At 39.2% G+C, this 72,089-nt stretch overlaps 1 non-coding gene and 1 pseudogene across 1 annotated transcript; both read left to right on the top strand.

Annotated features, from left to right (window-relative positions):
• The first annotated feature begins 24,739 nt into the window (after nucleotides 1-24,739).
• On the top strand, nucleotides 24,740-26,060 carry LOC143850712 (putative galacturonosyltransferase-like 1 pseudogene; annotated as a pseudogene).
• Nucleotides 26,061-31,875: 5,815 nt separating this feature from the next.
• Nucleotides 31,876-31,957, top strand: TRNAS-GCU (transfer RNA serine (anticodon GCU)). The gene has a single exon. It is a non-coding gene; the product is annotated as a tRNA-Ser (tRNA).
• Nucleotides 31,958-72,089: the final 40,132 nt, after the last annotated feature.

Genomic DNA, 72,089 nt, shown 5'->3' with positions numbered 1-72,089 from the left:
TTAAAAAAAAAATTTATAAACGAAGGTAAGGCTGCTATTATTAAGAAATGTGTTGGGGGCTTTTAATATCAAATGAGAAATGGTGTGAATATTCGCTTCAAGGGAATCGATATTATTATTAACATATCCCTGCAAGTGTACTGACACTGCTTGCATTTTTATATCCTGAGTCATCAAAACCACGTTTTAGAACATTTATCCATTCATTTCACTGATAAAACTAAAAAAAAAAATAAGTCCAATTCATCCATCCACAGATCCTAATTCCAGCCAATACAAACAGAAACAACAAAGTATATATTAGAAACAGACAAATTTAGAGAATACCTTTTTGCGAATGAGATGGATGAAAAAAATCACTCCAAAGATGTATAGCTTCTTCAATCCGAGACCTTTGTCTTTAGTTTCCCCTGACAGATCCGGTTCTTTGTTCCTCCGTGACTCCGTTCAAGACGAAACAACCTTCTCTTCTTCCAACCTTCTCTTCTTCTTCTTAAAGTACAGAGCTAGCGTCCTTCTTCTTCTTTTTTTAAATCAAAATAAGATCTCCAATATTCTCTAAAATTTCCGTCAATTACACAGAGCATCCAGATCTGTGAAGATCTATGTGCTCAGAATTTGATCGGAATTCCGCCGGAGATAATCGGAGAAGACGATTGATGGACGGAATTAGGGGTTTAAAAGTTTTAGATCTGAGATTTAGAGCTCGAAATTTAAGAAAATCCTCTAAGATCTGCTGAAAAGAGGCAATTTCAACTGGTGAAAAAGAAGATTTTATCAACTAGAGATCTAGCAATTGACCGAAGAGATAATCGGAGAAGATGACCGGAGTTTTGATCGGAAAAGAATAAGAAAAGGTTTCGGATCTAAAGGACTAGGGATTTCAAGATCAAATGGAAAATTAAAACAACAAGATCATTACAAAGAATGAATCAACCGAAAGCTTACCGGAGAAATGCAAATGGCCGGAAAACCTTACCGGAAAATGATCGGGATTAAAAAAAACGATCGGAGAAAAAAACACAGATCTATTCTCTCTCTTACGATTCTCGCTCTCTCTCTCTCTCTCTCTCTCTCTAAACAGAGATTTTTTTTTCTTTTCTTTTTTTTTTTACAAATGAGATTAAACATATATTTATAGGTTTTTTTAGAAATTTGATATTGGCACTCAATTGATAAGCGCACAAATGCGCGACCCTAAATGGCTAATGCACCCCCCACTCCCTGATAACCACACAAACTCCGCTTGTCTTTTCCGAATTTTTTCGGCGAAACTTTCTGAAATTTTTCGAGGATTTTTCTGAGGTTATAAGGCTTCTAAAAATGTATTCATGGGCATTTAGGGGCTTGATCTGGTTTGGTTTTTTCCTAAAATACAAGGTTTTTGGGGTAAATTAAGGAAACAATGCGGGCCACCCCCTCCTTGCACTACACACACCTTTTCAATCTGAACGCTAAACAAACGAACCCCGATCTCAATGAAATTTGCAAGGGGGAAGAGAAAACCATAATCCAACCTAGGGTGAAGCTTGGGACCCTAACTAATTCATTTGATGAGGTTTAGGTCAAACTTGAAAGACTTAGGGCACAGTCAAAATGGGGTGTCTACAGTTTCCATCTCTTTTAGGGAGTCTTTGACTCGTCTATCCTTTAGTTGTTGTCAGTGGAGTCTTTGACTCGTGTTTCCATCGCTATTAGAGAGTCATTGACTCATTTGTACCCTTCTTTAATATTTTTGGTTAGGAGTTTCTCATTTAGAGTTGTTGATTACTTCACTTTGATTAGAGACTAACTCAGTCTTATTAGATCTTTGCTTGCTTGGGATCTTTGATCGTTTTCTCTCTTCTTGGGACGCTTGTTTGGTTGTTGTGGATCGTCTCTTTGAGACCTTTGTTGCTTGTTTGGGGTTTCCCCTTTTTGCTTTAGGGCTTTGCCCTAGTTTATGGTTATGCTTGTTTGTTCTCTGTAAGAGTGAGTTCATCTAAAGATCCAAAAGCATTGGAATATTTTAAAATCCAAAAACATCAGAAATTTTAAAATTCATAAACATCGAAATCATTAAAAATCTCAAAAACATAAAAAACTTAAAACATAAAAAATAGTTGATTTGCTGTAAGTGTTTAGTAGTAGAGAGTTCGTTTCGAACTACGTTGGCTTGATCCTCTTCCGAGGTACGTAGTGCAGCTTGGGATCCATATCCCAAGTCCTGCCAAACTTTTTTTGTAAATAAATGTTTTAAACTTTCTTGAAAAACCTTTAAAACTTTCATTTTCAAAAGATCTTCCTCTAGAGTTAGGAGTTTCTCCTAGATAGAGAGTTTTAGAGTTAGGTTGTGTCTTTTGATAGGTTGTTTGTTTGTTTGCTTGTCGTGTGCTTGTTTTAGAGTTAGGGGTCTGTCCTAGAGTTATAGGAGCGCCTCCGTCTGATCAGTCGGCGATCCACATCGCCGAGTGATGACTAGAGCAGGATACGCTAGTCCACCCTTGGTTTTCCTTAGGAAATACAGCCTAGTCACACATAGGTTGTAGGAATCACCTGCATTAGCCTAGGGCTAATTTGCATTTAGTTAGGGCATATAGGATGTCCTAAAATCCACAATTCACTGGAATTTAAATAATCGTACAAGAAACTTTCATAAATGGTCCAGTCTTTTAGATCGAGTCTAGGATAGAGGGCTAGGTGTCTTAGGCATCATATCTTAGAATAGGCGCGAATAACTACGTTGCCTTGATTCTCGTGGAGGCGGGGATACGTAGGCTTCTTTGGATGAATACCAGACCATCTGAAGACTCGGGCTAATAATTTAGATTCTTAGGATTTGTTGTGTAGTCATCGTATGTTTTGATGTGTTTTCTTACTTTCTTGTACTGATCCTATACCTTTAGCTATAGCTTGCATGTGTTTGCACATCAGAACTTAGATACTTATTAGGCATGTCACTCATAACCTAGCTATGCTTAGGTGTCACATCTTTTATTTTATTTTATATGTGTTTATTATTTTTATCCTCAGGAAATGCATGCTTAGGTAGACGACTCCTGAGGATTGTTCCCATTTCATATGATTTTTACCCAAACTTCTTTGGAGTTAATAATAAATGGCATAAGAGACCAAGTGCTTGCACTCGGACGAATCGGGGGTGCTCTGACCTTCCCCATTCGTAACCAGGCACGAATCCATATATATTTCTGGTTATCCATTGCACAGAGGATTTGATTTTAGGGTTCCATGGCATATCCATGGATGGCGACTCTGAGTTTATTTTAGGTATGTCTCGGTTTCGAGCCCTGGCTCCGGATCAAGACATATCTCTTTCTTTTTATATCGCCACTCGTGCTATGCTATGAGGGTGGCATCCGTTTTGAGAGTTCCTTGGTAGAGCTCTTCACGTTGTGGATGATCCAGAGGGTGTTAGGGACCCGTTCCCTCGCTGCCTATCTCGGATCGGGGTCCACAGGCTGGCGACTCTGCTGGGGACTTCTTGAAACATTGCCTAACTCTATAAAAATGCCATTTTTGCTAACTTTGGAGAAATTTGGGATAAAATCATTTTAAATGGGAACTCTATCGTTAGAATCCAGGGGCACCAGATAGGTGCGTAATTAAAACAAAGGATTCACACACTACACATCATGCATTATCATATTTTTTTATTCCTTTCTTTGTTTTTTATTGTTTTCATTATTCTTGGCTCCATGGGATAGATTCAATGCGTGCCCGACTGGGATATCTTTACCCTGATGGTACTGTTGAATCTATTTCCAAGCTATGCGCCAGAGCTGCAGTCGTAGACATTGGGCGTACTTTTGTCTACAGCAGCCGATGAGCAATGAAGCATACTATGTATAACATGGGGCGTACTTGTGTTATACATATTAAGTATGTTTCATACGCATAGTACCCGGAGATTGAGTCCGGAGCCCTACTTTGTTTTATATATTATGTATATACTTACTGACCTAGTGAAATCCAACTAGGAAGTACCCATGTTTATATAAGTATATTGCATTCATATAGGATCGAACATGTGTTGCTCACACATGTGGAGCCTAGAGTTAGGAGCTTTGCCCCATTTGTAGACTAGGGTAGCTCATTTTACATGGCTACAGCACAGTCCTAGTACACTTATCAGTCTGTCTTGAGTTGAGATTTTCTTGACCCAGCTAGATTAGAATTAGGGCTGGTGCCCCTGGTTAGGATTTGTGTGTATGTGTATATACCTATATATACTGATTATATATATTAGGGTTCTCCTCTTGGTTAGAGTTCTTTATTCATTTCAATTGGTTATATCCATTTGTTATCCAGATCTAGATCTAGCCAGTGGTTTTTTACCACCATTACCTTGGCCGGGTTTAGTCCTTAATCTGTTAATTATAGGGTTTGACCCATTGTTGTATATTCTCACCTTTGGTCAGTCCTTTAGTTGATTACCTTTTTCTGGTAACCGTTATTCGCATACCTTTGGTTGAGCTGTGGGTATCCCTTGTATAGCTGTTATGCTGCCAGATTTTATCCAGAATATTTTGAGCATGACCGCTATTTCTTAGAGTTAGGAAAGCCATGAGTTTACCTTACCTTACTTCCTTGTTTAGCGTCGTTATGCTGCCGGATTTGGTCCAGAACATTTTGAGCATAACTGCTATTTCTTAGAATTAGGAAAACCATGAGTTTGCCTTACCTTGACTCCATGTATAGCCGTTGTGCTGTTGGATTTTATCCAAAATATGTTAAGCATGATTGCTATCCTTTGGAGTCAGCCTACCTTGTCTTGATTCCCATATATGCATTGCTCAGTAGGATTAGATCCTTACTTGTTTTGCCTTGAGATCTGGCCAATAGCTCGTTTGCTGTCCTTATGACCATGATCTATCATTTCTGATCATATTGATCGTACAATTGTTGATATCCATCATTCAGATTTTAGATCTGGTCTTTGACCCTACTTTTGTCATTCTTATGGCCATGTTCTATTATCTGAGCCATTGATTTTTCATTGATCCGAGTTTACCTATCATATATCTTTTACCCTTGAATCATATCGAAATCATTAATGGGAAAGTTTGATCTTACCTGTATTCTTTGTGTGCATGATTATCGCTGAGATTGAAATTTATGTAGATCAGGGATGTTTATCGTTCCTGACTCTTTCATTCCCAAAAGAAGAGCAGTTATACTAAAAAAGACTTAAAGGTGTGGATTGAGAATTCATTGAGACCCTGTTGATGTAGGTCATGTTATCACTGTCTATTTTTCCTTGACCTTCATAGACAGTATTTCTTTGATTTTCAGAATAAAATACCCGTTGATGTGTTCAAGATTACTCTTTTCTCTATCTGTTCAGAATCTTTATCCCATGACTATTGATCTAGTGTGTGTGCTTCCAAGTCAAGAGTCTATGTTTAGCGAAAAACCATTCTTTCTAAAGACTGACCATTTCCAATCATACTTGATCCAGGCAGTCTATTGTTTTACCCACATTGTCAACATAAGCCTTTTGTTGCCCCATTTAACCTAGACCTTGTGAAATTGCCTTTTCTGGGATTCCTACTCCAGGATCGAACTTTATAGTTATCATTCTCATGAGGAAAGGTGTATCACCTATAAACTTTCAGTGTCAGTTCACTAGTTTTGAAGAAGTGTCCTGTGTCTTTAGATTTGTCTTTCATTGAGTGTACATCAACTTTCTTCTCTCTAAGTTGAAAAAGTTCAGTTATGTAGATGTTAAAAAAAAAAAAGGGTGACATATCTGTCAGTCTTTCTTATATAGAGTCAGTGTTCTATTTTCTATCAGAACTGATGAAGAGCCCATTGAGGCGTGTAAAAAATCATCAATGAACTTACAGTCTTCAATTCTATAAAGTGGTTGATTTCGTATCTTTGATACTCTATGATTCACTCTTGGATCTAATGTTTAAATAACTAAAGACCCCCTTCTCGGATGAGAATGCAGACGAAATTCACCTCGAGATCTGAAAGATGGTCAAACGAGAGGAAGAGCGTCGAGCATAACCACTTAAAGAAGAAATCGAAGCCATTGATAGTGGTATCGAAATCCGAAACTCGGGAAAGATGGAGTGGCAAAACTTATCTCCCGATGAGCGCAAAGAATTATTAAACCTGTTTAGAGGGGTTTGAGGTAGTCTTGCTTAATCCTATAAGGATAAACCAGGAGAATACCCTGTTGTTGAGCAGAGCAAGACTCCATTGGATTTAAGCATTTAGTTGAAAGTGAAGATTTTAAAAAGTGGAAGCGTCAGACATCCTGTGGAGCTGATGAAATATTGAGGGAAGATTTTCAGACAAAGTTGTGGTATCTTGAGCATAAATTCAAGATCTTCGAGATGGGAGTGGAGCACAATGGTTGAAGTTTTGCCTGGTATGCCGTCAGACTCCTCGAAAAAATTTTCAAAGATTTTGAACCTTAAACAAAAGAGCTTGTACATCAAATACATCAGGAGGCCATCCTTAATCGTTTGAACTTTTATAGCCAAAATCCTAATGTTTTAAAATCCTTTTGAGAACCCTTTGGGCCAACAATTTAAAGCCAATGTTTCTTTTCAAACACATTATAAACCCGGGGAATTTATGCACCCGAACTACGTCGGACCTGATCCCCAACTCTTCAGGGGTACGTAGGCAACTTGATTAATTCAAGTTCGGTCAAACCTTGGGATAAAATCCCTTTTTCAAAATTTTGAAGCTAAATGCTAAACCATTCTTTGAAAAATCCCAAAGTGAACTACGCGGACCTAATCCTCCATTTTTGGGGTACGTAGGTAGTCTGGCTAGACCAGATTCGGTCCACATCCTTAGAACCTTAGGTATTCAACCCTTTTGAACCCAAGCCTACCTAGAAAGTCTTTCTGGTGAAACAAGCAAAGGTTCGAGGCGAATGAAAAAAAAACAGAAAGAAAAGAATGAGAGTCTGAAGACCCGCTAGGTTGAAAACCCGAAAGGGCGGCCTAGAGAAAGTGAGTCGTTTTTCTTGCTTAGTTAACAAGCAAAGAGATTGACTTATCAGAAAGTAAGGGTAGTGGTATGCTGGATTGAAAACATGAAGAGACAATCTAGTCAGAGGCAAATACTTCACATGAAAAGTTGAGTTGAATAGAAGCAGAAGGAGTTTCTCAGTTACGTAGAATTCCCAAGTTTGAGTGCAAGCAAAAGTTGAGACAAGTAGTCTTTTAGACTGAAAGCTTGAAAAACAAAAGTTGAGATAGGTAGTCTTTTAGACTGAAAGCTTGCAAGCAAAAGTTGAGACAAGTAATCTTTTAGACTGAAAACTTGGAAAGCAAAAGTTGATACAAGTGGTCTTTTAGACCGAAAATTGGAAGGCATTAGTTTTGACCTCTTTCGAAAAGAGAAATCAAGGAGACGGAGAAGCAACCTCTACACAGGGCAGGATCTTGGAATCCGAATTGTCAGTGAGACTTACTTTAACACTTTTTTAAACTAGGGGCATTAAGACCGAGCAATCCGGAGGGGGTAATAACCATGACAGAGATCCCGATGGAGGAAACTAGAGCCTCTTGGCATGGTTTTTGAGACTACTCTAAGAGTGGCTGACCTTACCATTTAAAAATAAAACATTTTATCTAAGGGTGAATCAGAATTTAGTCAAGTCCTTTGAATAATTGTAAGTCTTCTTTGAAAGAGTCCTTAGGAGTCTATTCCTTATTTATCATTGTTTTCTTTTAGAATCAAAAGTGTTTGGCACTGGAGAGAATGGGTGTACACCTTCCGAAATGTAAAGAAAAATCTAGAGTAGATCCTGGTTTAAGAAACCAAAGAAGGGCAAGAGATTTGTTATTCAGACCTGCCTGAAACATCAAAAAGCCTCAAGCACTGAGCAAAATGAAGAATCCTTACGATCTAGCCTTTGTGGAGTTGGTTTTACCACTATACCAAAGAAAGAACCCATGTAAACATAAAATTTTCCTACTTGCCTTGGTTATGCTTTCTTAAGACCTTGTCATGGAAGCACATCATACTAGGGGCATCTTTTATGACTTGCGTCATAAAAGATATTACACAATGATAACTGGGATATCTATTCTTAGCAAATAGAAACCAGAGAAGCTTGAGCATACTCTTTGAGTTGAATTCCTTGATCAAATTGTTCCTTCAGGATTCAGTTTCAGAAACTTCAATTCCCAGCGGAGTATAGAATCTACTCCTGCATCCTTCAAACCTCGTCAGAATGCTTTTCACCTGTTAAAGAGAGTCAGCACCTGAAAATCTCATCAATCTACTTGAGTTTTGCTTTCAGCAAAGATTGGGCGCTCCTAGTTATTCTCGGTAGGAGATAACTGGCCCATTAGTGAAATCAATCAAAGATTGTAAATTCTTCATTCCTTTTGAAGGTTTTTAATAAGGATAGAAATTGATGGTTCCGTGTTCCACAGTTTGGTTTTTCTTCCATGGTTTTAGAAAGTTTTCAATAAAGGAAGAAATTACTATATTCTGTGTTACACGGTTTGATATTTTCTTCCATTATAAAAAAAGACCTTTGGTTTGCACTTGTTTTGAAAAAATTTAAAAAAAAAAAAAAAAACACCAAGCTCTTTGAATGATTAGTGTGTACTTATCTGATTTGTACTCTTTGAGAGTTTGGTTTTTGTTTGCTTTGACAAAGTTTTAATTCGATGACAAAAACTCTTTCAGTGTTTTTAAGAAGTATGAAAATTACCGAACTTGTGTTACACGGTTTGGTCTTTTTGAGGTTTTAATAGGGAAAAATTTCTGATCCTGTGTTACACGGATTAGTATTTTCTTTCTTCTTCCGGGTATTTAGTACCCCGATGATTAGTAGTGTAATGTCAAGTAGTGACTTACCTAATCATCGTTCCGCAATGTGCAGCTTCCTAACGAGTTAGGAGTCATGCGTATCTGCGAAGAGGTTTGTATGGGACTGTTTAGTAGGACATACGAATTTGGGTTTACGTGGAACTGTTTAGCAGAACCGCGTGACCTGGAGTGATTCGCTACCTTGAAAGAGAGGAGTCAGAATTACTCTGATAGTTAAACAGATTCATTTTCAGTAATGATCTGTATAACTATCGCTAGGCTTGAGACTTAGTCTCGCCTTGGGTATTAGAAGTTTGAGTTTAGCTCAAATATTCGAGTACCCCGATGATTAGTAATGTAATGTCAAGTAGTGACTTACCTAATCATCGTTCCGCAATGTGCAGCTTCCTAACGAGTTAGGAGTCATGCGTATCTGCGAAGAGGTTTGTATGGGACTGTTTAGCAGGACATACGAATTTGGGTTTATGTGGAACTATTTAGCAGAACTGCGTGATCCGGAGTGATTCGCTACCTTGAAAGAGAGGAGTCAGAATTACTCTGATAGTTAAACAGATTCATTTTCAGTAATGATCTGTATATCTATCGCTAGGCTTGAGACTTAGTCTCGCCTTGGGTATTAGAAGTTTGAGTTTAGCTCGAATATTCGAGTACCCTAATAAGTGGTCGAGTAAGTTTTAGACTGATGGACGAGATTTTAGCAAAGTTCAAAATTATCAAACCTGCATTACGCGGTTTGGTCTTTTTGAAAGATTTTAACGGAGTTCGAAATTATCAAACCTGCGTTACGCGATTTGGTCTTTTTGAAGGATTTTATCAAAGTTTGAAATTATCAAACCTGCGTTACGCGGTTTGGTCTTTTTGAAAGATTTTAACAGAGTTTGAAATTATCAAACCTGCGTTACGCGGTTTGGTCTTTTTGAAAGATTTTAACGGATTTGAAAATTACCGAACCTGTGTTACACGGTTTGGTCTTTTTGAAAGATTTTTAATGGAGAAACTCGCTGAACCTGTGTTGCACGGTTTGGTCTTTTCTTCGATCATTTTGAGGGTTGCAATAAGGGAAATATTTCCGATCTTGCGTTACGCAGATTGTTTTTTCTTTCTTTCGCCCGGGTATTTAGTACCCTGATGATTAGTAGTGTAATGTCAAGTAGTGACTTACCTAATCATCGTTCCGCAATGTACAGCTTCCTAACGTGTTAGGAGTCATGTGTATCTGCGAAGAGGTTTGTATGGGACTGTTTAGCAGGACATACGAATTTGGGTTTATGTGGAACTGTTTAGCAGAACTGCATGATCCGGAGTGATTCGCTACCTTGAAAGAGAGGAGTCAGAGTTACTCGGATAGTTAAACAGATTTATTTTCAGCAATGATCTGTATAACTATCGCTAGGCTTGAGACTTAGTCTCGCCTTTGGTATTAGATGTTTGAGTTTAGCTCAAATATTCGAATACCCTAATAAATTGGTCAAGTCTTAGACTGATCCGCATGATAAAAAAATTTTTTTAACTCTTTGAGTGTTTGGTTTTGAACTTGTTTTGGACGAGTTTCACTATAGTGGTCTTTGGCTTATTTTTTGCAGGTTTCTAAAAAGGAAAAACTCTTTGAGTGTTTGGATTTATGCTTGTCTTAGACGAGTTGCATTGTGGTTTCTAAAAAAATAAAATGAAAACTCTTTGAGTGTTTGGAGTTATACTTGTCTTAGACAAGTTGCATAGTGGTTTCTAAAAAAAATAAAAAAAAATAAAAATTCTTTGAGTGATTGAAATGATTTGTTTGTTTGTTTCGTTGGTGCTCTTTGAGCAATTGTTATGTTTACTTTGGCTTAGCCTGAAAAAAAGAAAGAAGAAGAAGTGTTTGTGTTTTATAATTGTTCGTTCATCTTTGCTAGCTAGTTTAGATAGTTGAGTAGTGAGCGTTAGAGAGAGGCTATCTCTTTGAGATATCTTAGTTGCCGAGTTAAGAGTCGGTGAGAGGCTATCTCCCTATTGTTGGTAGAGTCTTGCCCCTGTGAGTGCCGTTCTTAGAACCAAAAATAAAAAATAAAAATTTTGCTTTGCTTTTGGGTCAGTCAAAATGTGTTGTCTATTCAGCTTTGCCATTCGCGTGACAAGCACGCTCTGCCAAAGAGGGGCATCTGTAGACACCCCATTTTGACCAGACCCAAGTTCGCGTTGCTCGAGCAAAACCTTGTCAAATCCGTGAATTAAGACCTCAAATTACACCCTAAGGTAGCTTAAGGTCCCCCGTAGGTCTCCATAAAATTTCTTCGAGATCCGAGCTTGTTCGCTCAGTGAACGAGCTAGGGCAGTGAGCGTAGTGCGAATCCGGAAGGGGGATGGATTAGTCAAGTCGGGGGTTGTCCACGGAAAAGGGGGGCAAATATATGATTTTTTGTAAAAAGGCTTTTCGTTGAAATTTCGAGAGAGAGGAGAGAAGAAGGTGATTTTGAAAAAAAAAAAAAATCTCAGATCTGGATCTGAGATTATTCTCAGAAATTAAAGAGGTTTTTTTCTTGATCTTTCAAAGAGGAGAGCAGGAGAAGAGAGGATTTTCGTTTTGGAGCAGAGAGGGAGAGAGTTCTGGTTTGATTCCCTCCGGCCATCAACCCCATGCCCGCCGGCCATCTCCTTTTCTCCGACTCCAACCACTATTGATCTCTTCCCCTTCAATCATCTGATCCACCATAACTTGATTTTCATTTTCATATCTCTCAAACCCTAGGTTCAAAACTCTAATCCATCTCCCCTTTTCTGATACTTTCATCCCCTCCACCTCTTCCCCCACCATCTTCTCCGGTGAGAAAACCTCTCTCTCAGCCACCTCCCAAGCTGCTATCCGCGCCCATCTCCTCCCTCAAAACCCCATTTTCGTGAGAAGCAGAGAGGAAGAATCGGATTTTTCGCCCAAAAATATCCTAGCAGAGGGAGAGGTAGAGAAGAGAAGAAAGAGAGATCGATCCCCAACCTTTTCTTCTCCGGCAACCCCATCGGAGCTCCGGCCTATCGGTGTTCTCCATTAAATCCGATTATCCCCATCTCTGACCACTAATCGCCACCATCTTCCACCTCTGCAGATTTTCTTTTTCCCCTTCTCAGCCACCATCTTTACCTCCACCCTTCTCAGCCATCATCTTGTCAACCCTAACCCATTTTCACCCCACCTTCTCCATTTGCAACCCCCAATTTCCATTTTCGTTTGAAAATTCCGAAAAAAAATCAGAGAGAAAAAAGGGAATCTGGGCTGGAATTTCAGAGAGAAATCGAGAGGGAGGGTTCTTCATCTTCGTTAAAAGGGAGAGCAGTAAAGGAAGAGATTAAAAGAAAAGAGGGATTTCATCTCTAGGGTTCTAAAACCCAATACAGAGAAGAAGGATCCAACACTAATCTCTTGGCAGCTTCAGGTAACCCTATCCTCTCCCTTAATTCATGGTTAGCATAGTAATCAAGATGATTTGAGAAGTTTTGCTTGTGCAATTTCTTATTAATGACTAGGAGTTTGAGGTTGCTATGTTCACGTTCTTTGTAATGTTGGAATTTGGAAGAGTGGATTGTATCTGTGATCCGAATAGCTAGACCTTATTCTTAGCAGCTGAATAAGTTTCTTCTTTTGTCATTTTCCAATTTCATGGGAGCTTGTATTTTCCATGTGGGTGGTTTGAGAATTTATAGTGACTCTTGATGGCTGTTAATAGTATTGGGCAGGACAAGTTTAGTGTGATTGTCAAAACATGATAATGCTCATATCAATGCCCTTAGGTTTGTGAGATTAGCACTACCAATTTTTAGCACAAAGTAACCTGTCTTTATTCTCTAAGTTGGTTTATTAGAGCCCGCTTAAAGGATATGATGATAAACCATCTTTTATCTTGGTCGAACCAGCTTTATTTCATATGGAATAAGTTAGTCAAAAGGGCAAACCTCTCTTCATTTCCTCTTTGAGTTTTCTATGAAATGGAATGCTGTGCATTTTTACTTTGTTTTGAATTTGGCATTATTGACATCAATACTGCATGGTTCAGGGTATTGCTTCGGATTCAATTGCCTTCATCACAGATTTGACAACAATATTATGTTGAGCTACTTTCTGCATGAGATTTGATATTTTTCAACTGTAATGAGTTAGTTTTTGCACGAGATTGGATATCCATATTGTGTTGAATTTGGCCTTGCAAATTTTATATCTGTGTTTGTAACTTCTTTCTAACCTTGAGAAATGTAAGATATGAAATTCTTAGCTCAAGTTTAAACTGAAATAACAATGTTATTCTGTTGTGCATATCTTTTAGAAGTTATTGCAAGGTCTCTATGCATCCAATGTTTGAAGCATTTTGGTGTGTGGGAATGGACATAGGATGCAGTTTTGAATGGGATCCAGGCTTTGGGTCCTGAGGATATTGGTTATGTTGGACAGGTGGCCTTCCTATTGTGCATATCGTGTGCTTGTTTTAGAGTTAGGGGTCTGTCCTAGAGTTATAGGAGCGCCTCCGTCTGATCAGTCGGCGATCCACATCGCCGAGTGATGACTAGAGCAGGATACGCTAGTCCACCCTTGGTTTTCCTTAGAAAATACAGCCTAGTCACACATAGGTTGTAGGAATCACCTGCATTAGCCTAGGGCTAATTTGCATTTAGTTAGGGCATATAGGATGTCCTAAAATCCACAATTCACTGGAATTTAAATAATCATACAAGAAACTTTAATAAATGGTCCGGTCTTTTAGATCCAGTCTAGGATAGAGGGCTAGGTGTCTTAGGCATCATAGCTTAGAATAGGCGCGAAGAACTACGTTGCCTTGATTCTCGTGGAGGCGGTGATACATAGGCTTCTTTGGATGAATAGCAGACCATCTGAAGACTCGGGCTAATAATTTAGATTCTTAGGATTTGTTGTGTAGTCATTGTATGTTTTGATGTGTTTTCTTACTTTCTTGTACTGATCCTATACCTTTAGCTATAGCTTGCATGTGTTTGCACATCAGAAATTAGATACCTATTAGGCATGTCACTCATAACCTAGCTATGCTTAGGTGTCACATCTTTTATTTTATTTTATGTGTTTATTATTTTTATCCTCAGGAAATGCATGCTTAGGTAGACGACTCCTGAGGATTGTTCCCATTTCATATGATTTTTACCCAAACTTCTTTGGAGTTAATAATAAATGGCATAAGAGACCAAGTGCTTGCACTCGGACGAATCGGGGGTGCTCTCAAACCTTCCCCATTCATAACCAGGCACGAACCCATATATATTTCTGGTTATCCATTGCACAGAGGATTTGATTTTAGGGTTCCATGGCATATCCATGGATGGCGACTCTGAGTTTATTTTAGGTATGTCTCGGTTTCGAGCCCTGGCTCCGGATCAAGACATATCTCTTTCTTTTTATATCGCCACTCGTGCTATGCTATGAGGGTGGCATCTGTTTTGAGAGTTCCTTGGTAGAGCTCTTCACGTTGTGGATGATCCAGAGGGTGTTAGGGACCCGTTCCCTCGCCGCCTATCTCGGATCGGGGTCCACAGTCACTGCCGTATCTGTTACCGATTTTAGGCCTAACAGGTATACTTATTTAGTTCTACATTCCTTACACTTAATATATACTACAAAGAGAATGAAAGAAACCCAGATGGGATTTCATCGCACTAGTTTGATAGGATTCATATTTGAGGTCGAAATTAACAAAGAGAAACCCATAAAAATAGAAAAATAAAGAAACCCATATGGCTTAATCACTTTGAACAACCAGTGACATGCATTGTCGCATAAGTCTAGGATAGTAAAGTCAATAAAGAAGTACAATGTAAAGTGTTGAGAAAACCCGCCGGGCAGAATGATCTGATCGTGCACAGATTAAATGGAAAAGTAAAATAAAACAAGCAAGTCACAAGATAACACCAAGATTTTACATGGTTCGGCCAAGCCTACTCCATGGGTGAGAAACACGATCTTCCACTATGAGAAAAACAAAATACAAAGATTACAATGGATTAATCACAAACCCACAAGCCCGCAACCCTTTCCTTGCTTCTCAAACCCAAGACCGTACACCGAGACTAACCCGAGAGAAAACCCCAAGAGAATAACCCACGCCCAAATAGAAAACCCTCTATTCTTCTTCTTCTCCCTTTTTTCTCTTTTTCCTTCTCTCTTTCTTTCTCTCTTCTTTGGTAGCCAACACACCAAAGACTCCGTGTGTTGTCGTTCTCCACAACACAAAAAGAGAAAACTATCTCTTTTGAAACCTAAAGAATAAAGCATCTTTCTATTTCTTGCTTATGCCTTCCCACCCAAGCAACACGTTGGTGAGAGGGAAAAAAGGTAACTTTCCCAACAATCTCCACCTTGGCTTATTTCCCAGCCACTTGAAGATTTTTCGTTGATGTCGCCGCCGGTCTGCTATTACCACAAACCACCATTGACCTTCTAAAGTACCAGCTACACACCCTCGAATCACCTTGGTTCTGACTCCACCCGATTCGATCAACACGGCCAATGCACATGTGTAGCTGCAAACCCGTTGACTCACAAAGTCAACCTTGGAGAGGGATCTCGATCCATCCTCCCCAACGTAGGTACTGTCATCCTCTCACCTTCGTCTGCAACCTGGAAACCTGTCTCTGCACCAACTACGAAAGAGACCCTACGCGTGCACATGCTACCACTCTGTTTCCAACTAACATCGAGATCTTGGGAACATTAGTCACCGTGTCCCCAACCAGACGATATAATCCGCCACACTTCTCTCCTTTCATCAGAACCATACAACCGCGTGTATTTTCATGGCTCCACCTGCAGCTGAAAACCTGCAACCCCTAGAGTCCAACCGGCCAAGAGACACTAGATTCCTTTGCATCTTTGGGACATATGCCACACCAACCAAAGTACGAACCACTCCATCAAATATTTTGATCTTTACCGTTCCAACTTCCGTGACGTCACAAGTAGACCCGTCACCCAAGGACACTTCACCCGCCCTTGTCTCCTGGAATGTATCAAAATATTCCCTCATGGAGCACACATGAACAGAGCACCCTGAATCTAAAATCCACTCATCATGAGAAGGAGTGCGATTACTTGTGGAGACTGTGAGAACGTCTCCAAACACTTCGCCCTGCTCATCCGTTACCGCCACCGCCATATTTGTAGCCCCATTGTCCACCTGGTAAGCTCGCTTTGGACAATCCCGCTTGATATGACCATATTCTTTGCAAAGGTAACATTGCACGCCCTTTCCGCCGACCTTGGATCTTGACCTGCCTTTTCCTGATCCCCTGTTAGACGACCTTCCTCTTTGATTCTCACCATGAGCAACCAACTCTTGTTCTTCACTTGTACTAATAACAGGTTTCTTTCGCATCTCATTCGATAAAAGCGACGCCGTGACTTCCTCCAACTTTATCGTATCCTTATCATACAACAAAGTCGTCACCAGGTTGTCATACGAATCAGGAAGAGAAGTAAGAAGCAAAAGGGTCTTGTCTTATTCCTTCAACTTTTCATCAACCTTGTGGAGTTGATCTACAAGCCCGTTAAAGATCGTAATTTGTTCCAGAAGATTTCCGCCTTCCTGCATCTTCAACCAATATAATTGCCACTTCAGATACAACCGGTTGGCCAAGCTTTTTGACATATAAAGCTTTTCCAACTTATCCCATAATTTAGGCACATCTTCTTCTTCCCTAACGTTAAACATAACGCTATCTGTCAGACATAATCGAATCGTGCTGACCGCCTTCGACTCAATGTCTTCCCACTCGGCATCTGTCATCTTCTCCGGCTTCCCATCATTTCCCTTCAACGCCTTAACCAAGCCCTATTGAACTAGGATGTCCTTCACCCTGCCATAGGGTGAAACTGTCCTTTCCGTCAAATTTGTCAATGTTGAATTGAGTAGAATTTGATTTTACCGCCATCTTAGATTACTCTGCACTTCACGGTGTAGCGCTCCACCTCGAACGAGAATCTTTCTTAGCTAATCTTTCTACTCCCAAAGATCACTCTAATCGCGATCTAACCATAACACCCACGATCACTCTACTCGGCCTCGACGATCGCTCCACCTGAGCTCTGATACCACTTGTTGAGAAAACCCGTCGGACAGAACAATCCGATCGTGCACAGATTAAACGGAAAAGTAGAATAAAACAAGCAAGCCACAAGATAACACCAAGATTTTACGTGGTTTGGCCAAGCCTACTCCACAGGTGAGAAACACGATCTTCCACTATGAGAAAAATAAAATACAAGGATTACAATGGATTAATCACAAACCCGCAACCCTTTCCTTGCTTCTCAAGCCCAAGACCGTACACCGAGACTAACCCGAGAGAAAACCCCAAGAGAATAACCCAAGAAGAAAGCCCAAATAGAAAACCCTCTATTCTTCTTCTTTTCCCTTTTTTCTCTTTTTCCTTCTCTCTTTCTTTCTCTCTCCTTTGGCAGCCGACACACCAAAGACTTCGTGTGTTGTCGTTCTCTACAACACATAAAGAGAAAACTATCACTTTTGAAACCTAAAGAATAAAGCATCTTTTTATTTCTTGATGCCTTCCCACCCAAGCAACACGTTGGTGGGAGGGAAATAAGGCAACTTTCCCAACATAAAGAAGTATGAGAAAGTACGATAAGCATTCTCCCTCTAAGGATCTCCAACTCTATGTCAGTACCACATAGAGTTACGAGGGAATTATTGGTCCCAAGCCAATCTGACATCCTATGCATAAGATACAAACTTTGCTACGTTGTGTAATGATGTTGCCTTCCAAATATCATTCTCTACATTAATGAAATGAAATGAAATGCAAATAATAACTTCTTTTCATTTTTTTATCGTTATGACTATTTGGTCAAATATTAGGAATTTCTATCGAATTTAGGGGATTTCGGTTGAATTTCATTCAAAACTTTCAAGAAATAATGATGTAAAAGAAAATTATGTAGATTTCGTTTCAGTGGGGATGGAAATGAAAACATTTTGATCATTTGGGTTGAATTTAAAACCATGAAAAGCTCTGCCAGGAGGCAAGCTCTTATGGATATGATAGATGCGGAAGTGGGCAAAGGCCGAAATGGCTAAAGAACTCGAAGGAAGAAAGTTATTGGGCAACTTCATGCACAAGGGTGCATAACTATTCTGGGGATTAGCAAACATTGACAGAAAGGGGACGAAGAGCAGGTAAGACGAAACTGCCCATGCTACCATTCAAAGAAAAAAAAGGAAAAAAGAAACTGCTCATGCAGTGGCTTTTAGTTGGATGATAGTGGCATAGATTATCATTACTCCTGATATGTTGAAGAAGAAAAAAGTGGCTAATATGTGTTTCCTATGTCGAGAGCTGAAGAACCAATAAATTCATATATTCATTCATTGTAAGGTGGTGGCTAAGGTTTGTGGTGTTTTCTCTGCGTGCTTCTGATTGTCATGGCTGTTCTCGGTCAAATTGGGGACCTACCTGGGGAATCGGTATTTTGTTTCCTTGGGAATAGTTTGAAGATTCTTTGGAGGATCACACACATGGGGGTTTTAGGAAAAAGAGAAATAGCAGACTTTTGAATGATGGTGGATTTACAATATTTCTAGTAGTACATTGAGGCTACTGACAGGCAAGGTTTTAAATTTCGACCGAAATCTGAAATTTCGTATATAACAAAACCGAAATCAATGATACCCGAAAAAGTAGTTTATTTCGGGCAAAATTTGGGTTGAAATTTTGTTTATCCCAAAATTTCGGCCGAAATTTAAGGAATTTCACCCAAAAATATGAAAATTTGATAATTATTTAATATTATCCTGAAATTTCAGAAATTTAGGTTGAAATAAATTAGGAGAGAAAATAGCCATGGAATTGATTTGGGCCAAAATTTCAAAGGTTTCAGTGAGGACCGAAACGCAATCAGAAACCTAAATTTGAAACATTGGTTGCACCAGTTGTTTAAGTTCCGATTGGACACCCTACTAAAACCATGTTTTTAATCTAAGCTAATACCTTTTGTCATCATCATGAATATTATTTGCATTGAATTGAATTGGGGCTTTGATTAATAATGGCTTTGTTAGGTGCTCTTAGTTTTTAATTTTTCTCCTCCCAAGGAGGAAACCGAAATATCTTCCATGTATGTAGCCAAACTTACCGACATATACGGGAAAAGAGGAAAGAATATGCACTTTTTTGCTTCGAGATGAAGGTAAGGAGGTGGCTACTACGGCCTCTGTAACTTTTATTTTATTTGCTTTCAAGTCATTGCGATTTTGCGAGGGAGGATAATAGGTGGGATCCACCTCTTATTTGAGGATCCAAACAATTCATTTGCTGGCCCCAACTTAAATGCGCTGTCCCTAGAAAACCATATATTTAGTGAAATTATTTGTGCTGGTTTTTTTTTTTTTCCTAAGATTTATGTGGGAGAATATTAGTGGTCACATTAGCTTTTTCTCGGTGACAGCAAAATCTTGTCTTGAAAATGGTGGTCTCCCTTTCTCTCTCTACCCTCTCTCTCCACTCATTATAATATCTTTCTCTAATTAATGCTTGTCCCTTCTTTTGCCTACTACCTTTACCCACATAAATCCCAAGAAAAGAAAAAAAAACCCGGCAACCAAACGGAGCGGCATATTATTGAACCTTTCTACAGATGGGAGTGTTAGCACTGTCCTATGTAGAAGATTTTCGGCTCATTGGCTATTTAAGTTTGGGCCCAACAAATGAATGGTTTGGATCAAAGAATGATGTGGACCCCATCAATTTTTAATGAAAATACATAGGGAAATGGTATATTCACCACCTTTTCTTCCTAGGCCACCCCCTTGTAGTTAGGGGTGTAAACCATCCGAGCCGAGCCGAGCCGAGCCAGGGCTCAAACCAGGCTCGACCAGGCTCGCTAGCCTTACCGAGCTCGGGTTATATTAAGTTCACACCCCTCATCTTCCCTAGACAGCCCTATCCAGTGTAATTTGACTACTCTTTTTACACTAGGGGGTGGTCCAAGTAACAAATGGGGTTCCAAAAAAGAAGTGACATATTTTGCCTCCCCCTTTCACTCTCTGGACAATCCTTTTAGTGTATATATTAATATTATATATATATATATATATATATATAATAAATGCTTAAAGAGCCTTAACGAGTCGAGCCGAGCTGAGCCTGGCCAGGCTTGGGCTGGGCTCATTAAGCTTAACGAGCCTGGCCAGCCGGCTCGGCTCTGCTCGTTAAGGATTTGAGCTGAGCTTTTTCCGAGCCGAGACTTAAGTGGGCCCCAAAAAGTGTCTTTTAGGAAATAGCTTTAAATGCATTTTGTCATATCATTCCCAAACTTGAAAACGATGTTTGGATATGAGGAAAAGAAAATTAAGGAAAATAAAATATTTCATAGAAAATAAAATTGTGTGGTCTACTAGGTTTGCAATTAATTTCTTAAAAAAAATATATGAAAAGACTGATTTTAGAAGAAAAAAATCCTTGGCAAATGAGTATCAAACGCCTTTTCCCCTGATCGAAACAGCAACTAAATCACAGCCGTAGGATTATAAGAGCTTTTCTCTTGATGATTTTTTCGGGAAATGATATTATTTTACGCCCCTTTTCATCACCAGGGACACCCAGCGTCAGTGGATCAATGAAAAAAAAGGGGGCTAAGGTACTTAATGTCAGAAAAATCCAATGATTTTGATTGCAAAGTACACTGGCAATGGGTGTCCGTGGTGATGAAAAGGGGCGTAAATATCATTTCCTATTTCTTTTATCGCTAGTTTTTTATTTAGTACAAAACAGAGGGGTGATGATAAATTGGCACCCCCTATGGGATAATTCGCACCCTTTAAAGGAGGGTTCTAACGCCAATTCCGGCTACAGGGGTGCGAATTATCCTACAGTGCCCAAACAGAAAAGTTAAAACACTAATAAAACACCAAAAACTGGGCAGCCATGATTAAAATTTAACAGTGGGTGTATTTATCATCACCTTTTAGGGGCCGTTTGGATACGCTGATTTTAGAATCCAGGTTTTTAGTTTGAAAGCAGTGTAAAAGGCGAGAAGAAGAGTCCCTAGGCGTCATTTTTGACTCATTTTTTACTTCTCTCCCTTCTTTCCATCAGCAAGAGAGTAGCAGATCCTCCCATATTTTCAGGTTTTAGAAATCATAGGATGTAGAAGAGATTTTTAAAAACTGATTTTCTTGCTTAAAATCCAAGAAACGCTCCTAGGACAGCATCCAACAGCTTCATTCATACCCTCTTTTACACTGTTTTCAAACTAAAAATTTGGATTCTAAAAACCGTGTATCCAAACGGCCCCTTAGTGTTTGTAAGGTTTACTCTAAATTTGAATTGGGCAATGGTATTTTCACTCCCGTTTTAACGTGATTTGATGTCAAAAAGCGTTAAAGTTGGCCACCGTTCATGTTATTGTCAGGGAGATTGAAAATATCATCGCCCTTTGAATTTTGCCATCAACATTTATCATTACCTTTTAAAACTTGAATTTTAATGTTTGTCTGGTTTACTGTGAATTCTTATATGAGTTTTTATATGATGAAAGGCCTTAGAGTCCATTATTTTTCAAAAAGTACCGTACGGCCCACACCATAGGATGATCCAGACTATCCATAAGATGGGACACAACCTAAATAGGTTGTGCCCCAAAAATTGTTTCCATAGGTTGATCCTAACCATCAGATCATATAAAAACTCTTCTTATATAGTTGATAGTTTTGAAAAGGGGAATTATATTCCCTCCCCCCTCTGACGGATAAAATCCCCATCTTTAACGCTTACAGTGAGAATGGTTCACTGCTTGAGGATAAATTCACCCCTTTTAGCGTTTTTCCTTACCTTTGAAAGTTAACGGATAACGATTTTATCTGTCGGTGGGGGGGGGGGGGGGGGGGGGGGAGAGAGATATAACATTTCTCTTTGAAAATATGCTAAGAAGATGGTAAGCTCCTCCTAAGCCGTTAATCCGTTAAATTTGGGTCCAATAATAGGTTTTGAAATCATAAGTTTGGACTGACAATATTTTGTCATAATCCAAAACCAACAGGACCTTAATATTGCACTAAAGTAACTGTAGATTTATGTAGCCCTTTATCTTACAGTACATATTAGATGCCCTTTGGACACGGAAACAAAATCATGTGGGTCAGCTCGTGATGCTCCACATTATTAAGAGAGAGATTGCACATATGTATCCTATGTGTGGCCCTAAAATTGATTATTGACACTGATCGAAAGGCACTCTCTAGCTCAAGAGTCCTTATCTTAATTAATAATAATAATTAAAGAAAACGAAACTGATATTGACACCTCTCTCCCTCTATATATAGAGGGATTTTCTAGGCAATTTCACGAACACCATTTTAGCAGCTCACTTTTGCAACTGAGAACAGCCACACAGGCTCACTTTTAAGAAGATTTTTTCGTTTGCATTTAATTTATTTGAGGTGACATTTCTCTCCTTCAAAAATGAGGCTCGAAATGGCTTTCCGCAAAATTGCCTAGCAAATCCCATAAACGTTGCTCCGTTTGGTCGCCGGGTTTTGGGTTTTTTTTCTTTTCCTAGGATTTATGTGGGTGAAGGTAGGAGACAAAAGAGGGGACAAGCATTAATTAGAAAAAGATATTATGATGAGTGGAGAGAGAGGGTAGAGAGAGAAAGAGAGACCACCATTTTCAAGACAGGATTTTGCTGATGTCACCAAGAAAAAGCTAATGTGACCACTAAATATTCTCCCACATAAATCAATATCATCATGATCTGCCTTATCACTTAATCAGTCTGATCCTTTCGGAGGGTTTTGAGCATGGATTCATGTCAAATGGAGTTTTTACGTGCCTAATTGGCGGTAATACAAATAAACAAGTTGAAATAGAGAAAAGATGGGGAAAGAGATTGATTTGAGGCAAACGGACCTCCTAGAGGTTCTAGAGGTTCAATTTGAGAAGAATCCTGACTTTCCTAGAAAAAAGTTTCCTTTGCTGTAAAATTCTCTTCTTCTTTTTTCATTTCATTGAAATGCATATGAACTTAAATACAAGTACAAAGAGAATGCCACATCATCAACCCATCTACCCACTAACATGAGACATAAAAAAAAACTAACACCCATAATTCTAAAACACATACACCTAAAATCCATGAGCCCTACAATAGCTACCTTGCAACTACATCCATACACCGTAACATAAACGTATCATTCATTCCTCTTTACAAATACCCTTGTCCTCAAGGTCGAATTATTGAATGAAATACTTTAATCCACCAGGATCCCAAATTGTAATGCCTGCGATCATTCGAACTCTTGCTTTAAATTCCATTGCGATCAAAGGTGGAAGGAAATATGAGTTTTGATGAAGGCACATTGAAATTTGGAATAATTGCATGGTTCAGAAGATGATCCTTAGCATGGTGTTCAACAAAATTATCTTAGTCGACATCAATTCTTGAATTTTTCTCCAACACAAGATCAACATTTTCATGATTAAAGTTTCCTTTATCTTTAAAAATTTCCATCATCATGTGGATTTTGTTCAAGGCTTCTACAAATAGTCACTTTCCTTCAATTATTTTTGAAACTAGTGCTTTAATCTCCTATAGATCTTCACGTATAAATTCCAAAAACTTCAAAGACATAGCCATTGCGCTGGATCGACGCCTTTGATATCACTTGTTACATGCCTAATTGGCCGTAACACAAATAAACAAAGTAAAAGAGAGAAAAGATGGGGAAAGATGTTGATTTGAGGCAACCAAATCTCCTAGAGTTCAATTCGAGAGAAACCATGACTCTCCTAGAACAAAGTATCCTTTGTGGTTGTAAAATTCTATTCATTCTCATTTCAATGAAATACATATGAATTTAAATACAAGCACAGAGAGAATGCCACATCATCAACCTATCTATCTCCTAACATGACACATAATAAAAACTAACACCCATAACTGCAAAACGCATACCTACAAACCTAAAATACATAACCCTACAATAACTACCTTGCAAACACCTCCTATAGACCATAACATAAACGTATCATTCCTTCCCCCTTACAAAAGACCGTGTCCACAAGGTCGCTTATTGAATAATAGTTACTTTACCAATAAGCCAAAGTCCGAACACATTAGGCAAGGCCTTTAAACCTGCCCCATGCCAGGCTGGGACCCACCCAGTCCCATACCTAGGTGGGCCCCACTCAGTACCGTAATAGGGACCGTCCCTAGGTCCTCCTTTTCTTATACACAGATACGACTTATGGTAAGTAGAGGCAAGAAAGAAGGAGCCCACAAAAGAGAAGAATCATTTTTGAAAGGAAAAGCAAAAAATAGAATGTTGTTTGTTATTTGTAGTGGAGTTCTTATTCTGATGAAATTACCTCTAGTGAATAGACATAAATGAACAAAAATTTGGAAGGTATTTTGGTATATAGTCACCCTACATTCGGATATAGGAAGCTCCATCATATTTTGTGGCTACATCTCCATCAGGATCCGAAATACTTTCGGACCTTAGGATATGGATTCAGTGTCTGTGCCCAAATCCTGTCCATTAATATTCAGATCATTTGGATCTATAGGCCAGTCCAGGCCTATTTAAACTCCTATAATGGGGGAGAGCCGAGATCAGCTCTTAAAAAACCCTAAAATAATGTTTTGCTTTTTCTCTATAAAGTAAGCTTACTAAAGTTAGAAGATTCTTGAAAATATTACCCGTAAAAAATTAAAATTACCAAGAACAGCAATTCAAAGACAACGATAGAAAGACTGAAGGTGGGCCCAATTTCAACAGCCAATGAGATTTAAATTATTTTTTTAAAATAAGACGAAATTGCTACGAAGCCAACTCTCTCTCTCTCTCTCTCTCTCTCTCTCTCTCTCTCTCTCCCCCCCCTTATAAAGACCTTCACCCCCTCTCATTTTTCTAAACCTTCACCCACCATGCCAAAACCTACGCACCCCTCCCTCCTCTCCATGCTCCTCCTCCTCCTCTACACTCTCTTCATCATCTCTTCTTCCACTCCCACTAAATTCCGAGAAGCCCCAGAATTCTACAATTCCCAAAACTGCCCCTCAACCTCCAACCCCATCCACATCGCAATGACCCTCGATTCCGCCTACCTCCGCGGATCAACGGCCGCGATCCTCTCAATCCTCCAACACTCCTCTTGCCCTCAAAACATCAAATTCCACTTCCTCTCCTCCTCTTCCTCCCCCGAACTCCACCTCAAAATCACCTCAACATTCCCCTACCTCAAATTCCAAATCTACCCCTTCAACGATTCCACCGTGTCACAACTCATCTCCACCTCAATCCGACCCGCTCTAGACCGTCCCCTAAACTACGCCCGGTCCTACCTCGCCTCCATCCTACCCAACCAAGTCCACCGAGTCGTGTACCTCGACTCGGACCTCGTCCTAGTAGACGACATTGCCAAACTCGCAGCGACCCAACTCGGCGAGTCTTTCGTTCTTGCGGCACCCGAGTATTGTAATGCTAATATCACCTCTTACTTCACTCCCACCTTTTGGTCTAATCCTTCTCTATCATTAACCTTTGCGGGACGAAAAGCTTGTTATTTTAATACTGGGGTGATGGTGATGGATCTCGACCGTTGGCGGGCGGGGGATTATACGGCTGAGATCGAAGAATGGATGGAGTTACAAAAGAGGATGAGGATCTATGAATTGGGTTCTTTGCCACCTTTCCTCCTCGTCTTCGCCGGAAAAATTGCACCGGTGGATCACCAGTGGAACCAGCATGGCCTCGGCGGCGATAATTTGCGGGGACTTTGCCGGAATTTGCATCCGGGTCCAGTAAGTTTGTTGCATTGGAGTGGGAAGGGGAAGCCATGGGCCCGGCTTGATGCTAATCGTCCTTGTCCGTTGGATGCTTTGTGGGCTCCATATGATCTGTTACAAACGCCCTTGGCTTTGGATTCGTGAGCATATACCAAAAAATGTTAGAGGAATGCACCTAAGTCGGGGCCCAGGCACGTTGTAGATACGTTTATTATCTCACTTTTTCTTTTTTGCATGTCACTAGAGACCAAAAAAATTCCTGAATACAAGGAGGGGGTGTTGATATTATTTTGTATGTGCATATATGTACTTCAACATGCTTTTTGGGTTTTTCACTCCATCTGAAAGTTTAAGAGAGAGGGTTCAGTACCAGTGTGTAGCAAAGAAGACTATACAATGTTGTAAAGTTAGTAGATGAAAGATGAAATAAATGATGAAAAAAGATAATGTTTTTTTTTTTTTTTTTTCTCTTCTGCATGTTCTCTTTTGGGTAATTTCCCTTTTTTTTTATTAAATTAGCAAAATAAAATCTGGCTTTACAATTTCCATTGGGAAATGATAAATCGACTCCCAAGTCCCAAATATCTGAAATCGACTCCCTATGTGTCTTTCTCTCTCCTCTGGGTTAGAGAGAGATAGAGACATGGGGGTCGATTTAAGATATATGGGAGTCGATTTATCACTCCCCTTTCCATTTTAATATAATCATATTTATTAAAGTACTGGACGTTTTTGCCCTTAATTTTTTGGTTATTGACCTATAAAAGCTATTCGACGTGTGTCAACTGATCCACTTCGGATTGGATCAGCCTATGTCTTAGTCATGATCCATTCAAATCTCTTATGAGTCAGATTGAATTCGGACTGTTCTTCGTATCCTACTTCCCATATCTTTTTCACGATCCATTTCAAATTGGACGGTCCACCGGATCCTACTTATATTCTGCACAGTTAAAATTCTCAACAAAGAGCGTGGGTGAGGACAAGCGCAAGCGGCAGCAGGGACGGCGAGCTACAACGGCGAGGGTGTAGTAGAAGGAAGGGAAGAAGGTGACTTAGAGTTGAGAGAGATGAATTAGAAAATATTGAAAATAGGACTAGTTCATAAATTAGAGGCTATTCTCGTTAAATAGTACAATAAAGTCAGATTTTGGATTGTCCTATGGGCTTTTATTAGTTGTCTGGATTCAATCAGGATCTTGTCGTAGGGATCCAAAATGTGTCCATAGATCCTGTGGTAATGTGTCTAAATCCAGCCTATTAAAGTTTGAATAAAGCCAAATAATGATTTTATGAAAGAGTAATGCTAGGGAAATAATGATTTTATGAAAGAGTAACGCTAGGGAAATAATGATTTTATGAAAAGAGTTATGATTTTTTGGGTAGCTGGCAATGAATAGTGTTTCTGTCGGTAGCAAATGGAGAGAGAGAGAGAGAGAGAGAGATTCTGTCGGTGGCAAATGAAGAGGGGGGAGCGGGCGGTAGTTGATATATTCCACTTATTTCCCAGAGCCACCCCTCTTTCGGGTATGTATGACCATGGTTTAAAATTTCGACCGAAATCTGAAATTTGGGACCGAAATTTCGGATAGCGGTGGGGACCGAAACCAAAAATTTCCGAAATTAAATTTTTCGCCATTTACCAAATTTCGGAGTCCGAAATTTCAAATGTCTGCCCGAAATTTTGGTTTAAAGACATTATTTATTAAAAAAAAAAGTGTTACAAAATTTCGGCCGAAAATTTGGAATTTCGGTATGGAATTTGAAACAAAATTACCAAATTTCGGTTTTTGGTGGGGTCCGAAATGGTTACCGAAACCAAAATTTTAAACCATGTGTACGACTGCTGTTTTTACACAAAAAGGGGTGGCCCAGGAAAGAAAGGCGGCGAATATGTATATCATTTCCCTTACATTAGATTAGATACGGAAAGAGTGGGGCGTAGGCGGAAGATCTAAGGTGGCCCCATCATGGCATAAAACATGTGTTTTGTTTTTTAATTTGGGTCCATAACGGAGTTCGATTATGAATGTGTATTGCTTGATTTGATAAAGCTAGACAGACGGAACTAACGTTGACAAGAAGGCTCCCAATCCAAAACAAATCCACACTGATTTTATTGATATGATTGTTTCTAATTTTCAAGTTGCTTGATTTGGGCCCACTCTTGACTTCCTGTCTCCTCGTAATTATTTTTGAGATTTGACAGGAAAAAGGGATCCCGTTTTGTAAATAAAAACGGGTGTCAACCATTAGGGCCACGTCCACTAAAAGACAAAGTAAGGGGGCTTAAAGCCCTATAAAAGCAATAAATGCACCTTAAAAGGCCAAATCAATGGTGATGTCACTCCCATTTTTATTTTCCAATCGGAATCCCGTTTTAAAAGTGTTTTCCATTATTTATTTACTAATCGAAACCATGGTTTTAAATTTTGATAGAAACTGAAATCAGCAATACTCGAAATGTTTCTTTATTTTGGCCGATCCCAAAATTTCGTCCTAAATTTAAGGGATTTTACCCAAAAATCACTTTTTTATAATTATTTAATGTTATCCGAAAATTTTAGACGAATTACCGAAATTTCGGTAATTATAGTTGAAATTCTGTACGAGAAAATAGCCTTTAAATTGATTTCGTCAGCTGAAATTTCAGTTTCGGTGAGGACCGAAACGCATTCCGAAACTAAAATTTGAAACCATGATAGGAACAACCATGTTTTAATAATTGCAAAAACTCAGTTTGTCTTTTCTTTTTAAGTTGGCTTCTAAGGGCTTTTTTTGGAATTGTAATAACCTTCAACGGCTGTTTAATAATAAAAGACAAGACGAGTTAGTGCAATGATCAAATTACGATAGTGCTGACATCAATAACTAGCCTTTATTTATTCATTCATTTATGAGCTACTAATATTGGCAGTTTGGCACTACTACATTTTAATAACTACACAAACCCATCTTGTCTTTTCTTTTTTAATTGGCTTGGGTTCCATAGCTTTTTAGGAACTGTTATAACATTTGACATGCAAATGGCAATTCATATCTTTTAAGAGAATTTCACTTAGAGGACTCATATCTGCACTGCCATATTTTGACAATGACATTACTCACTTTGTTTTACACTTTTTTCCGACGGGTGCAAGGAAGACAGAAGTCAAAGGGATCAGGAGACAAGCATTTTGATTTGCCTGGAATTACTCGAATAAATAGTCTTGGTTGCACAAAAGCTCGGCAACCATCTGAATTTGACTTGGATTTGACATGCCATTCAACGTTTGGTTGCCAAAATAAGATTGGAATCCCCTTTGACTCTTTTACACGTCTTGCATGTAATAATGTCGTCTGATGATATGGATTTCTTGTCCCCACCTTATGACTTTTAACCCAAATTCTTCCAAAAGCAAATACTTTTGGTTGAATTTTCTAGGGAATGATGCTCTCTCTTTTGCTCTCTCTTCTCTCTCCTCTTTCCTTATATTTGTAATGACACCCCTACTTATTCTCATACTCTCCGAGTATACGCCGTGCAACCAAACACTACTTTTAGGACAAAGTCTCCACAGGGGGGAAAGTCTAGATCAAGACAACAGATTCTCAGCACTAATAGATCTTGATGGAGTATCTTAAACTGGAGGAGAAACCAATATTATGGAGGAGGCTCTTGAAAAAAATGGATATAAGCGGCACCGAAGGAGTCTCTTGGCAAAAAGTTCAAAGGATAAAAAAGAAAAAGTCCCTCCCCTCTTCGCATAGAAGAGACGGCACAGGAAGCTGGTGAAGAATAAATCCCTCAACGAAAGAAAGCAAAACTTCTTCATCAAAGAAAAACAAAATCTCCAAGGATTCTGAAGTTGCGGAAGAGCCGGAGAATAAGAAAGTCTGACTAGAGAATGATAGACCTTCTAAAATCACACTAAACATAGCTTCACCTGAGTATTGGACCGGCTTTAAGGATCACATGTCTCCTAAGCCCTGCGAATTACACAAAGTCACCTTGCACTTTCTTTTCGTATGCCTGTTTTGAGTTTGTTCTCAGAGGTTTCATAACCCTGGTGGTACCGCCTTCTTCCTTAGACATTGTTCAAAGAATTGGGTACTAATCTTGATCGTAATTTCGTATCATCTTTATTTATTTAATATAATATACTGGTAGGGGTCCACGTAACCCCAGCTTATCCATAAAAAAAATCCAAGAAGCATAAAGCAAAGTGAATAGTGCCAATATCAAAACAGCGCAGTGCGGATATCAGCTCCCTTTATTTATTGCTTGGATATGGTATATGAGAGAAGGCGACTCTCCATTATTGTCATTACAATTTGTCCTTCCTTTATTTATTGCTTGGATATAGTATATGAGAGAAGGCGACTCTCGGTTACTGTCATTACAATTTGTCCTTAATTTCGGTGTATGAATCCAGTGTCACCGTGACAATGATGAGCTAATAGGGCTAGATGTGCACATGCCCCATGTGGGGCACATTGGAGGGTTTCTTATTGATATAGACACCCTATATTTGTAGGCAATGTCTTGTGTGGATTGGCCATGATGCAAAGATTGCACATACTAGATGATCTAACCATTTCATTCGTTATATATAAGCGGGTAAATGTTTTTTAGAAAAAAAACTTCCTATTTAATGGATGATTTTGATCATCAAGAGTATTGTAGCACGTATAGATCTTGGTTCGAATGTATTTTGGTGAATTGAGATGGGTTTGTCCCACATCACCAATGTTTTACACTGAAGACAACTTTGTGATGTATATAAGGGGCCAATCATAAAGGGTCGCTTTGTTGCTACCATCAAAATTTAATTCTATAAACCCATTAAAAAGAGTTGATATTTTTTTATAGGTGAGATGGGATTGAAAACCCGTACGGGGTTGGCACGTCGGCCACCATCGTGGGTTTGCTTCTTATAGATGTGAGTTCAAATCCCCCGGGCTTACCCGACGCACATGGTTTACGAGTGATTGTGTGCATCCCTGGCGATTAGTCCTTCCCTAAATGGGGTGGGGATACCCTATGCCATCAAAAAGAAAGAAAGAAAGAAGGGATTCAAGATTGAGAACAAAGCCTAGCAATGAGCTAGAGGCTCAATCCCCATGAGTTAATGCCTTTCTATAAATAATCTTTTTTAATTGTGTTCTTGATAGGATATTATAGTTCATGCTGCTAATTGATCATTATTAGGTCATAGTTTAACTTTAATTTCTTAAAATTTACATTAGTCCTTGTTCAATCGTAATCAATACTATAGAAATGAGTTTATTTAATATTGTAATATTGTTATCAAAAGAGAATAGATCTTCTAAAATCATGCAAGCTTCTACACGAAGATGTATTTCCTAATCTATGGAAACATATAGTTAGTATGATATTTTATAAGAACATATGTGGGTTATGAAATTCGAAATCAAATAGACAATGAGTCTATACTCTTGACCTTCAAATTTAGTGTTTACATCCACCTTCCAGTCTTGTACATAAGTTCAATCTAAGAAATTTAAGTGATTGTTATTTCCTAAATTTGTACATAATAACTACAAGAAATACAATCACTGGTGACGGACCAAATCCGTTGTGAAAATAATTTGCCGACGAAAAACTGCCTGTCACAAAATAGGGGCATTGCTAGAGGGTTATATCGATGGTTGGCCGTCAATCATCTATTCATCGGCATACTTTTTAAAAGTTATACACCGCAAAGTAAATAGGATGTGCCCCAAAAATCATCTCTATTGGATGATCATAGCCCTCCGATCTGTAGACGGACAACACCATATATAATTCTCTACCTACGTAGGAAAAACATGCATCATATGATATCCTAAATAGGGCTTGGAGGATTTGGATCAATGGGCTCACTCCTGGCATGTTTATGTGATCAGCGGCTGAGCTTTTGTTTTTTTTTTGTAGTGCTATATCCAATGCATGGAATGTCAGTTCGGCATGGGGCCAAGGTCACATGGGTCATCTCATGCTATTATACAAGATCAATGGTCTTGATTGCACATACATTGACCCCATGTGGGACCCTAATGGATAGTAACCAATGACCTTGCAATCAGGATCACAAATCATGTGGAGCCCATCATGATTTATCATCCAACCTATGGCCTGCCAATAGATGTTTAGAGCAAGAAAATGGTTTGTTTCATTTTTTTCTTTTGAAGCATTTATCTAATGATCCACCATCCAAGTTCCCAGTTCAGTCATATTTTGCAAAATTTATTATTTGTATTTAAATAAAATAACACTTCTTAGCAGCATCAGCGTCGCTTTGGCCGAGTGGTTAAGGCGTGTGCCTGCTAAGTACATGGGGTTTCCCCGCGAGAGTTCGAATCTCTCAGGCGACGTTCAACTTTTTTGTTCGGTTTTTAACTTTTTAAAATTTGGTTCAAAGTTTGTGTTTCAATATGCAATGTTCTACAGTCGAATTCTGTAAAAGTGAATTGTTGGATGAACTCGACAAAGTAGGGAACACTCAGACGAAGGGTCCAGATCATGCTAATTTACCGTGGGTTGGTCCTGTTGAAATTTCTCATAGGTACCCACATGACATCAGCATAACTCTATCATGGAAATGACCTAGCAAAATCCTATGAATATTATTTTCCACTACATTTTGCTCATCTTTTTCTATAAGGGGGTGTTTGCTTACTTTCCTGCACCTTCCAGAGAAAGGAAAAACCCGCTTTTTCCCCGAGAATCGCTTTTTCACGTGTTCTGTTGGGTTGTCGAGAAAGTTTTACAGACGTGGAAAAACGAAAAAATGATGTGGAAAATGACATTTTCTCGCGCTCACGGGATATGTTTTCTGCCCAAATTGGTGGGATTTTGTTTCATTTTCCCACGAGCAAGTAAAATTAATTAGTCGGGGTTTTTTCTTTCCCTCACCACGCGAACCAGTGAGAGAGAACGACGAACCAGCGAGAGAGAAACCCATTGAGTCGTATTCTCCGGCTCCTCTTCGGCTCGGTACGTCCCACTCCCTCATCTCTGTCTGTCTCTCTCTCTCTCTGCTCCTCTCTCTTCCCTGTTTCTGATTTTCTAAGATTTTTTTGTTTGTTTTTGTTTTGAAGGCATCTTCTCCGGCTCCTTCTTGGCTCCTCTCTGACACCTCTCTGGCAAGGTACCTGCACTCCCTCTTCTCTCTCTCTCTCTCTCTCTCTCTCTCTCTCTCTCTCCCTCCCTTTTCTGATATTTATTTTCAGATCTAGGGTTCGTTTTTTTGGGTTTTCCCCCAAGTTAGGTTCAGATTTGGGTTTTTTTTTTGTTTTTTTTTTTTTTTTTTCACATTGTTCAGATTTGAGTTCAGATGTTTGGGGTCTTAGCAATGGGGTTGCAGATTTTGAATTTTTCACTGATTTTCAACTTTTTTTGGGTGTTTTTTGTACAGTAGGGTTCAGATTGTTGGGTTTTTTGCAATGGAGTTGCAGATTATGGGTTATATCACTGATTTGTAATTTTTTGGGTCTTTTTGTACATTTGGGTTCGGAATTTTGGGGTATTTGCAATGGGGTTGCAAATTTTGGGTTTTTTCACTGATTTTGAATTTTTTTGGGTGTATTTTTGTACAGTAGGGTTCGGATTGTTGAGTTTTTTTTGCAATGGAGTTGCATATTATGGGTTATTGCACTGATTTGTAATTTTTTTGGGTCTTTTTTTACATTTGGGTTCGGATTTTTGGGGTATTTGCAATGGGGTTATAGATTTTGGGGGATTTTACTGATTTATAACATTTTTTCGGGTCTTTTTGTACAATGCGTTTTTCTAATTTTTGGGATTTTTGCAAACGAGTTGCAGATTATGGGTTATTAGACTGATTTTTAAGTTTTTTGGGTCTTTTTGGGGTATTTGTAATGGGGTTGCAGATTTTGGGTTATTTCACTGTTTTTGAACTTTTTTTGGGTTTTTTGCATGGAGTTGCAGATTATGGGTTGTTGCACTGATTTTTAAGATTCTAGTATTTTGCATTGGTGGTTCTGATATAATGGCTTTGTTGTTGGGTGTTGATGATATGTGGGTGGATGGGTGTTGATGACATGCAGGTGGATGGGTGTTGTACATTTGGGTTTGGTTTTCATCAAAAACCATATCTTGTTTTGTTGGTTTTGAGGTACTAATTTGATCTTTTACTCCATGTTCTGTATACCTTTTTTTTTTTCTTCTTCTTTTCTTGTGTGATTGGTTATGTTTTTTGCTATGTTTATCATAATTTCAACCAATGAGTGTGGAGTAGATTGTTTAATGGATGGTTGGGTGTTGATGATACGAGGGTGTTGATGATATAATGCCTTGGTGGTTGGGAGTTGAAGATATGTCGGTGTTTCTTATATAATGTCTTGGGGGTTTGGTGTTGCTAATATTTGGGTTTCAAAGTAGGGTTTTTAATGGATTAGAACTAGAATCTCTCCATGTAAGGCTACCACCAAGCATCATGCCTCGAGAACCAACAAATAGGAGGACGCTGATTATTCGAGCTGCAGCTTTACTAGTGGCTGCAGTGGCAGTTAGGATTAGACTTTACTTTGAAGAAAATATGACATGTGCCCCTTATGAAAGTAGGTACCTAACTTGTAGGACATTTGTAACACGTATTACACATGTAGAAAATCATTGAGTTGCCCTTTTGCGTATGGATGTTCGCTGCTTCAGTAGCTTCGTGGCCATATTTTTAAACACGGCCCTACTTGAAGACACAATACATTGTTGTGTCAAGGAACAAGTGGCGGTTTTCTTACAAGTAATTGCCCACAACCAAAGGAACCGTAGTATTAGGGCATCATTCAGACGCGACTGTTTTGATGTATTTTAACAAGGTTCTGGCTGCTGTGCTTAAACTGCAAGACTTGTTCATCTCGCCCCCATCAAGGGACACACCACGTCACATTGCTGACATTCCGAATTTTATGCCGTACTTTAAGGTACTGTTCATTACCTACGTAGTGGGCATGTAAATTGTATAGCAACTGACTCATATGTTAGCACTAACATTTGACATTTTGAATGTCCATATTGTAGGATTGCATTAGTGTAATTAACGGGACACACATCCAAGCAACAGTACCCGAAGATATGAAACCCAGATTTATTTGTCGTAAGGGGTGGCCCTCTCAAAATGTGCTAGCTGTATGTGACTTCGACCTGAAGTTTACTTACGTGTTAGCTGGGTGGGAGGTCGACATCAGACTCTAGGGTCTTAGCATCTACTTTATCAAAGCCGAACGGGATTCCTTGTTTACCAGGTAGTACTGAGTTTGTCTTTTACTCCGTACTGTTGTTGTTGGTCTCAGTTATGAAACTTACATATATCCCTTCGTGTGTCTGTAGGAAAGTTTTACCTTGCTGATGGTGGGTACCCATGCCTGTGAAATTTCATAACTCCTATCTGAGGCATTGGTTACCACCGAAACGACATTAGAGGGCGCAGACCTCGAACTGCAGATGAGTTGTATAGTGAAAGGCATTCATCAGCAAAGAATGTAATCTAGCGAACTTTCGGTGTCTTGAAGAAGCGATTCAACATAATAAATATGCCACCCATGTACCCATTCGAACGACAGGTCGACATAGTGTTAGCCTGTTGCTGCGTCCACAATCACATAATGAGGGAGATGCTGAACGATACGTACATTCCGATTGTAGACAATGAGTTGGGGCTAACTGTAGCGGAGGAGGAGGATGAAGAAGAAGAAAATCGTTTCATTTCTAGGGCTGACGATGTGAGAGTAGGCGGTCTACTTCGAACAAGAATTATGAATCATATGTGGAATGATTTCCAAGCACAACGACGTGGTCGTCATTAGGATGACATGTTTTTGGGTTGTAATAATTTTATGACTATTTCGATTAGACTTCTGTAACTGTGTTTCATCATATGTTGTTTGATTGTATTAGGATTTGGAATATTTTTGGGTTATAATAGTAATCTGTTTCATCGTACTCTATTTGATGATATATTGTTGTGACTGATTATTTGGATATTTTTATACTATGTTTCACAATGTTGCAGATATAATGGAATCAACTTCAGTAGAGAAGAGGAAGAAAAATAACTCCTGGAGCGACGATATTGATAGGCATCTAATAGTAGCCATACAACATCATATTGCGAGGGCCAGAAGGCCCCCAACGGTTTTAAAGAGGCCGCGTACAGTGGCACAGCGCAGGAGCTTACTACTGTCCTTAAAAAGCAGATCACAATGGAGCACGTTAAGAACCGTTTGAAGACGATGAAAACTAACTATAGGATTCTTAACACCATCGTCAACCTGAGCGGATTTGGCTGGGATCCACAGCTAAAAAAAATATCCTTTGAAGACCAAGTGAAGAATGACTATTACTGGTAATTATAAGTCGTTATAATTCCTTCATTATTTTCATCACAATTTGGTCATAATCCTTACAATGCCTCGTTTTGTTTTCAGAGGAATCCTGAACATCTTTGTTTCTTTAATAATCGTTGGGAGCTATATGAAGAGATGAAAGAAGTGTTCGGGGAAGATTATGGTAATGGGGAATTCGCTAGGGACAGACATGCCCCTACTCAGCACACACAGGATGTGGAGGGGCCTTTCTCATCGACCCCCAGTAGAGCTCGATGATATGTTCGACCCCTGCTTTTACTCCTCCACCAGCTCCTCGTGCTTCTAGATCACATCATTCATCTTTAGTTAGAGACACCAGCATGGGCTTTAGTGACTCATCGCCACTGAAAGCCCCAGCATCAGGTAGTAGGAAAAAAGGAAGCGGCGAACAAGTGGTGCACAGCTTTCATCTGATATGACTTACTTGTCATATAATATTAGGATGGTTGCTGAGGCCATCATAACGACTGGTGAGGTCCATAGCCTTGCTGAACTGAAAGCCGTTGTGATGGGCATGCTTGGTTTCGCCATGATGGAGCTAATTCGGGTCTACACCTACCTGTACAAAAGTCACAAGGATGCTGAAGTTTTCCTTTCCCTTTCCGAGGATGAGCGTCTGCATATGATGAGAGATATTGTGGCGCGTTTGGCGTAGATCGATATGGGTTGGGGTCCTTTTTTGGGAATCATACGATCGTAGGATATGATCATAGTATGACTTTGATACTTTCTGTTGGGTATACATGTGTATGGTATAACCCTAGTATATGTTCTAATATAAGCCCAACAGGTAATGGATCAGGTGTAGTGGGCCCATATGGGCTAGAGCCCATTAACCTCTTATAACCCTAGTGTATCTATAGGGGCTGGAGGCAACAAACATGGTATTCCAAACTAGATACCTTGGGTGTAATGCTTCAAGCAACATATTGCTTGACATAATTCCTCTAACAATCTTGAAGCATTTTTCTTCTTGATTTTATTCATTGGAATCAAGGGACGATTTTGTCTTCTCTCTGCAGATTCAGAAAGTTCTTCTGCCCCTCTCTCTGAAGATCAATAGACAGGTCTATGTAATCCGAGGAACATTCTAAACTCCCACATCGGCTTGGGTCACGGATTCACACAGAGACGTTTGAATTTTGGGCAGATCTTTTCTCCCCACCTGCTATACTGACCCTACCCTCTCTTTCTTGAAGAACAAAAGTCCGTTTTTGGGTGTTTTGAACATGGGTTTATTCCCACACAAAAACAATCGCTGGGCGTGGGTTTCTTCTTTCCAAAACCCTCTTTCCAAGTTGCAGGTTTCTCACGGCTACTAGCCTCTGAAACAGAAACAGTAATATCCCCACAAACCTCAAATTTGTTCTTATGGGCGTGGGTCTCTCCCTCCACATCGTTTCTGCAAATATCGACTTGGATTTTCTCCCACAGAATTAGTTTTTTGGTGTGGGTTAATTACTTCTCCCACAAAAAAAGAAAACAAAAATTGATTTGGGCAACACTACTTTGGGCGAAATTGATTTGGGCGAAACTGCTTTGGGCGAAACTGCTCAAACCCCCAAAAAGAACAGATCTTCGTCTTCTTCTAAAAGGGAGGAGAAACCCTGTTTTCACGTTTACAAGGGAGGAGAGAATCTTGGCTTCAATTCCGTGGTGGCAGAACCCCTTGTTGGCTCCATTCCTAAACTCTTAGAAGCCAAAACTTGGGAATTGCCGTTCTTGGATCCCATCTTTCTCTCATAACCATCTCTATTGGAACGGTTCTTGATTTGGTTCTTGAATCTGGTTCTTGCGCGGGTTCTTGGAGCCGGTTCTTGCCGTTTTTTCTCCTCGTTCACTCAGTTCGTTGCGGTTCTCGCGGTTCGGGTCTTGGATACGTGGTTCTTGCGATTTGGCACTGGTGATTACAGTTCTTGCGATTCGCCAATCAGGTGCACCCTTTCCAGTTTTTATTTTTTCTCTAAATAATACAATGGAAAGACCCTTCTTGTGGACATATTCATGGATTTCAAGTTTAAAGAAAACAGGGAAATCACTCCTCATGTGACTGATCTTAAGAACTTGAGATCTAAATTAAATAATGAGAAAATAGTTGTATGTGATTCGTTTCTTGTGGGTGCAATCATATACAAGTTACCATATGCATGGCACTCTTTCAAAACCGAGATATATCCGAAAAAGATGCAAGTGGGACTAGATGATCTCAAACGATTCATTCGAATCGAAAATGAGAATCGAGTCAGGAATACCTTAGAGATGGTTAGACAGTAACAGTCTGCTGCTAACATGGTAACAAATCCCAAGAAATTTTCTCAAAAATCCAAGTCACCTAAAAGTGAACCCAAGTCGGAGGCCAAAAAGACTATCTTTCAGAAAAAGAAGGGCAAGTGCCACAATTGTGGAAAATAGGGTCACTTTGCAGCAGCTTGTAGGCCACCTAAGAAGGCAAAATTTTACACACTACAGAAGGAAGCTCATATGATGGTGGGCAGTACTGAGCCTAACAGTTTTGTTGCTATGTTGGGCAACGGTAAGGCCAACACCTCTTCAGACTGGTGGTTAGATACATGAGCCACCTGCTATGTTTGCAACTCCAAGAAACTACTTACAAATGTTGTTGCCGCGAAAGAGACCGTTATAGTGGTTAGTAGAATAGAGGCGGAGGAGACTCACATTGGAATTGCGAACTTGGTCCTTTCTTCAGGAAAAATACTCACTTTAAAAAATGTTAAAGTAGTTCATGCTCTTCAAAATAATTTAATTTTCATTAGTCTTTTAGACAATGCTGGTATGTGTTCATCTTTTTTGGGTGGTAGAGTAACTTTAACTTTTAACTCTTATTATTTTGGCTGTGCTTTCTTAATCGATAGTATGTATAGATTGAGTTTAGCAAATGAAACCGTTAGTCATGTTAGTTCAACTCTTATTGATCCTAAGTTGTTGAACAATAGATTGTGACATGTGAACTATAGGAAAATGGTTCAACTTGCTAAAACTTATAATATACCTTTCGATACATCGATTAGATTTGACAGATGTGAAGTGTGTGCACAAACCAAGATCACTAGAAAACCTTTTCGTTCAGTTTCTAGAAGCACACAACTTCTTGAGTTAATACATTCTGACCTCTGTGACTTTAAAGTTTCACTACTCGAGGTGGTCGGAAGTATTTATTCACTTTTATAGACGATTTTTCTAGATATTGTCATATTTATCTCCTAAAATCGAAAGATGAAGCTTTTGATAAATTTAAATTTTTTAAGAATCGTGTTGAAAATTAATTGACCTTGAAAATTAAGAGATTTAGAACTGATAGAGGAGGAGAATACACATTGACAGAGTTCAAAGAATTCTGTGTATCTCAGGGCATAATACTTGACACTACTGCTCTTTAGTCGCCTCAATCTAATGGCATAGTTGAACGTAAGAACATGACGTTAACTGAAGTGTTAAACTCTATGTTATTGACAGCTGGCATGCCTACTAGCTATTGGGGAGAAGCAGTTTTAACCGCAAATCACATCCTAAATCTCTTTATGCTCCTCCATGTGGAAAGAGTACCCAAGAATTTTGGTGAGGACTTTGTGACCTACCATTTAGATAATGATCCATCATCCTATAAGGAAGCGATGAGCTCTAGAGACTCTATATTATGGGCAGAAGCCATTCATGATGAAATGAGCTCTTTTTAAAAAATCTAACTTGGCAGCTAGTCGATTTGCCAAAAGGGGCTAAGACTATGGGATGTCAGTAGATATTTGTATGTGATTATACAAAGTTTGTTATGGTCTTAATCAAGCACCTAAATTGTGACAACAGAAATTTGACAAAGTAGTAAAGAGCTTTGGGTTTCTAACAAATTACTCGGATAAATGCCTTTACTATCGGTTTGTGTCGAATAAGGTCATGATTATTTGCTTGTATGTAGATGTTGATTCTTATTTCCAATCTCTCTCTGTGATGAGTAATGTGAAACTAACCTTGGGTAAAGACTTCGATATGTAAGGACCTGGGTGTTGTTAACACCATTCTTGGTATTAAAGTAAGTTTTTGAAAGGCAATGACTCACCCTTGGCCCATTATATGAAAAACTACTTTCCTTCTGAGGATGCAGTGAGTGCAAACTGATTGAGACACCATTTTGATTATACCAAGAAGCTGATCTCTACGGAAGAGACAGTGTGAGTCAGTTAGATTATTCTAAACTGATTGGTAGTCTCATGTATGATTTGTGTTGCACTAGGCCAGACATAGCTTTTATAGTTGGCATGTTGAGTCGTTTTACTAGCAATCCTTGCCATGAGCATAGAGATACCCTTATGAGACTGATAAGATACCTTTCGTGTACTCAAGAGTATGCTCAAAACTATGGTGGCGATCCACTTATCGTGGAAGAATATTCTGATGAATCATGGGGATCAGAATTAGGGGACAGCAAATCTACTGCTGTTGTGTGAAGTCGAATTAGAATTTTATGCTCTAGCTTCAGCTGCAGATGAAGCAGAGTGGATAAAGAATCTGATTATGGATATTCCACTGACTCGGTTAAGGATTAATTCCTTAAGTGTGTTCTATGATTATCAAGCTACAATTATGATTGTGAAGAACTCACTTTTTAATGGCAAGAGGAGACATCTTAGGCTGAAACATGCCATGCTGAATTATCTCATTGAACACAGGATTATCACTTTGATTGATGTGAGATCGAAAGATAATATGGCCAATGCTCTCACAAAGGGACTGACCAAAGATCGAATATTCAAAACTGTGGGGGAGATGGGGTTAAAGTCTTTATAGACAGGACTTAACCTACATCCATGTTATTTTGAATCTTCGAATCTCCCTTTTGGCCAAGATAGGCACTTGATATGTTTCGATGATGTTTACAGTTGTTGTGTGTCATTCCACATTTGATGACATGTCCGTTTTGGAAAAGGTTGTACATTCCAAACTTGATGATACAACTTGACTCAAATATGGATAAGATGACTGTAACATTCCAAATAGAAACAAGAAATGGTTCTTTGCAAAAGAAACTATTTGGTCTTGTTCTTTATTGAAACTTGACAATTAGGAATGGTTCTTTGCAAAAGAAGCTATTTAGGTCTTGTTCTTTATTGAAATTTGATAATGATGCTTATGGTGAGAGTGATACTGATACTTTTTCAGTTATTTTGGAATTGTACTAAGTTCTTCTTCAGGTAGAACTAGATACTTTCGTGAATTATGGAATTGTACTAAGTTCTTCTTCAGGTAGAACTAGATACTTTCATGTTTACACTATTGGTTGGATACATTTTCATGCAATCCATATTTGGTAATTCACAGGAATTGGCAAAAAAGGAGGAGTTTGTCCTGATTTGCATTTTGATGAAGATGACTTACTTGATGAGTAAATCTTCTAAAGTAATAAAGACTATGCTTTCATTTCAGTATATATAGAGTTCACTTTTTTGTGGAACTTTATTTTGGATCTCGATGAGAATCATACCCCATGAATGAATTCATCTAAGATCAGTGGGGTTTACTTATATGTGAAACTACCTTTGGTTGAGTTTAGATTGTATCTCAAACTCTTGGTTAATCATAAAAGTATTTTGTGTTTTCAGTTGGATTACAGATCTTTTATGATATGGTGATGTGGATGATTCAATATTTTGTTTGAACATCACACTATCTATCTATTGGATTGTGCTATATGTAGAACATAAGGAGGAGATTGTTGGGTATATATGTGTATGATATAACCCTAGTGTATGTTCTAATATAAGCCCAATATGTAATGGATCAGGTGTAGTGGGCCCATATGGGCTAGAGCCCATTAACCTCTTATAACCCTAGTATATATATATATATATATATATATATATATATATATATATATATATATATATATATATATATATCTATGGGCTGGAGGCAACAAACTTGGTATTCCAAACTAGATACATTGGGTGCATCTATATTTTAGAGGACTTGTTATGTTGATGTTGTTGAACTTGTTTTGATGTTTTTTACGCTGTTGGGCTTTATTGTGATGTTGTTTACGTTGTTGGACTTGTTTGTCCGTCTTTTTTGGTGGTTGGGCACTTATCCTAGGTTATCGGACTTGTTTGTTGCACTTATTTATCCTATGTTGGACTTGTTGGACTTGTTTGTTGGGTGCTTATCGTTTGTTGAACGCTTATCCAAGTTGTATTTTATTGGACTTGTTTGGTGGGCGCTTATCCTATTATCTACTTGTTTGTTGGACTTGTCTCTTATGTTTATGTTGTTATTTTTTAATACTTTATTTTCTATATTCTTGAAGTATTAGAGCAATATGTGGACTCTAGACATGAACATGACTTTGCTAGCTGGCATGGTGATTCAAATAACAGAAGGAAATAGAGGGATGAATGGATTCAAAGACATGGCATTTAACAATGCCCTCATCCATGTCAACAATGCCCATAATCTGCACCTAAACATATCCAAAATCAAAAAGAGGTTGTGAACATTAAAAAAGAACTATAAACAAGTCAAGGCATTGTTGGAACACGATGGGTTTGTTTGGGATTCAACGAGTAAGATGATTTCCATATGTAATGAAGTGGGCACATCATATATTACGGTACGTATGTCCATGTAGTATGTTTATGTTTTGTTCTCTTATAAAATTACAATTCCTACATCTCTTACTCTATATTTTCCATGCAGTTTCACCCTGAAGATTTAAGTGTGTTAACACAACGACATGACTTGTTTGACGAATCCCTTGTAGTCTTTGGGGATGATTATGCAACTGGGTAGTGGGCCCGTTTAGTAGGATTGCACGACTAGGTTACTGATTATCTAACTGGGCAGTGGCATTTGTAGTCCAGTAGTGTTTCTGTTTATTTAGACTTTATGGATCCGGTGTTGCTTTCCGTACTATTATGGCTCTTATTCTGTTTATGGCTCTTAGCCATGTAAACTTAAAGCCCCATACTCTGTTTATGTAGACTTTATGGATTTAGTAGTATTGGTTATTTGGTTATTTTTATTTGCATTTCTGTAGGTTAATGGCAAAAAACAAGTCTTATGTGATTTTTTAGGGAAGGCAGATAGGCGTACATGACAGTTGGCAATAATGTCATGTTCAAGTTAACGGGTTTAGTGGAGCATGCTTCCGTTCGTATTGAAGTAGGGAGGAAGCAGAAGCTGAACTTACTGCATTTTTACATGGCATTAGTGGGCCCAATAAAGATATGAAAGAAGAGACCAACATTCTTGGGGATTCCCCAGCCTCAACAAGTTCTACTGTGACCAGTTCCTCTTCCAGTTAGGTTTTATTGTAGGTTTTTTTTACTATGATTTCCATTTTGTAAGCTTGTATCAGACCATGCAATATAGTTCAATGTGACTTTTCTATTTAGCTTTCCTACTACAGTTTAATTGGCAAGTGAACAGGCACATGAAACCTTTTCTCTGGATTTTTCAGGTTTTCCTGCGCAAGTGAACAGCCGCATGATTCCTTTGCCAGCACAATTTCTTTTCCTTTCCTTTCTGCCATGCCAGATTCCTTTCCTTTCCTTTCCCGAGAAAATAAGTGAACGGGCCCTAAAAGTGCCTCATTTCCTCCCACCTTAATATCTTTTTGTTTTTATTTTCAGGATAAGACAAACAAACGGGGGTAGAAGTACAAGTGGGACCCACTTGTTCATTGATCCAAACAGTTCATCTCTTAGGCCTTGCATGACCCAACTTTATAGATGGGCCATGCATCATAATCCACTCCTATCGCATGACTCAACTCTCAGATTTGTTGTCGCTAATACTGACCGTTGAAATTTTTAGGGAAATGATAAATTCGCAGCCCATGTAGGATAATTCGCACCCCCTTTTAACGTGAAAAAGGGTTAAAGTCTGCGTCATCAATTCACACTCAAGGGTGCGAATTTATCTTCTCCCTATTTTTATCACCATTTAGGGCTACAAATTTGGAGCGTTAGAATCACCTCATGTTAGGCCTAATAGATGAACGGTTTGGATTAATGAACAAGTGGGTTCCACTTGTACTTCTATTTTTCCATGTGCATGAGTTTGATCGCAGTTTGCACATTACTCAACACTATTTATTAATTGGCAAGGCATTGTTTTCGATCTAAGGGAGATTTCTCTCTTACAAAAGTAGAGTGGGTAGGGTTTTTATAACAGAGAAGATGAACCGCTTCTATTTTTGTGGCGCAATCTCTCTCATCAGCTGCAGCTATTTCGGCCCGAGTCTTCTGAAGCTGGTTCAACCCTTTCATTGAATTGGGGAAGCAGAAGCATTTAATACAAAAAGATGATTATCCAAACCCGCTAATATTTGAATATGTAGTTTGTTTAGAGCATTGGACAGTCTGAGATAGTTCTTTTGATGAGCAAATGATCATTTTTGTATTATAATAATGGATTCTTATATGATGGATGTAAGGGTGTCAATTTTGGCTCGGGCTCAGAAGCTTGCTCGAGCTCGGCTCGAATCCTTAACGAGCCGAGCCGAGCCGGCTGGCCAGGCTCGTTAAGCTTAACGAGCCGAGCAGCTTGGGCTCGGCTCGGCTCGTTAAGCTTAACGAGCCGAGCAGCTCGGGCTCGGCTCGGCTCGTTAAGTCTCGTTAAGAATTTAATATGTTTAAATATATATATTATATATTAATATATATACTAAAGGGTTGTCCAGTGAGTGAAAGGGGGAGGCAAAATATGTCACTTCTTTTATGGAACCCCATTTGTTACTTGGACCACCCCCGTAGTGTAAAAAGAGTAGTCAAATTACACTAGATAGGGCTGTCCAGGAAAGATGAGGGGTGTGAACTTAATATAACCCGAACTCGGTAAAGCTCGCGAGCCTGGCCGAGCTTAACCGAGCCGAGCCAAGCTCGAGCCCGAGCCGAGCTTTTGAGCTTAACGAGCCAAGCCGAGCTTGGCCAAGCTCGGCTCGGCTCGTTTACACCCGTAGATGGATGCAATGAGGAAAATATGAGCGGGGGTATGTAAAACGGAGATTACTTGTTCAATGATCCAAACCGTTTTATTTCCTATGCCTTGTGATGGATTGGCTTTGGAGTAAAATTCACACACTGAGTGATTGAATACTCCAAGGCTACTAAGTCCCTGTTTTGATTATTTGTTACTGAAATTTTTTCTTGGGAAAATTATTTCTTTCCACAAGTTAGAGGGAAATGATATTATTGTCGTTAATTTAGAGATATACGATCATAAATTAAGGTCCCTCTAAGTAAAAAATTGAATAGGGCTAACTCAAGTTATCATTTTTTTACGTGTAAATAAATTATTAAATTTTAATTTTTTTTTCCTTTCCGAACTTTTTCAGAAAATTCCTGAAATCCAAATAGCGCCTTAGTGTGTCCTCATTTTAATAGAATGAGGAACACATAATACGATACATAGTTGTCCCTGCCTATGGTTGATTTATGAACGTCGATCTTTGATCCCCTAAGTTAGATCTACAATGCAAATTGGGTGATAATGTGCCATACAAATGAGATTGGCGCAAATCTACGTAGGTCATTAGAAGTTACTACTTTCCATGTTAAGGATCGCAAACTTTAAATCTTTCTTTTAAGGTGTAATTTCATGTCTTTGTAAAGTTAATTGTCTTAAATGATCAATATCTTTTACTTAGTGCTTTCTAATCTTCTATTTTGTTTGTGATGAAAGGTGAATTGCATGTTAAGACTTCGGTACACACTCTTGTGATGTTGGAGGAAACTAAAAGAACTAAAACTGTAAGTTTAATCGGTTGCATATCTTGCTAATCAATCTATCGATTGTAGAGTGCCCAATCACATGTGGGCCCACTTTTTTAGGATGATCCAAAGCATTCATTTGAAAGGCCCTTATATAGATGGGGTATGGACCAAAAATCAGCTCCATAGGATCATCCTAACCCATTTTTGCCCTCCACTTTGGAGGGGTTAGGATGATTCAATGGAGCTGATTTTTGGTACGAGAGTAAGCAAAGTAGAATTGTTTCTATTTCAGCATGGTTCGCGTAACGAAAAAAAAGGATGCTCTTTATTAGTAAGAAATAGATGACACTTACATTGGTACATGGAAACTTAACTGTAATATGAAGGGTGGTGTAAAAGCTCTGATAACAAATGTTGATAACTTATTATGGCATTAAAAATATATTTTGGGATTTTCGTTTGATATGCTAGGTTTTTTGTTGCCTAAATTCATGAAACAGACTTCTAATTTCCATTTTTTTTTAAATGGTAGACTTCTAAATTTCATGACACAGAATATATAGTTTGCCAATATCCCTACTATACTCTAAAACAGAATACCCATGAAGCACGACAGAGGTCAAAAAATGCATTTAAATTGTAAAGTAATATTTACAGGAAAATGACTGTGAAATGAGATATAGTTTCCAAAATCATAATCCACCCATGGAAAGAACCAAACAACCCAACAATATGGACCAAAAGAGGAAAAGACGTTTGAGAAAAAATTCCTTGTGTCTGGTTTTGTCTTTACTTGATTCTAGAGCTTGAGATAGCCTTCTCTCGGTTACAAATAAGAGAAGGTTAACCTATCAAAAAGAAAGTAAAACATACACGTTAGTACTTTAATTAACATCCAATTCCCAGAAAGCACTACAGAGATCAAAAAATGCATTTATATTGTAAAGGAATATTTCCACCAAAATGAGTATGAATTGAGAATCTGAGATACAGTTTCCAAAATATGATTAAAGCAACCAGAGAGATTTTTAAAAAAAAATGCTCACTTAAGTGTAGGCTGCTGAGATGAAAATGCCTCTGAACGGGTAAAATATAAAAGATTAATTCTGATTGTGGTTTTTTAGCATGAACTGATTTCCTTTTCTTACCACCAGTCCCCACTCCTCATCCCTTCCAATCTGACCCAACTCATGGTTTCTAGAAAAAGTAAGAAAAAAAGAAGTATTAAAGAATAATTTGCTAACCCAAGGTATTTGGACAATGTGTAAATTTTTGTTATTTTTTAATAGATTACTGAAAGAATGCTAATGTAACAGTTCTCAATCTAATCAAAAATATTTTTCAGAAAGAAATAAAGAGGGTGAAGTTTACGTCGTTCTGATGAGAAAGCCCTGCCTTGGGGGAAAAAATAACACTAACACCACCAAGAAACAATGCCTTAGGAAAAAAAAAAAAAACACTAACACCACCAAGAAACAGTGAAGAAATCATAGAGGAAGAAAAAAAAAGAGTACTGAAATTAGGGAGGAAAATATGAGAATAGTCTAAGCCATATTTGAGAAAACTCTAACCCATAATCGTAGCTGGGAGATGAAAGCCCATTCCAAGAGACCACTTAGTCCTTTCCCTTCATTCATTAAAAAAAAAACAATAAGACCACAAATAAACATGGAAGAAATCATAGAAGAAAAAAAAGGAAAAAAGACGATCGAAATTAGGGGGAAAATATGAAAAAACCCTAACTCACATATGAGAAAACCCTAACCCATAATCGAATGGAGACCAAGAGAGGGTTTTCTCTAAACCCTTGAACACCGTCGAATGGATTGGTTGTGATGCCGTGTGCGAGGTCGGAAAGGTGAGTAGCAGGCGAAAGAAGCGCCGGTGTAGCCAAAACACCATTGTGGAAGAGATTGAGGATGGGCATAGATAGAGACAAACACGTTCCATGAAGGGATGAATACGTTGAATGCAATCACAACAGCTGAAAGCTCTCTCCTCACATGCCGTAAAAAAATCATTAATGTTTCAGAAAACTCATATTTCCACTCCTACTTTACCTTTTTCTTCATGGGCTTCCTAGCATGAAATGCAAAGCCAAATTCTTCGGCTGACAACCTATCTTTATAATCGAGTAACTCTTTCACGAACTTATGATCAAGATCATATTAGCTGAGCTCGGCTATCTGAAGTGGCTACGCCTGAGAAGTACATAGCTTCAAGCAAAATTCTAGAAAACGTGTTGTCAAGAGAAAGAGAGGAGAAGAAACTAGTGAGTTAGGGAAAAACTCTCCGTCACTCATGTGTGTATATAAGGGTTTTGTTAACGAGTGCCCCAAATAAGGTGCATTGGAAATGTAAATCTACACATTGTTTGAAAAAAAAGACTCAAAAGACATGTAAAACTCTTAATCCCTATGTAAATTAATTGTAGATTTACATTTCGCACAGGGCACTCGTTAACAAAACCCTTTATATAAAGAGAGAATATTACAAATGACCACTATGCCCTTAGGCATATACATACATCTAACACTCCCACTCAAACTGGAATGTAAATGTCAAACATTCCTAGATTGCTACAAATGTCACTTAATTTTGCTTTGTTTAATGGTTTGGTTAACATATTAGCTAATTGGTCCACAGATCTAGTAAACACTGTGCATATCTCCCCTTTCTAAATCCTATGCCAGATAAAGTGGCAATTGACCTCAATGTGTTTGGTCCTCTCATGGAAGACCGAATTTGTGGAAATGTGAATCGCAACCTTATTGTCACAATATAACTGAGAAGGAGACGATGAAGGAAAACTGATCTCTGACAAGAGAGAGCGTAACCAAATAAGCTCTCCACTTGTGTGGGCATGACTCTATATTCAGCCTCTGTACTGGATTTAGAGATAACATCCTGCTTCTTACTTCGCCATGACACAAGGTTACCTCTCACAAGCGTGCAATATCCTATGGTACATCTCGTGTCAGCTAGAGATCCTGTCCAATCTGCATCTGTGTACCCTTCTATCTTCGGATGCACATACCTCTTAAACAACAAACCTTTACCTTGAGCATTTTTCAAGTATCAAAGAATTTAAAGCACGGCTGCCTAGTGTGAAGTACGAAGTGAGCTCATATGTTGGCTGATAGCACCAACAACAAAGGAGATGTATGGGTGGGTAACTGTGTGATATATAAGTTTACCAACCAACCGCCTGTATCTGCCAGGGTCATCTAATAAGTCTCCCTCTTCGGGAAGTAATCTCACATTTGAGTCCATAGGAACTGGGGTAGGTTTCACTCCAAGATAACCTGTCTCCTCAAGTAAGTCCAAGACGGGTATTTCCTCTGTGAGAGGGAGATCTCTCTGGTGGAATATGCTACCTCAATGCGAAGGAAGTATCTAAGACATCCCAAATCTTTGGTAGAGAATTATCTTTGCAAGAAGGTCTTCAATTTCTGGATCCCCACTGAATCACTCACAGTAATGATGATGTCATCAATGTAGACTATCAATAGCACACAACCACCTGCAGACTGATGGCTGAAGACAGAGTGATCAACTGCACATTGCTTCATGCCAAAGCGCATGATAGCATCACTAAACCTCGCAAACCATGCTCTAGGGGACTGCTTGAGGCCGTAGATGGATTTCTTCAATCGCCATATGGAGGATGACATCTCCTCCTGAACAACATATCCAGGAGGTTGCTCCATGTACATCTCCTCCGAGAGTTCACTATGAAGGAAGGCATTCTTGACATCTAACTGATGTAGAGGCCATCCGTGGTTGATAGCAAGATATAGGAGAACACGAACAGAAGGTATTTTCATAACCGGAGAAAACGTCTCACCATAGTCCACGTCAAAGGTTTGAGTATAGCCTTTGGCAACCAAATGTGCTTAAGGCGCTCTGGAGTCCCATCAAGTAAGTATTTGACCGTATAAACCCAACGAAAACCAACAGGACGAGCACCGGGAGGAAGTGGTACTAAATCCCATGTCTGATTAGCCTGAAGGGCCTCCATCTTGAGATCCATAGCTGCTCTCTACCCTGGGTGATCAAGTGCCGCAGGCAATGACTGTGGCAAAGAAACAGAGGACAAGGAAGACACAAAACTACTAAAAACAGGGGTGAGAGAATCATATGAAAAAACAGAAGAAATAGGATGAGCAAAACTATGAGACCAGGTACAAGAAGCAATAGGTGAGTCGACATGTACCTTTGAAATGGTAGGCGAGATCTCCTGCTGAGCGAGCGATGACACTGCCAGAGAGGGATGGGCTGCAGATTTCAGTCGGCGCTGATAGGTCTTCCTAGTTGCTGGCGATGGACAAGCAAGTACCTGTAAGGGAGAAGAAGTATCGCAAACAGGAACAATCTAAGGCATCGGTAAGGGAGGAGATGGAGAGGGAGTGACTTCAGGGTCAGGAAGAACGGGAATAGGTAGAGGAAGGTCTGAATCAGGAGAGAGGGGGTATCATCTTGAAGACTGAGAAAGTAAGACTCTATCTCAAAGAAGGTGACATCTGCAGATACAAAGGACCGACGCAAGTACGGGCTGTAGCAACAATAACCTTTCTAGGTCCGGGAGTAACCCAGGAAGATACATCATTCAGATCTAGGATCTAACTTATCCAGACCAGGACCAAGGTTGTGGACAAAGCACACACAACCAATGATCCTAGGAGTGAGAGGGAAGGCGTCATGATGAGGACATAAAATAGCAAAGGGTGATGAGCCTCCAAGAACCGAGGAAGGAAGCCGATTGGCAAGGTAATTTGCAGTAAAGACGACATCACCCCAATAACTCTTAGGCACCCGCATTTGTATAAGAAGAGTATGGGCGCTATACAGTAAGGACCTCATCTTCCGTTCGGCTACACCATTTTGCTGAGAGGTATGAGCACATGAAGATTGATAAAGAATACCATGAGTGGAAAGAAAATCATCAAAACCATTTGATTTGGTAAGATACTCTCTTGCATTATTAGTGCGCAGACATTTGAGGGTACAATTAAATTGATTGGTAACTTCTGCATGAAAAGTACAAAAAATAGAGAAAACTTCTTAATGATCCTTAAGTAAATAAAGCCAAGTCATGTGAGAATAATCATCAATAAAGACAACAAAATATCGATATTCAGAAATAAAGTTAGCCCGCGCGGGACCCCATACATTGGAATGTACTAAATCAAAAGGGTGTGAGGCCCAACTAACATACCTAGAAGGACAGGACACACGATGGTGTTTTTCAAGTTCACAGGCCTTGCATTGAAAAGACTGGATAGGTGAAGAAACAATAGAGGTCCGCCGTAAACGCTCAAGGAAAGGATGACTAAGACGACAGTGCCACTGATAGGTGTCGATGGAGCTGTGCAAAATGGCATGGGGAGGGCCACAGTCCAGACGATAAAGTCCATCCACCTCATAGCCCGAGCCAATTGTCCTTCCAGTCGAGAGATCGTGAAACAAACAATAGGACGGATAAAATGAGACAGAGCAGTTAAGATGTTTAGTAAGCTGACTGACTGAAAGCAAGCAAAAAGGGGATTTGGGAACACATAAGACAGAGGACAATGTCGGAGTAGAGCTCCCATTAGCAAGCGTAATAGATTGAGAATAAAGGGGACGGAAAGAACTAAGTGAGGAAGAAGTACCTGTCATATGATTGGAGGCTCTGGAATCAATGATCCAGGCACTGGAGCTAGTAAGAAGAGATGCAGGGGAGCTACCTGGCTGAGCGAAACTATCACTCGGGGGTGGCTGGTCAACTTGAGGCGCTGTAACTCATCATAGTTAGCACAAGAGAGAGACCTCATCGGCAGTAGGGGCAGGGCCGGATTGAGATGAAGTGGCAAAGGACACTGAAGCATCTAGTATTCAAAGGTGTGTGGAGCGGCCAAAACGAGGCTCAGTGGAAGGGCGTAGCTCAAGGTGCAAAGCATAGCATGTCTTAAGATAATGGCCCTCTCGGCGACAGTGAGAGTAATATGGACGAGGGCAGCAACCACGGCCAGCAGGAAGATCATGGCCGGCACCTGGACTATCACGGCTGGAATCCCGGCCACGACCACGAGCAAAGGTGCCACCACCACGGGTAGATCGATCACCCACTCCATATGTCGTTGTCGCAGTGCTATCAACAGAGGGAGCCGGCATAGAATCACGAAGAAGACATTGCTGGGCATGCAAATATACCTTCTAAAGGGAAAGCATAGTGCCGGAGCAAAAAATCTGATGTCGAAGAGGTAAGAACTTAGGGCCCAAAGTTTCGAGGAAGTGAACAACATGAAGCTGATTACGTTGCTGGGCGGCCATAGTTAGATCAATGATAAGGGGCATAAGAATATCCAGCTACTTGCAATGGGAAACAAACTGACTGCAATAGGTAGAAAGTGGTGTCACCATGCCGAAGATGCATCCATTGTGAATAGGTGGCACAAATGTGGGCGAGGTTGGCCAACCCCAGAATAGAGGACAGCAATATGATCCCAAATTTGTCGGGAAGTTGGAAGGTGCATCATGGTACCCGCAATCTGAGTGGTCATACTCTACCAGAGGAGAGTAAGGATAAGGGCATCATTCTGTTCCCACTTATCATAAGTGGGATTAGTGGTAGCAGGAGGATCATGACGGATAAGAGACGCATTCCCCCTAGCAATGAGGTAAGTCTCCACATCCACTTTCCAATTCATGCAATTGGACCCGTCAAGCTTGACTGAGGTCATGGGAGGGAATGAACCATCCACCGAAGAAGAGGGACTATACGAAGTGGAGGATTTGTGAGGCGGAGGGGCAAGAGCCACATAAGGCTGCCCGAGAGAGGGATCCTCAATGATGGGGGAATCCATGTGTAGAAACCGAAGCTAAGAGGCCCACCGACGATAAGGAGCGACGAGAGATGTCAAGAAAGGAGATCTTGGAGATCGTAGCTCCAAGAGTAAACAAGAGATGAAGAAGGCACGAGAGAGCCTCTAAGACATAAAGAAACTACAAGGAGTCAGAGCCACGGAGGAAAGAGAAGGGGTAAGGAATCTAAAACATGAGGAAAAAAAAGCGGATTAGTGTAGGAAACTTTGGAAATAAGGCTGGAAATTAGGGTATGAAGGTGACTGTGAGAGAGATAGAGAGAGAGAGAGAGAGAGAGAGAGAGAGAGAGAGAGAGTTTTTTTTTTTTTTTGGGGGGAGGGGAGGGGGAGTTACGGGATTACGGGGTGCGGGTGTGCCGTCGGGGGGTGGGCGTGGGGTAGGATGGGGTACAAGTACGGGGGAAGAGGGGGAAGAGGGGTCAGACAGGGTGCGCGGGGGGGGGGGGGGGGGGGTGAGGAGGTGAGTGGGGTGGGGTGAGGGGGTACGGTGGGGGTAAGGGGGTCAGAGAGGGTGCTGTCAAAGGGAAAGGGTGGGGTAGTGGCGGGCAGGGAGGAGAAGGGTGAGTGGAGAAGAGTGGAGGAGAAGAATGGAGGAGTTAGCGTTTGGGTGGAGGAGAAGGTTGGAGGACAATGGTGGTCCCTAGGTGTCACAACCCTAAGGCTCTGATTTCATGTCAAGAGAAAGAGAGGAGAGGAAACTAGTGAGTTAGGAAAAAACTCCCCCTCACTTGTGTATTTATATAAAGAGAGAATATTAGAAATGACCACTATGCCCTTAGGCATATACATACATCTAACACTTGTATCTGATAGCATTAGCATAGTAGTTAAGAAAGTCAATCAAAACAGTAGTTAAGAAAGTCAAACAAAACTGTAACGACCTGAAAATGAGGGTTAGTGGTTATTAGTTATATCAACTAACATATACCCATTTTGCTAGTTGGCCTAACATGTTCCTTTTCGCACTGTTCTTTGAAGGCCATGGCCACCGCAAAATGTAGAGGAACTAAACCACGTGACAACGAACGTGAGTCATTGGCAGGCCGCTAGTAAAGGACAGTGACCCTTTAGAAGATCCTTTCACTGGGGTGCCTAAGATAATCTTTACAGTGCTCTGCTCCTCTTTTTGAATCTCTAACAATGATTTTACCTTGCCCCATGAACCAGGTATCCAAGCCCGAGTAAAAGGAACCTGTATGTTATTCAATAACACAGATTCAACATGATCAGCTTTGGAAAAACTAAAACTTACCACTATCCCGATTTGGGTAAGGTTCCCTGGCCTCCATTTGAAATTCTGAACCACAAAGGGAGACTCAGCAAGATATTCAGTTTGAATGGAAAACCTCTATATATGGACACACCGACATCAGAAGCAACTAGACTCAACTATGTAAGAGTTTGCATAGAGGTCAAGGCAGCCAAGGAACTCCCAAACTCGGTTCGCATCCAAACCCCTTATGGTATAGAGCATCAATCAGTGGAGTATGATTGGAAGCCATCATCCTGCAAGCATTGCAATGATTTTAGCCCCCAAACTGACAGGTGCCCATTCTCTCCAAATACTCGAGATAAAACCAAACCAAACAAGACAAAAGTGGATCCAAAGGAAGTAGGCTCTGGACAAGAAGCTAGAATAAACCTTGGGACTGCAATAGACCTCCGTGAAGGTCGAGTGGAACAAGACACTAGGCTTAGAGTCCTCTTTATCGAGTTATGGATCTCCCTTCCTCATGTATTTCGAGTTAGGGGTGGTGTATTGTGATTTGTGCCCACATATGTATCTTTTTTCTCTGTATCAAATAAACTGGTTGGGCCCCCGGCCAGCTTACCCATAAAAAAAAAAAATTGATCAGCTTTGCTTATTTCAAGTGTTTCACCTTCTTCCAAGTTGGTCTTGTCTATTGTGTCTCCGCTTATTCCAAGTGTTTCACCTTCTTCTAAGTTCATCTTGTCTATTCTATTGCCTATCTCAGAAACAAATACTTGTGGTTCTGACCTTCTATTCTCCTCTTGTTCAATTCTTATTTTAGATTCAATATGATCAGTTTTGTTTTCAAGTGTTTCACATCCTTCTAAGTTGATCATGGTCTCTGTGTCTCATATTTCAGAATCAACCACTTGTGGTTGTGGTTCTGCCCTTATCTGCTCCTCTTGTTGAATTCCTCTGCTCCTTAGTTCATATTTTATCTGAGGTAACAGAACTTCTTGTTGCTGCACTAACAACTCCTCAAACAATAGGACTTTATCTAGTAACATATGGAAGGGACCAGGCTGAGTACTCATATAAGATAATGATGGAGGATGTTGTGGTTGTGGGATAGATCTCAGGAGGTCCACATACTGAGGAGGATGGAGGCCTTCTTCCATTGGAGGAAACAATTCACAAAGTGGTGTAGGAGATTCTGGGACAACCTTAGCCTTTGATGCCATGGATGGAACATCTCTTCTAGAAGCTACAAATAAAAAAAGAACCAACCGCACAATTGATAGTAAACACATGGATGATAAGAGCCACAAATAACAAAAGAACCAACCACATTATTATATGCATATCAACTATTTACAGAACCACAAAAAGTCTAAACAGGTTGTAACTATTCGCTATCTCGGAGGAGAGTAACATGAGGGCTTCAGGTATCCATAAGGTTGTAAATATTGGCTAGTGAAATTTGGGCATAGGAAAGAATATAATGTTTCCATTGTCATATGTTCAAGTAACAACCTTTAGCTTCAAAATAGAAAATACCACAAGATCGGTTTTAGCCTACTGCATATACCCAAGTAGCAACATGCAATCGTATCTGCATCAAAATGGACCCATGATTAATCAATCTTAATCCCCTTGAAATAAAGGGTGACCTGATCCAGGGAGACTTGCCAGTCATTGATGGCACCCAAATAATAAGACTGTGACATCAATTTTAACACTCCATATGATAAAGAAAGGGGTAAGTAGCACCGGCGCACACCCACACAGAGTTGAAGAATATGTAGAACACAAAATATTATCATTTCTATAAACGAATTAGAAAAAGAAGGCCTTCATGGTTCTTATGTGGCTCTTTCTTTTGTTATTTGTAGCTCTTATCATCCATTTGTTTGCTATCACTTATGTGGTTGGTTCTTTTGTTATTTGTAGCTCCTCGAGATGGTCCATCCATGGCATCAAAGGCTGAGGTTGTCCCATAATCTCCTATGCCACTTTATGAATTGTTTCCTCCAATGGAAGAAGGCCTTCATCCTCAGTATGTTGACCTCCTGAGATCTATCCTACAACCACAACATCCTCCATTATTATCTCATATGAGTGCTCAGCCTGTTCCTTCCCAACCTGTTCCCTCCCATATGTTACTAGATAAAGTCCTATTGTTTGAGGAGTTGCTAGTGCAGCAACAATCATTATTGCAGCAACAACAAGTTATGCTATCTCACATAAAATCTGAACTGAGGAGTAGAGAAATTGAACAAGAGGAGCAGATAAGGGCATAACCACAACCACAAGTGTTTGATTCTAAGATAGGAGACACAGAGACTGTGACCAACTTGGAAGGAGGTGAAACTCTTGAAAGCAAAACTGATCATGTTGAATCTGAGATAGGAATTGAACAAGAGGAAAATATAAGGGCAGAACCACAAGTGTTTGTTTTTTAGAGAGGAGACACAATAGACAAGACGAACTTGGATGAAGGAGAAACACTTGAAATAAGCGGAGTCGCAATAGGCAAAACCAACTTGGAAGAAGGTGAAACACTTGAAATAAGCAAAGTTGATCATTTTGAATCTGAGTTGTTGAATAATGCACAGGTTCCTTTCACTCGGGCTTGGATACCTGTTCATGGGGTCAAGGTAAAGTCATTGTTACATATCATAAGAGGATAGAGCACTGCACAGATTATCTTAGGCACCCTAGTTAATGGATCTTCTGAAGGTTCACCATCCTCTACCAGCGGGACCGCTGATGACTCAAGTTCATCGTCACGTAGGTTAGTTCCTCTGCATTTTGCAGTAGCCATGTCCTTCAGAGAACGGTGCGAAAAGGAATATGTTAGGCTAACTGGCAAAACGAGTATCCTTTTAGTTGCTATAACTAATAATCACCAACCATCATTTTTCGTTCTTTGTAGTTTTGCTTGACTTTCTTAACTACTGTTTTGATTGACTTTCTTAACTACTATGTTAATGTTATCAGATACAAGTTTTCTAGAATCTTGCTTGAAGCTACCTACTACCATCATTTTTCGTTCTTTGTAGTTTTGCTTGACTTTCTTAACTACTGTTTTGATTGACTTTCTTAACTACTATGTTAATGTTATCAGATACAAGTTTTCTAGAATCTTGCTTGAAGCTACCTACTTCTGAGACAGAGCTACTTCTGATAGCTGAGCTCAGCCAATATGATCTCGATCATAAATTCGTGAAAGAGTTACTTGACTATGAAGTCTTGCTCGAAGCTACCTACTTCTGAGGTAGAGCCACTTCTGATAGCCGAGCTCAGCTGATATGATCCTTATTATAAATTCCTAAAAGAGTTACTTGACTATAAAGAGAGGTTGTCAGCCAAAGACATCGAGTTTGCATTTCAAGCTAGGAAGCCCATGAAGAAAAAGGTGAAGTAGGGGTGGAAATATGAGTTTTCCGAAACATTCAGAATTTTTTTATGGTTATTTGTCTTCCTTGAGGGGAAAGTTTTATAAGACAGTTGTGAGGCCAGCCATGTTGTACGGCTCAGAATGTTGGGCCACCAAGAAGCAGCATGCGCATAAGATGAGTTTAGAGGAGATGTGAATGCTTAGATGGATGTGCGGCTACACAAGGTTAGATCGAATTAAAAATGAAGACATCCATAAAAAAGTGGGGGTAGCACCAATTGAGGAGAAGATGAGAGAGCACCGCTTAAGATGGTTCGGGCATATCCAACGTAGGCTTTTGGATGCTCCAGTGAGAAGAAGTGACTAATGCCAAGTTGATGGACACTACAAGAAAAGTTGCTATTAGCGACGTTCTCTTACCGGCGCTTCAAAAGAGTGTCCCTAATAGTCGATATACACCGACGTCTATATAAAGAATGATGGTGAATGGTTATTCCCGCCCCACTAACTTCTCCCGCCCAAAAATTCTGCCGCAATTATGCACCGACGTTTGTAGAACGTCACTAAATGTGTTTATATACCGACGTATTACAGTTAAAACGTCGCTAATTAATGGGTTAATAAGGCTAGGTTTTACTGACATTCACGAGCGTATGTGATTATAATAATCATGCTTTTTTAGAACGTCGGTGAGTGGGCTTCTTAATTAGTCGAAAATCACTTCGACGACCCACGAACAGAAAAAAAACCCTCGACCAAAAAAATCGTCTCTGCCCTAAAATGTCGATCGAAAAGAGCTCTAAAAATCCAATTTCTTCTCTAAATATTTGGGTGTTGCTTAGTTTCTACCTCTAAAACTTTGTCTTTTGCTACTTTAGAGCATAAAGGAGCCCTATAATCTCCGTTTTTGTTCAGAACAGAGGAAGAAGAAGAAGAAGAAGGGGAAGAAGCAGAAGGAGAAGGCAAAAAGGTAGGTTTTAATTTTAGTTTTTGCTATTTTCTTCACAAATATATAGAGGTTTATTTTTCCCTTGTTTTCCCCATACCGGACCTTATTGTTTGCAAGGATTTTAAATGCAAAATCTCCTGATTTAGGTCACTGTTCGTGCAAGGAGGGAAAAGACCATTTAAGTCCTATTCATGGTATTTGCTGCTGTCATTGAAGATTTGGGGATTTTATTTTGAGGTATGTTGAACCCTGTTAGATGAAGAAGCTAAAACCTTGTATTTTTTCCGTCTAAAAAGGCTATTACCAGTGAAGCTAATATCGATTTAGGGTTTTTTGCTGATCTCTGCAATTTTTTTGGGGATTTGGAGTGATTTCTCATCTTTGCTATGTTAATGTGATTATTTGTTTTTTTTTTTTGTTGGATTTATCGATGGGATTTCATGTGCTATTTTGTCATGTTCCCTTTTAGTTTCATGTTGTAGAGAATGATATGTGTTATGAAAAGAAAAGCAAGGCTTCAAATTTCAGGGGCTCCCTCATTTAGGTATTTGGTATCTTAATAAATCATGGGATTTTTATGGATTTTAGGAACTCTGTTCCATGATCTGAAATTGATATGCAATGTAGTGACAACTAAGACCATTTAGGTATTAGTTATTTTAGATTTTCCCCTCTTTATTCTAAGAGTCAAGTTTTTTTAACTTTTGAGAATATTGCTGTAATCATATTTCATGCTCATCTTTAAGCAAGGGATAATCTACTAGGTCAATGTATTATCTGAATTTGAATATTGTTTTGATTTATGATGTTAGAATGTAATTTTAAGGCTTTTGTGCTTGCATCCTAAAACTTCTGTTTGTGGTATTGTCTTTAGCATGTTCTTGGTATGATGTTATTTTAGCATATTTTAGCATGCTATTTCTACCACAATTTCAAGATTTTAGCATGTTATTATCTAGCATGGTTGCTAGACACCCTGTTTGTTTGTGATTTGCATAACCTACAAATTCTTCATAGTGATGAAGAATGGGAATGTGTGATAGAGAAGGGGGAACTCCCACAAATTAAAAGAGCCTTGAAGGAGCTCTCTGTTTTTTAAAATAGAAAATGTAGCAGTCATATGCATATTCAAAACATGTCCATAACACAGTTGTATGCATATTCATAGATGAGATCACAGAGTTGGGGAATGAAGAGTCTGCCCCTAAAATAGCAGCATGTATGTACCCTGTATTTTCCTATCACTAAGGCTTCATAAGCTGGAAAGAAAAGTGATAATTAGTGTAGACACCCCCATTTTGCTCCGCTTTAATCAACAAAGAAGTTAGTGGGCTCTATCGGTTTTCTAGTGTCTTTTCTTTCCGCGTCCGTCTCTTACATTTTTAAATCTTTTCGGTCATTTCCGTCATGTTTCGCGTTGTCTTGCTAAGTGTTGACAAGGGTTATTCACAAGAATCAAAACAAGAGGAAATTTGGACCCACTAAGTGGCCTCACATTGAACATTTCGATTAGATTTGGATCAAGCAAGTGTGTACTGCGTTGTTTTCATAACGGGCATAGTGTATTTCGGCCAATGGACATTGCAGCCCATCAAATGGACAGCTAGGATCATCCTATCAAGATGATTTGTAGGTGTAGCCTAATTTATATTGTGACCCATCATTTGTGCGGTTTGGATCCGTTCTAGGTGGTGGTGGAGGAGGCGCACCCAATTCACATTGCAGCCCGGTTTGGATCAACTGATGGAAAAGGTTTAAGAGGGCACGGCCAATTTGCTTTGTGGTCCATTAATGGGAAGTTCTCGATTATTATAAGGAAATGAGTTAGGGGGCGCAACCAATTCACATCTATCTCGGCATTTGTTGGCTCGGATCAGCCCATGGAAATGATTTTTTAAGCATAATCTATCTCGGCATTTGTATGGCTCAAATCATCCCATTCAAGTGATTTTGGAGACATAGCCCTTTTATGTTGTGACTCAATCAAATATGCGGTTTGTATCATCTTATGAAAATGGTTGAGGGGGGCGCACCCAAGTTGCATCGCAGCCCATCAAGTGAATTGTCCGGATCATTCTATGGCTATAGGTTGCGGGCCGCAACCAATTTACAATGAAGACCCATCTATTGAACGTTTTGGATCATCCAATCGAGGAGATTTAAGGGGCGCGGCCAATTTGTACAGTGGCCACCAACTGATCAATTAGGATCATTCCACGGAAATGATTTGTGACCCAACCTGTTTATATCGCAGCCTCTTAATTAGATGATTCGGATCATCTAATGGAAAGAATTCGGGCAGAGAGTGGACCCGCGCCTTTTTGCATGAGATTTTATAGGCTTTGGCCAAAGTAAGTGGGCGCATTTTTGCATGAGATTTTATGGGTTTTGGCCAAAGTAAGTGGGGTATGTTGATTCCATACAACTTAAAGGAGGGACCCACCATAGAAATCGAATTTGAATTTTTAATGGGATTCGGTCATGAGGGTTTTGACTCATGAGTCTGTCATTGTGATGAAAGAAGAAGAGTAGAAATTGAATGATTCGGTCACTATATGAGTGGCCCACGTGAGTTTTAATTCTTATAACAAGAGAAATCTTGTGGGTTTCATATTTCTTCTTATTTGAATCCTACTGTTATCAATGAGAAGTTTATTTTGGGAATGGTAGTAATGAATAAAAGGGTTATTCGGTCACCTTTTATTAGTTGGGTGGAGGATACGAATGTAACTTTGTAATCTTTCACTCATATTTTCCATGCTTCCTAAAAAGAGGAAAGGCAATATTTTTAAGGAATAGAATGTTTATTTTTTTAGAAAAAGATACCCCAATGAGAAATCTGATTTTGCATCCCTCTTCAAGATGAATAGCTTTTCTCTCTCGTCCATTTGGGCAAATTCTTATTTCGGCAATTTATTAAGGAAAGCAATGTGACACGTTTGGGAGAGGGAAAGAATTTTGGGCAATTTTCTTCATTCTTTAAGATATTTTAAACAAGCACAAAAGCAAGTCAATGAAAAAAAAATGGAAACAAGCCAAAGAAGAGAAGGCACACATTAGAAACTTCTAAAATTATGTAATCCTAGGCCTTTTGCCTATAAATAAAAACCAAACCAAAGCATAATTTCTCTTAGAAAAAATTCGACCCTTATTCTCTTGCTCCTAAAAATGATATTTCCACTCCTTTTGTCCCAACATCCATAAAAGAAATCCAACCGACACTCTTTGGGGCAGGAATTATCTCACGTTATTTACTGGTAAATTTGAGAGATCCATCAACAATACTCTCTCTCTCTCTCTCATGATAGCAGCCCTCTCATCACTCTCATCACTCGGTTCTTGGATTCGAAGAGATTTTCAAAGCTTCATCAAAGGGGTTTTCTCTTGCGTATAAAAGGGTGCGACAAAGCGTATACCTCCGATTTACTCACCCTAGAGATGAGGAGCGCGATCAACGGTAGGTTCCTTCATCTTTGTAAGATCAAAAGTAGAAAAGCATGCTTAGGGCCATTTCTTCTTTGTTTTCTTCATGATTTTCGTAAAAGCTACCATGCATGATTTTGATGGGTCAGTTTATTTAATTATCAATTTTGGTAAAAAAATGAATCGTTATATGAGAAAATTGGGCGTTTCACCGATTGGGATATCTAGTGGCATTTGAATCGTTTTTACAAAGTGAGTGTTTTAAAACCAAGGGTTTTTCATGAAGCTATATTTTCTGAGTCTTAACGTCGTTAAAATAGCTGCAAAAATTTAAAAATTCCTGTAGATTTCATTTGTTTTGATGGCTCAAAAATTCGTTTAAATAATACCCGGAAATAGGATTTTGATGGTTCTAAAAATCGTTCATATAACAAAACCGTTCAAAACTGATTGAAATTTGGTCCTCAGTAGATTTTCAATGTTTAAATATCATACAAAAATTTTCAAAAGATTTGGAGTTTATTTATTATTTTTACTGGAATTGTTTTGATAAAATCACTGATTTTCATGTATATGAAGGACATATCATTAAACGAACTCCTTAAAAGCTGAAATTTGGTAGCACGATGAACTGACCAGTCAGAATCATATTGTGAATTGGTCGGAAATTTTGAGCATATTTTAATATTTTTAATTGCTCTGACCAGAACATGAATATATCTGTTAAAAATAGACAATTATCGAAATAATGTCTGAATATGTTCTCATTATTGTCTATTCGTCCGAGAATGGTCTAGTAAAAGTGTGGTTAGATTTGGGATTAATTTGCTATATTTGTTAGTGTAATGTCATCAATCAGACCCCAAAAGTGGAAAATCAATAAAAAATTGAATTTCAATCTTTAAAATCATGAAAAATTAAAGCAGAATATATTTTTCAAGAACACATCATATCCTAAAGTTTCTGAAGCATATAACTTAATTAGCTATAGGCTTCTTTGTAAAATCATTAATCTGATCCAATTATGAGAAATTCATTTAAAAATCCAAATTAATTCAAAGCCCCTTGAAAATTTTCAGAGAACTCTAAATTTTCATCATGTATTCAATCAGTAAGCTATATGAAACAGAAATCTTATGAGTAATAGATTTCCTTTGTAAAATAACATGCTAGGATAATTTAGATGCCGAGATCGTAACCATAATCGTATACTAATTGTAATCGATCCATCATAATCGGAGTGCGTAAATTATAGTATGTTATTGGCTCCGACGTCCACTGTCTATGGAAATCCTGAGAAATTTGCCAGGCAATAAGATACTATAACTTATGTGCTAAAATTATACAAGGGTTGAGAGAATGATTCCCTTCCATGGTTGCGATTCGAGGCCGAAACTTGCGAACCATAGAGCCTTTGGTATTCCGTAGATGTTTAGGAATCGATAAGTCTTGAAATAAAAAATCATCAAGTTCAACAAATTGAACTAGCTCACTCCATGTCTTTGGAACCATTGGATTACGGCTTCCCATCGTAGGAACCATTAGAGCCCCATTTAGGAACACTTGTGTTATGTTGTATTCTAGGTTTTAGGGTGTCCTAGAGTTAGGGAGTTCGGTCTCATCACGACCGATTGCTATTATTAGCAATTGAGTCATAGATCTAGTTACACTACTTATCCCTTTTTTCTATAGGACAAGCCTAGTTACCTAGGATGTAGGTTAACCTGCATTAGTCTAAGGAACGTCGTGCACTTAGCTAGGACCATATAGCATCTTAGATGAAGTCATAGGATAATAAATCTTCAACTTGAACTAAATAATTTCTCTTAAAACTGTTGAAACAGTCAATCCAGTCTAGATTGGTGCCATACATGAGTTAGGCATAAGTAGCTTAGTTTAGGTGCACCGAACTACGATCGACTCTGATTCCAGTGAGGCTGGGATACGTAGGCAACTTGGATTCTTGAGTGGCATACCAAGCCCGAGTCGGCTCCACACATAAGTGGTGGGGTTTTGTACATTAATCCTTAAATTAAAAGTAATTATATCACTTAGGACTTTTCATGAAATTAGAATTTTAGGAGAACTTTCACTTAGATTGAATTCAAACAAATTAAGAAAATCAAGATACACATTTAGGAATTACACTGAAATTAGATCTTAGGATGCATGTCATGTAGTTGGCACATTAATATAGAGTTAAATGAGCCATTTAAAAGAAATTCAAAAGAGTTAACTTTTGAAATTGAAGATCGATTATCGGGCAGGAATGGTGCATGTGGTGGTAACTCCCCATACCTTCCATTCTCGTAACCAAGTAACGAGTCTAGATTTCTGGTCAATTATGGGTCCTAGATCCCTCATCTAGGTGGCGACTCTGTCACTATCTTTTGCGTGGAATTCGGATTGCCATAGTGATCCCAAGTTCACGGAAAAGATGAATTAAATCACACCTTGCTAGGCTCGGCGGCTTACTCCTGCCCTTATGGGTACTGGGTTGCACATTTGTTTGCACCATATGGCTTGGTTGCTGCCTGCTTGGTTGGGTTATTAAAATCAATAATAAAAAGCACATGCCATTCGCTTGGGTACGAGAGACCAAGAGAGAGGGAGACGGCTCGCGCCTCATTCCCCTCTCATGGGATCGGGTCCCACAGTTTGGCGACTCTGCTGGGGATCACTTAACTTCATTAAAACTTCAAAGGATAACTCATTTGAATTTAATTTAACTGGCTCATAAAAACTCTATCTCTTATATGCTTGGTAGATTAGTTTGTTTACTTTCTCATCACGTAATAGTCAAATTAATCTAACAAAACCTGAAGGCATCATAGATTGCGTAAACATATTGCACACACTTACATCACTTGCATCTAAACCCTTGCATCTCACATGCACACACATCATATTTTAGGAACCCGGAGTGTTATCTAGCATGGTTGACTGGGATTTCATCACCTGGTGCCTCTGTGCTAGAGAAGCATTCCACTCTTAGCCTAGTACCTTTATGGTGCGTAAACGGATCTCTTGTTCACATACTGATACGCCGGACACTGGTACAGTATATTGAGCACGGATTCGCGCTAAGGGAACTCTTGGCCTTACCCCTAGATTAACCCACACATGCTTGTAGTATATGAACACACGTGCATCACGTGTGAGAGTGTAGTTTAGGATATCCTACCCATTTGTGTCTAGATTAGGCCGTAGTCCATCTTCCAATGGCTACGATCGGTCTTTAGGTATACAAACAAAGTCATAAGTCGAGATCCTCTCTCCACTTCGTTAGATTAGGATTATGATTGATGCCTTCAGGTAACCCTTGTCAAAATATAAAAAGATTAAAAAACTTTTCCTTTGGGGTTAGGATATAAATCCCATCATTTTCAAAGATCTCATAGGATTAGTCATTCCTGATCTACCCGTTGAAAGCAATCCTATGTAATCTCATCTAATCTTTTGATCGTGTGTCTTTCATTCTTCTGTCATACGATTCGATCGTATCTTCATACCATCCCCTAACTGGCAGGAACAAAATCTCAAAATCTTTCGATTATGCAATCTCATGATCTGATCATACCTGGTCCAGATGATCCAATCTTGTTTATATCATTGGTCTCTTCTTACTCTAGGGGTAACCTGTTACAAGATTATTTCGATAAGCCTCTCAGAGTCTATTCCCATGACCCTTAAACTAGGGGCATCCCCTAGTGCATTCGTGTCGCCATCATCATGTCTCAGTCATTATAGGATTCATTCTGTCATTTCAATTGCTTGTTTAACCCATAACCATCTTTCAGTCGTCAAGTAGAGAGCGCACCTTGAATGTCAAGCTTACAATTTATATTCCTTGTTTCCATTCCAGGAACTGTCATAGCCATGTCTAATATTTTTCGGGTGCGGATCAATTCATTATTACAAATGAGGCCTGGCTCTCCACAACCTTCCGTTGTTGATCCAGATTCTGCACCACTTCCTCCGATAGCTCCTTTGGCTGAAAGCTAGAGAAATACCCGGTCCAATACCACTGCTGATACCTTGGCTCTTATCCTCCAACAATTGCAAGAGCTTAAAGAAGAGAATCGTTGCATCAGGGCTCAATTGAATGAGATATTTGGCTCAGCGATGTTACCTCTAAAGGCAAAAGCCCTAGCTTCTCCATGGCATATGGGCATGCTCAAAGTTCCATGGCCACGGATTCTAAAGGATTGATTCTGAATCTCTCTAGACAAGTGGCAGCCCTCACGCAGGAGATTCATCAAATGAAGCAACAAATGAAAACCAATTGTTTCCAACCGCAGGACTCCAAGCTCCAAGATGATAGAGAAGGAAGTTTTTTTATATGAAACTCGGCCAGTCAAAGCTTTAAGGAACCACTCAAGTCTCTGACTCATGAGCATGAACACGAAGGACCATCCAAACCAAATTCGATAATCGAGCTCAGTAGTAGCAGTGACGACGACAGTGACTCAGATGCCGGAGGAGATCTAAACGTAGTGTTGCCAGAAGAATTCCTTGATCCCCTGTCGCCAGATGATCTCGATGCTTAGACGACCCAGGGTTAACAAAAGGAACAGGTCTAGTTATGAGCCAGCCCTCGCCGAGCCTCCAAAGCCAGACAATTGCAGCAGTCTTAGTTCTTTTGTTCTTTTAACTAAGTCCAGTCACGATGTCGAGTCCAGTTTTCGAGTGCAATCTTCAAAAAGTTTGAATAAATTTCTAGTCCAGTTGAGTTTTTTCTTACTTTTATTTTTAAATCAAGAATGTAAATCCTGAGTCTGTTCAGGGTAAGTCTTATCAGATGTAGTCATTTTCAATTCAATAAAACTTGCTTTCTCTATACATTCCAACGTGTGCTTCTGACTTTAATAAACAATGAGAATAATACTCCCTCCTCGAATGAAAAAGAAGATGCCGACGAAACTCCTCTTGAGTTGCAGCATATGCTCAAACAAGAGGAGGAGCGCCGAGCTCAGCCTCTCAAAGAGAAAATTGAAATGATAAACATTGGCACTGAAACTTTGATTCAGTGAACGCCTATTGAAAATACATTAGAGTGTGAGGAATTGATAAAGTCATTTCGAGAATAAAGAGATGGTCCAGTAAGCGCTACCATTAATGCAAGGAGAAAGACCCAGATAGAAGGTTCAAGAAAGAATGAAGTGAATATCACATGCTATACAAGGGGCATGGATTCGAAACAACTTACATATCTCCAGTCAATGGCCCCAGTCACAGGTTTCACCAGTGACAATGTAAAGCCATCAAATTCAATATGAAAAGTGCAAGAGCAATCATCTCAGAGCGATCATCAAAATATCAAGAGCCACCGATTCAAGGATGAAATGATGTCCAAAAACCAGTATGCACTCTCAAAGTCAAATTACTTATCAATATCTAAAAGGAAGAAGAATCATTATCTCTTACCGGGAAATGCCGTCAAACTCTGTGGAAAATATATATATATATATAATCAGTACCAGAGGGACTCTAGTAACCTAGATCGATTCCCAATCTGAACATCGGAAGGCCTCATTTGGCCGAATAAATTCCAAAATCATAACCCAGCGTCAAAAGAATACCGGTTTGCAAACCCTTCGAGTCTGAATGAAATTTTCTTGAAAATCCATCAAACTGGGGGCATCCACCTCGAACTACGCGAGACTTGATCCCTACACTGGGGTACGTAGGCAGCTCGGTTAAACCGAGTTCGGTCGATTCAAAAAAAGAAAAGAAATTCAATCGTTCCAGAAAAAAAAAGAGGGACAAGTTCCAAAAGAAGAGAAGTCAATCATTCCAGAAAGAAAGAAAAAAAAGAAAAATCAATTAACCTTCAAACAATTTATCTTCAAACTAGGGGCATTCGCCCTGAACTACGCACCACTTGATTCCTACCTTGGGATATGTAGGCAACCTGTTCACAGGTTCGGTCGAAATCTTTGTTCAACCGTAAGCCATTCTTTGAAAAGCCCTATCCTACCTATAAAGTCCTTCAGATGTTCAGAATGAAAGATCTATTCCTAAAAAAAAATGATGAATAAGAAAAAGAACGGAGTTTGAAGATCTGCTAGACTGAAAACCTGAAAAGGCGGTTTAGGCAAAATTTAAGATCATTCCCCTGCTAAGTTGAAAACCCGAAAGGGCGGCTTAAGCAAAAGCTAAGGAGATAGCCTGCTGGATCGAAAACCTAGAAAGGCGGTTCAGGCAAAAGTTAAGGCTAGCACGGTCCGCCAAGTTAAAAACCCTGAAGAGATGACTTGGTCACGGTAAGAGAATCATTATAAGAAGGCTACAGTCGGTACCAAGACTGAAGATAAAAAAGAAGTTCAAGTGAGTTCGAGTGTCATCCTAGAAATTGGGGGCATTGAAACCAAGCAATCCTAGGAATGGTAACTAAATCCTTGAGGCATTACTGTTTTAAGGAAGAAGTCCAGTGTTTATTAATTAAGAAACTACTCTTTGAAAAGATAGACTTACCAAACAAAATGTTAACTAAGTCAGAAGCATCACTGTGTCTGTCAGTGTAGTTAGTCAATCTTTGTCATTCTAAGTTCACTCTTTCGGAGTTTCTCAATCCTTTGAATAGTGTCCTTTACCCAAATTTCCTCTTTAAGAAGAGTCAGCCGTCGTCCTTGTGTCCAAATGATGCAACTGTCTCAGTGAAATAGGCCCGGTGTCATCAGCTCCCTGCGATTGTGCCTGTGCCAAGTTAATCCTAAAGAAAAGATCTCGAGAATCTAGTCAAAGAGCTTCGTTTTAAAGAAGATCAGCTCAGAAGCATTCCGAAGTAGAAACATCGGGAAGTGGAGTTTCCATAAGAGGACCATGCCCCAGAAAGGCACTTGAGGCATGGAGGATTTCATATGTGATGATGATTGGGCCAGTTTCTAAGAAAGATGAACCCTTAAAAAAAAAATTCCTTCCTGGTAGTTGAATATTATCCTGGTCAAGAAGTGTTTATCTAAACACCTATCAAAGGAAAAATTCAACTTTCCAATTTTCAGTATCTAAGAGAGTCGTTGTTCTAGATTACCAATACCAGGTAGTTAGATCAAGGTTTCAGTTATCAAAATCCCCAGAAGAAAAGACAGACAATCTCTTTGCGAAAAAAAAATCATGTTGAAGCTTCCTGATAGCGTTCCTAAACCATTCTCGTTAATCATGTTGCATAGTTCCTAAGGTTTGTCGTTTCATCATTCGTCAAAGTCTTAGTTTCCCATATTTCATCGGGCACGATTTCTATTGTCCCCTATTTCATCCTACACCAATTTCAAGCATCTAAAATTCATCAAATTCGAGTTTATCTCAAATTCAAGTTCATGAAAAATCTACAAATTCTTCATTGTCGAATTCATTAATTCATCTCAACCGAAGTTGTCTTATCTCTTTTGAACCCGTACAACTACGGTCTCTCATTCTCTTTGAGTCCATATGACTATGGACTCTTATCCTTTTAGGCCTGTATGACTACAGTGTCCTATTCCCTTTGAGGCTGTATAACTACAGTGTCTCATTCCCTTCAGGGTCCGTACAATTACGGTCTCATTTTCTTGGAATCCGTATAAATATGGTATTCCATTCTCTTCGAGTCCATACAACTATGGTCTCTTATTCTCTTTGAGCATCATACAAATGTGATGTCCCATTTCCTTGGAATCCGTATAAATACAGTATTTCATTCTCTCTGAGTCCATTCAAAAATGGTCTCTTATTCTCTTTGAGCATCATACAAATGTGATGTCTCATTTCCTTGGAATCCATAAAAATACGGTATTTCATTCTCTCTGAGTCCATTAAAAAATGGTCTCTTATTCTCTTTGAGCATCATACAAATGTGATGTCTCATTTCCATGAACTCCGTATAAATACGGTATTTCATTCTCTTCGAGTCCATACAACTATGGTCTCTTATTCTCTTTGAACATCATATAAATATGATGTCTCGTTTCCTTGGAAACTGTAAAAATACGGTATTTCATTCTTTCTGTGTCCATTCAAAAATGTTCTCTTATTCTCTTTGAGCATCATACAAATGTAATGTCTCATTTTCTTGGAATCCGTATAAATATGGTATTCCATTCTCTTCGAGTCCATACAACTATCGTCTCTTATTCTCTTTGAGCATCATACAAATGTGATGCCTCATTTCCTTGGAATCCATATAAATATGGTATTTCATTCTCTCTGAGTCCATTCAGAAATGGTCTCTTAATTCTCTTTGAACATCATACAAATATGATGTGTCGTTTCCTTGGAATCCGTAAAAATGCGGTATTTCATTTTCTCTGAGTCCATTAAAAAATGGTCTCTTAATTCTCTTTGAACATCATACAACTATGATGTCTTGTTTCCTTGGAATCCGTAAAAATACGGTGTTTTATTATTTCTAAATCCATTCAAAAAATAATCTCTTAATTCTCTTTGAACATTATACAAATATGATGTCTGATTTCCTTGGAATCCGTAAAAATACGGTATTTCATTCTCTCTGAGTCCATTAAAAAATGGTCTCTTAATTCTCTTTGAACATCATACAAATATGATATCTCATTTCCTTGGAATCCGTAAAAATACGGTATTTCATGTTATCCGAGTCCATTAAAAAATGATCTCTTAATTCTCTTTGAACATCATACAAATATGATGCCTCATTTTCTTGGAATCAGTAAAAATACGGTATTTCATCTTATCTGAGTCCATTAAAAAATGATCTCTTAATTCTCTTTGAACATCATACAAATATGATGCCTCATTTTCTTTGGGAACTGTACAAATACAGTATTTCATTCTATCTAAGTCCATTTAAAAGTGGTCTCTTGTTCCTCTTTGGGATTCAAAAATATGATTTCCTTGGAATCTGTATAAATACGGCATTTCATTCTCTGTGAGTCCATTCGAAAATGATCTATCTTTTGCATCCCTTTGAACCCGTACAAGTACGAGGTCTCATTCTTTTCGAATTGATTCGAAAATGATCTCTCAATCCCTCATTGCCCGTTCGAAAACGGCGTAACATCATAATTATCGTTCATTCTGAGTTGCGTAATTTTTGCAATCAGATTGGATCCATCTCCCCATTATTCTGAACCATCAAGTCGAGGTGTTTAGAGTAAATAATTTTAGATAACATTCTAATTCTAGGAGTTCGTCTAGGGTCTTGCATTATGTTAGGTTGCATGCATTCACATCTAGGTTGCATTTTGTCTAGAGAATCCTTCGTTGGCAAAACGCTGCGCAAAATGGTGTTGTCACTTTTGCTTTGGTATTCAATGACTACGTCATCTCTACCAAAGAGGGGCATCTGTAGACACCCCCATTTTGCTCCGCTTTAATCAACAAAGAAGTTAGTATTTCTCTATCGGTTTTCTAGTGTCTTTCCTTTCCGCGTCCGTCTCTTACATTTTTAAATCTTTTCGGTCATTTCCGTCATGTTTCGTATTGTCTTGCTAAGTGTTGAGAAGGGTTATTCACAAGAATCAAAACAAGAGAGAATTTGGACCCACTAGGTGGCCTCACATTGAACATTTCGATTAGATTTGGATCAAGCAAGTGTGTACTGCGTTGTTTTCATAACGGGCATAGTGTATTTCGGCCAATGGACATTGCAGCCCATCAAATGGACAGCTAGGATCATCCCATCAAGATGATTTGTAGGTGTAGCCTAATTTATATTGTGACCCATCATTTGGGCGGTTTGGATCCGTTCAAGGTGGTGTTGGAGGAGGCGCACCCAATTCACATTGCAGCCCTGTTTGGATCAACTGATGGAAAAGGTTTAAGAGGGCACGGCCAATTTGCTTTGTGGTCCATTAATGGGAAGTTCTCGATTATTATAAGGAAATGAGTTAGGGGGCGCAACCAATTCACATTTATCTCGGCATTTGTTGGCTCAGATCAGCCCATGGAAATGATTTTTTAAGTATAATCTATCTCGGCATTTGTATGGCTCAGATCATCCCATTCAAGTGATTTTGGAGACACAGCCCTTTTATGTTGTGACTCAATCAAATATGCGGTTCGTATCATCTTATGAAAATGGTTGAGGGGGGCGCACCCAAGTTGCATCGCAGCCCATCAAGTGAATTGTCCGGATCATTCTATGGCTACAGGTTGCGGGCCGCAGCCAATTTACAATGAAGACCCATCTATTGAACGTTTTGGATCATCCAATCGAGGAGATTTAAGGGGCGCGGCCAATTTGTACAGTGGCCACCAACTGATCAATTAGGACCATTCCACGGAAATGATTTGTGACCCAACCTGTTTATATCGCAGCCTCTTAATTAGATGATTCGGATCATCTAATGGAAAGAATTCGGGCAGAGAGTGGACCCGCGCCTTTTTGCATGAGATTTTATAGGCTTTGGCCAAAGTAAGTGGGCGCATTTTTGCATGAGATTTTATGGGTTTTGGCCAAAGTAAGTGGGGTATGTTGATTCCATACAACTTAAAGGAGGGACCCACCATAGAAATCGAATTTGATTTTTTAATGGGATTCGGTCATGAGGGTTTTGACTCATGAGTCTGTCATTGTGATGAAAGAAGAAGAGTAGAAATTGAATGATT

Source organism: Tasmannia lanceolata, unplaced genomic scaffold, assembly GCF_043159265.1.
Source record: "Tasmannia lanceolata isolate RefF3 unplaced genomic scaffold, GAP_Taslan_0.1 ptg000018l, whole genome shotgun sequence".
In the NCBI taxonomy this organism is placed as follows: Eukaryota; Viridiplantae; Streptophyta; class Magnoliopsida; order Canellales; family Winteraceae; genus Tasmannia; species Tasmannia lanceolata.
This window is presented reverse-complemented; position numbering and strand designations above follow the sequence as displayed.